General features: G+C 42.0%; 1 pseudogene; it reads left to right on the plus strand.

Moving 5' to 3' along the window:
* The first annotated feature begins 27,459 nt into the window (after positions 1-27,459).
* LOC122910183 lies at positions 27,460-55,914 on the plus strand (annotated as a pseudogene).
* The last annotated feature ends 16,175 nt before the right edge of the window (positions 55,915-72,089 follow it).

The following is a 72,089-nucleotide window of genomic DNA, read 5'->3' on the forward strand; positions in this document are numbered from 1 at the left end:
AATGGGCTTGGATATTCAAAGCGTCAACCTGATTTCTTTTTCTCATCCTGAACACCCGCCTTTCAGATGAGATTTATGTATCCCATGCCAAGTATGGATTTAAAAATCAAAGTAATTGAAGCCATTGTATACAAGAAAAATACTTTGGGGACCCTTATAACGTTGTCTATAAATGCATTCTGAAATATGAAGCCTGAGACAGGTGTAACCTTGAATATGAATGCCTCCAAGAACTTCCACAGATTTCTCTAGAAGAGACATCATTGACAGAAGTTTCCAATCTCCTTTCACGAAGGGAGCAGGCCAAGAAAAATGGCCCCAAGAAGTCAAGGAATTGTCAAGGTCCACAGTTAAAGCCAGAGCCAGAAGATACTCAAAATTCCCAATTTAGTCCGAACCTCCTTCTGCTCCAGCATTCTAGCTATCCTCTATCAACCAGAACACCAATAAAATTCTCTAGGCAACCGGAGTAAGGTTTGTATGAAGTTGTTCACTGTTTTGCTAATGATAACCAACTGTGACACAACAACAACTCCACACCAACACACCTTTACATCTGTTTTGCTCACCGCAGTACCTCTAGCATGGGAATAGTGGCTGGCATCTGCAGGCACTCAGTTAATTGACTTGTTCGGTGTGTGAGTGCTCTTGTTTGTTAGACACTTGGAGAACACTTCACCTACATGACCTCATTTAATCCTGAACTCAAATCCTGCTGTTATGAACTCAATTGTGTCTCCCAAAGTTTGGATGTGGAGTCACCCCCAATGTGACTATAGGTAGACACATGGCTTTTAGGGAGATAATTCAGGTTAAATGGGGTCATAAGGGTGGAGTCCTAACCTAACAAGACTAGTGTCCTTCTAAGAAGAGGAAGAGACAACAAGGAGCCATATAGAGAAAGGACCTTGTGAGGATACAGTAAGAAGCCACCTGTCTGCAACCGAAGGAAGAGCCTTGAGGAAAAACCAACCTTCTCAGCATCTTAACTGTGGGCTTCAGGCCAATGGAACTGTGAGAAAATGAATTGTTTAAGCCACCCAGCCTCTAGTAGTCTATTCTAGCAGTCCTAACTGACCAATAGATATACTATCAGATCAACAGGATCTTCATTCCATTTTTAAATTTTTTATCCCATTTTATAGATCAAGAATCTGAGAGACTAAATAATTTCACTAATGTGACCATGGCTGGTTTCTGGGTTTCCGGAAGGTTAATAGATAGATGATGAGTGTCAAAGAGAGAGGAGATAAAATTTTAAATAGAATTTGATGTGCAGTAAACTTAGAGGTCCACCAAGGAAATTCAAAAATAAATAAGGAACTGAAAATATAAGTGTTGTGGATAGCAATAAAGTTACTCTTGGTTTCCCCATTTTCTTATTCTCCCCAAATTTTAGGCCACACATTATCATGGCCTGTTTCCCTTTCCAATAGGACAGTGTCAGTTTTGGAAATAGCAACCTCTGCATGGTGTCTTGAGTGGCGATGGGAGTAACTCTGACAGTCCAGAAAGGATCCTACGTGCCTCGCAGTACTAGGACAGTCTTCTCGGTCTCCCCTGTGGATCAGCAACCAAGGAAGAACTGCTTCTTCCCCTCAACCCACCAGCTTCCAACCAAAGCAAATTCCTTAGTGTCAAGTAAGGTATTTTATTCCTTGATGTTCCCCAGTACAAAACAACATAAATTTATGTTGAAAGGTATGTATGTTCATGTAAGTCCGTTTAACTAAAAACATAACATCCGTTACAAGAGTTCAGAAAAATGGCTCACTAATAAAAATTCTAGTCTTGTACATTCAACAAAATAAAATTTTCCTGTACCATCTTCATCCTGAGTCTGGGACCCTCCTTTCAGTTTAAGGTGGAAACTTGGATATATATCCCGTTTTTGGGAGGGGGGGTGAAGGAAGCCAACAAATGCACCAAAAAAAAAAAAAACAAAAAAAAAAAACAAAAAAAAAACCCCACAAGCAAAACATCCCATTTGACTTAAACACAATTCACTTTGTCATTTCTCAGGAAGGGTTTTGAAGCTTCCCAAGGGTAAGAAGTCAGAGTTCTCTGACTGCACCCAGAAATGGGCCTTGTTGTCTCCTATAAAGCCACACAAAGAATCACATACCTCAAAAGTATATTCTGAAGAGCTTGGAAAAGAAGAATTCTGAAGGGAAGCAACAAAAATAGAGAAACCAGTCTCGCGTAAAACACATTCACCCAGTCCAACATGCGTGAGTGTCTTGCTGGAACTAAGAGAAAGCACAGTTGAGAAGGCCTCCTGAAGTTATCATAGGCTTAATATTCTTGTCCATGCAAACCAGAGGGGGCAGCACAGTACCCCCCAGACCAAAACAATTCACCAACAGAACATTCTGATCAGGCTCTCCCAGCCACTCTCTTCAAGAAAAAGGTTAGGCCTCCCGAGACCTTATGTTACAAATTGGTAAAGCATTTTGGCTAGATGTCTAGGTTTACAGCAAATGCAAGATTGCTATCCTAACAGCTAAAGAATTACACACCAGCTCCTCCCAGTAGCGGTGAGATTCTCCATTTCATTTGAAATAAGGAAATAAATGTCTCTACAGTTTAACATTATCCCAGATTCTGGATCACACAGCAGTGTAATTGGCAACCTTGCATTAGCAATATTGTGCTCAGGGAGAAAAGCCATCCATCTTTTCAGTATACTTTTGTAGCCATTTAAAAGTGCAGAACTGAGCTGAAGAGCCACTTAAGAAGAAACCTGAGAGGGGACAGGACTTAAAACCATCATTAACGCTGTCTTTCCAAGCTGCTAACTTGCCAAATGGAATACTCGAATCAGAACTGAGGCCCCATCTGCAAACGCATTGCAATCCACTCCTCTCAGGAGACAAAGCACATTGTTATCATGTAGAGATACACGATGTTCAATTAATACCAGTTTATCCCCTGCCCATAGTACTAAAGTTCACCTAACACACTGAAAAGACTTAAGACTTAAGATATTTAGGTTCATAATAAATTTCATTAGTATGTTCAGAAGGAAACCACCAAAAGGTTCTACCAGTCCTATCTGATTCTCCCCCCTTGGGGCTAGCTACTCAATCAGAAAGTGGGGTTTTTTGTTAATGAAAGGTAACAGAGTGAATCATTTAAGAACACAGGCACAGGAGTTAAGAGTGTGCAAATCCAACAGAATTTCTATATTAATAGAAATGTTCTTTATCTGTATTGTCCAATCTGGTAGCCATTAGCTATGTGTGGCTATTGGGCATTTGAAATGAAACACAGACAGGTAAGGATCTGGTTTCTCATTTAAATTAATTTAAATCTATATAGCTTCATGTGTCTAGTGTCCATATCAGACAGTGCAGTCCTATACTCTTCACTCATTAGTTAAGCATCTTTAACATGTAAAGTGCTTTAGTTTCCTCACCCCTAAAATGGGGATAAAAATAATACTTCAAGTCACTGACAGGATGAAAGGTGATAAACCATACAAGAGCCTTAGCATGACACCAGGAATTCGGGTTCTTCTTCTGTCGTTTTTCATTCCTCCCTTTTCTATCCTCCACTATGGTCCCCTTCGTCAAACTCTTAGTGGGATCACACTATTAAAAGACCCTTTAATCACCTTACACCAAAAAAAAACTTTCTACAATATAATTCTTAGCATATTATTCCTCTACTGTCTAAATCCCCTGTAGGCCCCTATGATTTTTAACAGAATATACAGTCTGGCTTTAAAGACCCCTTATAGAGGCGCCTGGGTGACTCAGTGGGTTAAAGCCTCTGCCTTCAGCTCAGGTCATGATCCCAAGGTCCTGGGATTGAGCCCCGAATCCGGCTCTGTGCTCAGCAGGGAGCCTGCTTCCCTTCCTCTCTCTCTCTCTGCCTGCCTCTCTGCCTACTTGTGATATCTGTCAAATAAATAAATAAAATCTTTTAAAAAATAATAAAGACCCTTTATAATCTGACCCCAAGCTGATGTTTCCCATTACCTCCCACTGTCCCCAGATACAATCTACTAGGTTGACCAGACGGAACAACTTGTCCTCCCTCACAGCAATGATGTATACTGTTAACTCCATACCTTTTTGACCATATGCCCATCTAAAATGTTCCTTTTCTTTTTATTAATTCATCATGCTCATCCTTTGAAGACTATCCCAAAACATCTCTTTCAAAAGGCCATCCTCTCTGAACTACTTAATAGAAGAATGAGACATTTAATAATTGCATACCCTTGACTTTAAGATTTTATTTTATTTGAGAAAGAGAGTGAGAGAGAGAGAGAGCAAGTGAGCACAAGCTGGGGGAGTGGCAGAAGGAGAGAGAGAAGTAGACTCTGCACTGAGCAGGGAGTCCAATGCTGGGTTGGATCCCAGTATCCTAGGATCATGACCTGAGCCGAAGCCAGCCGCTTAACTGGCTGAGCTACCCAGGCGCTCCCACATATGCTTTATTACTACTCTACTTTTCATGCATGCATTTCTTGATTGTCCCCAGGAACCAAAGCTCTTTAAAGACGATGAGTTATGCCTTTCTGTCTCCCCGACAGTGCCTAGCATGGTACATGCATAGATTAGAGGTTGGTTACATAGGAGACTAAGAAATACTGTTAAGCATGAACACAGGTCCTATTCAATTACAATATTAGGATTTTTGAAAATCTCTGCCCTTTAAATCACTAAAGGTATTTGAAATATCTATCTCAAAATAACTGCATTTTGAACAAACACCAAAGAAGATGATCTGGGTAAATAGTTGATTATCAAACCAATGTATACTTAAAAACAAAACCCTGAATTTGCTGAACTTCTAAATCCTGCTCCTGAAACTTCCCAAGTTGGATTTCAATTTGTCCTTCCATCTCTTGTGGTTTGCTTCCTCAACTATTCTTCCACCTGTCCCTGAACTCCACCTTCCCTTACCTTCTTGACTCTCCTTTACGCAGTTCTCCATCCTTGACTCCCTATCACAGTCAGCCCCACTTGGGAAAACTTCTTCACGCTTTTTCATGCACCTGATCTCCCCCCCTCTAAAGCCTCTCTAAAACCCCATCCCCAACTATGTCCTCCCTGTCCACTGAGAGGACCCTCTACCACTTCCCTTAGCCAACAGATAGCTGAGTAAAGAGAAAGATGAAGGTAATCAGAGAGAAAATATCTTGAAAGCTCACGTGGGCTAGAGTATTAGCAGTGGTTTCTGGCACAGAAGAGAGATCTTTGATTTCAGGAACAGCTGTCTACAAAATAAGACTCCAAATAGCTTTTTGTAATTTGTACTCCCTTTTCAGACATTCTCTAATGCTGTGGTTCTCCAACTTTGGAGTGCATTAGAATCATCAGGAGTCCTTGATGAAATGCTCATCTCTGGGCATCACTGCTAAAGAATCTGCATCCATATGTCTAGAGCTACCCAGAAACCAGCATTCTAATGATGGCTTAGCCCCCTCTCTCACAAGAGCAAAAACCACACTGACAAACATTGCAAACGTCTCCTCGTCCGCTCCCAGCCAGGCTTCTGTTTTCTCTCTATATGCCAAGACAACAGAAATAACTAACTGCAGCAAAAAGACTTAAATCTCTCGAAATAACAGACTCTTTCCCAATGAGGGTAATTAGACCAAGAGGCTGGAGCAGGGCAAGACAAACGGGCGTGGAAAGCAAAGACTAAAAGGCTCACAGTAACCAGAGGTCAAAGCAAATGGCAAATGACGAATCTGAAGATAAGAGCTGGGAAATTCAGTAAAAGCAGAAGTGGGGGGGGCACTATAAAATCTTATCGTATGTGCAACATCACATTTAATTGCAAAATGTCCATTCTTAGAGGAGAAACTCACCACATTTTAACACAAAGTATCTAAGCTGAGTCAGATGGAGTAATATGGTCCAAGATTCATCTAATCAGGTCATTTCCTGAGATCAAAGAAAGAGAACAAAGAAGGAAGGGTAATTTCCCAGCCTAAGCTGGGTCCTGCCATCAGAAGTAGGAGAACAAAACATTTGCAGGAAATTGCAGGTGTTAGAAGAGGAGAAAGAGGATCCTAATAATCACAGCTAACATGGCCACACATGCTTGGGCAGATGTTTATACTGACTGTCCCAGCATCATTATTCATATCACCCCTTTTTCCTCCCAGAAGTCTTCATTTAGCAGCAAATTATAAAGTCACCCTAATAATAGCTAATAACCATGTGCTAGGCACAGAGCTACGTGCTCTACTTTCATCATTTAAACCATTGCTATAGGGGACTGGCATTAATGTTATTGTTATGCCTTCCATTGAGCTGAGGAATGCCGGAAGTTACTGGAAGTTAAATTACTTGCCTATCACCACACAGTCAGTAAATGACAAGACTTGAATTCATGTCTGCAAAGGCAGTTCTCTTAATCCAAAATTGGTAAACCGTAGGCCACAGACCAAACCCAGACTACTATCTACTTTTTTAAGTCGAGTTTTATTAGAACATAGCCACCCCATTTACTTCCATATTGTTATAGTGCTTTCATACTACAAAGACAGAGCCAAGCAGCTGCCACAAAGACCTTCTGGATCTCAAGGCTGAAAATATTTACTACCTGGCCCTTTATGGAAAAGAGCTGCTGATCTTGATTCTTCCTGACAAGTGCAGGAAAGGTCACTCAAGCACAAACTTACAAACTTGAACCTCCTACCAGGGATGGCCCAAGGTCAAGGAGAACATGACAAAAGAGAAAGATATTTTTTCCAGTGTAGATATTTCCAGTTTGGGCAGGAGGGTGGGCTGTTTGGGGTCTTTTTACCTTAAGATTTATAGCAGATTGCACATCAATGGCTGCAATAAACAGAGCACTCTTTGTAACAAAAAACAAACAAGCGAAACAGATTATTCTAAAAAGCTTACAATAGTGAGGGCACATCAAGGGACACAGAAACCAGCAGAAAGAGCTTCCAATGGCCAAAACATAAACAATTTATGTAACGAAGTAATACCGAATTATAATCTTAAGTATAAATACTTGTAAATCCATAGTGATACAAGGGAAGAAAGGAACTATGGAAAGAAGGAACAAAGGGAGGGAGGGAGGAAGGACAGGGGTGGGGGGAGGAGTGGGCAAGGGGAGAAGAAACTAAGGGAGTAGAGATCAGGGGAGGGAAAGGAAGAAGGGAGACAGGAAAGGAGAAAGGGAGAAAGGAGAGCTGCTGTGCAGAGTTCCAAATAATGCATGTGGATACTCCAGGCTAAATGAGGAGGAGCTAAACTCCTCATTGCCTAAGGATGATCCATACATAGTGACTTCCTCTCAAAAGGTAAAGGGCAAAATGGTGTAGGGAGAGTAACTTTGCAGCAGACAAACCTGACAAACACGACCTCAAGCAGGCAATCAAATTTCATATCAACAGTGATGAGTCATGTGGATAACCTCTACCCCTGATCTGATGTGATAAGAATGGCATTTTCCCTCTGTGGTCTTCTGGTCTTCCTCCTGGACCTATAAGCCCATTCTAATCATGAGAAAAATGTAAGACATGTCCCAACTGAGGAGCATCCTAGAAAACACCTGACCAGTATCCTCAAAACTGTCAAGGTCATCATAAACAAGGAAAGTCTAAGAAATCATCACAGCCAAGGGAAGCCTCAGGAGACGTGACAACTAAGTATAATGAGGGATCCTGAATAGGATCTTGGGGCAGAAAAACGTCATTAGATGGAAACTAAGGAAATCTAAATATAGTATGCTCTTTAGTTCGTAATATTTACCAATATTTGTTTACTGAGTATGACAAATGTACCATATTAATTAATATAAGAGGTTAAAGCTGGTGCGGAGTATATGGGAACTCTTTCTACTTTCTGCATGATCTTTCTGTAAATCTAAAACTATTCTAAAATTAAATTTATTCAAAAAAAAAAGATGACAAAAATAGCACCTACTTTTCCACATTTAAACTCATAGAAGAATCTAATTTGGAAGAGATTTCCTTTCCCTGTGCAGTTTACATACTGTAATTCTAATTTTGTCTGGAAGGTGCAAAGCACAGACTTCAAAATGATTCCCACATAAATAATGCAGCTTGTGATAAGTGCCTAAACAGAATAAATTAAACCCGGTATATAGATTACCAAGTTACTCTGAGCAAAATTCTGTAGAAGAAAAACACCACTTGGGACAAAGGAAGCACTGCTTACTGAAATTCTAGAAGATATCACTCAGGCTTCAACAGCATAGACAGTCTACTTTGTTTGGCTTTGGATGAATATGAATAGGGCTAATGTCACCCATTGTACTCTGAAAATTGATTTTCCTTCTCAGGAAAACTCTGAAGGAAAGAATACATCCAGTCAAACCTATATGCCTTATAGTCTTCTCAATGCTAGAATATCTAGGATTTCTCTACAGATCGCTGTTAAAGGTCATTGGACAAGATATACTAAGAAAATACATGACCCAAGTCCTATATCTCTGTCTCAGCCACACTGACTTCTCTCCATGCATGGATAGGCTCAATTATCTTAACATGCTCTTTTCATTTTTATAACACTAAATACAACTGTACCCAATTACTTGTGCCATTATCCATCGAATGTCCATCTTATATCCATATTCAACTCAAAGCCTTAAGAAAACCACATCTATTTTGTTCACTTCCAGATTCTGAGGATTCTATGTCCCCAAGTCCTGTCATGTAGTAGGCACTCGATAAATATTTGTTGAATGAATGGATTTATCAACTGTAGGTTAGTAGAGTTTAGCTCAAGTCTACAGAAAACCCCCTCATTTCAAATCCATACACTTCCCTTGGCAGTTTGTTTAATATATTTGTTGTGAGGAACATCAAAATCTTGCCTTTGGCTCCTTGGCTTCATTTGTGCTAAGTCAGTGTTATAGGTTCAAACTACTCAATAATGAGAGATAGAAGTGATTAGCATTACCTTCATGTTCAAAGTGTCAGAGGAAAAATATAGAAAGCAAAGAGTTGTACATGAGCTCCCAACTGCATTATTGATTTCTGTTAACATCCTTACTTGTCTGGAGGCTAATTTCTCCTGGGTCTTGGCTAATTTTTTTAGACTATGTTACTGCAAGTCTATGCTAATTCACATGGCTCCTTCAACCAGAATCTTGTGTTTTAAATATCTACCTCTCAAATAACACTGACCAGCCTAGAAATGCTCACAATTTATAGAAAACTTAGAGAGTCAGTGTCTTGCCATGGAAAGAGTATGCAACCAAGGCTCAGAGAACCTCATTGAAGTCTTGACTTAACCCCTTTTACTGATTTCTTTTAACAGACTCCACTCTAGGCACACAGTGCAGCTATAGGCAAGTCAACCTCACTATCTTAACCTCATCTCTAAATTTAGATGGAGAGATTAGGTCAAATATAGAATAAGCATAAGCAACCACCATCCTGCCTACTCAAAGTTCTGCTAAATAATATAAAAGTTATTAAAACAAAATAAATCTGTAGCATTGCACCTTCTTTGGGTATTATTTGCTGGATAAGAAATTGTGCATTTAAGTTCTGAGTGAGCCAGAAATTCCAGAACTCCCTAAATATAAAAGGCATTTAGGAACAATTCTTAAAAGATCCAAAACTGGAAAAACTACAGATGACAATGTGATGTGCAAGAAGACTCACTAGAAAGGGTATGTGGTTCAGAAGAAGCCTAAATCCAGGCAGAGGTCATGAATAGGTGACTAATACAAGGAGGTGTTCACTTCATCAAGAGGACTAAGGGAGAAAAGAATTGGAGTGGTAAATGACAACTCATATTTTACTCTGTATATTTAGGTATTTACCTTGATTACAAAGAGAATCTATTAGAGTTTATTTTGCATGTAAATAACTCTGAAATAAACTTATTAGTAGAATTAAATGATGCCTCATTCCAGCTCTAACTTCCTCTTCTTCCAAAGAAAGGTTCACAAGAAAAGTAGAAGCAAATTTCCCAGGACTACTCAACCCATCACCCAGAAAAGAGGCAGCAAATGAAGGGACAGTTTTCAGGAATGTTACAAAATGTCACATCTTGTAATCAGAGTAACAGACTCTCAGTTCCCCCAGATGAAACACATCTCTGTCATTGCTTCTTTACACTTAAAGATTCCCCTTATAACCTGAGCAGAATAATAGAAAAACCTGACTCTCTGCTGTGAGTTTAAGTAACATCAGGACAGATCATGGGAATTTTCCAAAGAGAGAGCTGGTACAGGGCAAAGCATAAAAACATTTCTTGGTTCTCCTCCCATTTTGAAGCCCTGCTTTCCAAAGGCTGGCTATACTCAGTTCCGAAAAACCTCATTTCAATTAATCTCTTTCTGATTGTGGGTCACCCCACTCCATGGCTCCCAGATTACACAGCAGAGGACACTAGAAAAATAGAGCTGATATATGGTTAGAAAAGCAAAAACTACAGAGAAGGCAGGTAGCAGAGTTATTACCCCTACAGTATGGATTTATCCAATGAATATCATCAAAAGGTCACTTCTCCTAATATAACTTAGAGCATTACAGAACTCCCATTCACTACTGAGCCATTTCAAACTTACTTTCTAAACTAGGCTAGAAGAAGGCTGAACATAAACTGTCTCCAGATGTCTTGAGTTTTCTCTAAAAGGATAAGAGAAATCAAGAGTTAAGTCTGGAACCATTGCTACCTTGCCCCCTTTACCTTTATACCATGGCTATAGCTCTACTTCTGCAATATGGCAAATCTCCTAGGAAACCAAATATAAAAGGCAAGTTTATGAATATAAAACATGTCTCCATGCTGCAGTGACAGACCAGAGAGACAGGCAGGAAATGAGGTCAAGGTGTTAGTGTCTGGGATAGGACAAGAGAAGCTGAAATGCAAAGTAAGCAGAGAAAAGGTCTGAAAAGGACCAAGAGAAAGAAGAGTTTATTGCATCTTTACCAACTTGCTATGGGGAAGGGAGACTCTGAGGCAATACAAACATGAGGTCTTTGACTCATCCCTCCTGACTTACACATTCCCTTAAACAGCAAGACACAGGATGCAATTTTACTCCACATTACACTGACCATATAGATGTGCTGCTCATGCCATTCTGTTCTGTGTACTTTCTCCAAATAGATCCAAAATTCTAAGCCCAAGGATCATGGTTCCATGTGCCCTACCAAAGACATTAGCTCACATTATATACACGTATGTATGCATATATGTGCATGTGTATGTACATGAAACAAATCATGATTACTGACTCCCTGCTCTATTCCTTGTTCTGGGTGGGCCCATCCTTTTCAGGCAAAGTTAAGGATGAGGAACAAAACACTAACTGTCCTCTGAGGTTGCCCTGAAACGCACTAACCTCCTCCAGGGATCAGAGGAAAACACTTTCACCTTTTCTCCGTCTGTTTCTTTAAATAGCTGACAATGCCAATAAGTAGAACAGGAAAACACAGACACCTGTGTGCTTTATTACTTGTGCCAAAACGAGGGGAGTCAGTAGGTCAAGGAAGAAATTAGCAATATCCAAAGGTCTTAAACAACAGTCTCCAGCACTGGGTGTGGTGAAAAAATAATGAATACTGTTTTTTTCTGAAAATAAATAAATTAAAAAAAAAAAAAAGTCTCCACACACCCTTTTTGTTTCTAAGTCAATTTCCTACAAGAGTTCATTTTGCATTACTTACTCCACCCCCCACTCCCCACCCCCAGCTTTCCCACAAAGTGGAGCTGATTAAAGGATGTCTGACTCCCCTTGTAATTATAATTTCCCCATTTGGGCATCATCTTTCTTATTATAATTTCATTATCATAAGGTGGGGTTTCCAGGGACAGGGCAGCTAGCAGCAGAGTGACTGTTCTGACAAAAACCTTGAACTTGGGGCACCTGGGTGGCTCAGTGGGTTAAAGCCTCTGCCTTTGGCTCAAGTCATGATTCCAGGGTTCTGGGATCAAGCCTCACATCAGGCTCTCTGCTCAGCAGGGAGCCTGCTTCCCTTCCTCTCTCTCTGCCTGCCTCTCTGCCTGCTTGTGATCTCTGTCTGTCAAATAAATAAAAAAAATCTTAAACAAAACAAAACAAAAAAAAAACTTTGAACTTCCTTAGTCACATGCCTGCTATGTTCACATCCTTCTTGACGCCCCCTTGTAGCTGGCTCCATGCTCTGTATTTTTCTCCCTGCCTTGTACCTGCTGTTCCACTCCCTGTGACTGACCAACAAAGTAGCTCCTGAATTTGCTTATTTATGCTAATTTTTATTCCTACCATCTCATTGACTCCTTCCTCCCATACAAGAGATCCCCCATAAGCAGTATTTTTGATTAAATAGTAACATTAACATATTAGAATAACTACAATTTAGTGAGCATTTCCCTTGTTTCTGGCACCATACTAGATGACACATAGGATATCCTTATACGACTGAATCTTCATAACTGTCATAGGAGAATGGATCTATTACTATCTGCATTTGGCAAAAAACAAGTTCAGAATGATCACTTTCCCAGCATCTGCTGGGCTCTAAGACCGGTGCTTTTTTTTTTTTTTTTTAAAGATTTTATTTATTTATTTGACAGAGAGAGATCACAGTAGACAGAGAGGCAGGCAGAGAGAGAGAGGGAAGCAGGCTCCCTGCTGAGCAGAGAGCCCGATGCGGGACTCGATCCCAGGACCCTGAGATCATGACCTGAGCCGAAGGCAGCGGCTTAACCCACTGAGCCACCCAGGTGCCCTAAGACTGGTGCTTTTTTTTTTTTTTTTTTTTTTAAAGATTTTTTTATTTATTTATTTGAGAGAGAGACAGTGAGAAAGAGCATGGGCGAGGAGAAGGTCAGAGGGAGAAGCAGACTCCCCATGGAGCTGGGAGCCTGATGCGGGACTCGATCCCGGGACTCCAGGATCATGACCTGAGCCGAAGGCAGTCGTCCAACCAACTGAGCCACCCAGGCGTCACCTAAGACTGGTGCTCTTAATCACTATGTACTGCCCAAGGCAACCATGGGACCAGGGTTTTGTATCAGGAGAATATCTAGATTTTGGACCACATGTTTGTGCCCCCCGCCCATATTCATATGTTGAAACCCTAACCCCCAGCAGGATGGTGTTTGGAGACTGGGCCTATGGGAGGCAATTAAGTCATGAAGATGGGACCCTCATACAGGAGTAGTGTCCTTCTAAGAAGAGACACCAAAGAACTTGCCGCTTCTCTCCGGCATGTGAGGGCATAGCAAGAAAACAGCCATATGTAAACCAGGAAGAGGGCCCTCACCAGGAACCTAATCAGTCAGTACTTTCATCTTAGGCCTCCCAGACTCCAGAACAGTGAAAACTAAGTGTTTACTGTTTAAGTCATCCTGTCTATGGCATTTCTCTTTTTTTTTTTTTTAAGATTTTATTTTATTTATTTGACAGACAGAGATCACAAGTAGGCAGAGAGAGAGAGAGAGGAGGAAGCAGGCTCCCTGATGAGCAGAGAACCCTATGCGAGGCTCAATCCCAGGACTCCGGGATCATGACCTGAGCCGAAGGCAGAGGCTTTTAACCCACTGAGCCACCCAGGCACCCCTATGGCACTTTTCTTAAAGCAGTCCAAACTAATGGTTTGCCTCCCTCTCTGTTTTCATCTTATTTTGAGGACAAAGATGCCACAATAAAAAATAATAATAATAATAATAAGGCAGTCCAAACTAAGACAATATATGTAGAACTGACTTAAGTTGGGTTTTTTTTTTTAAAGATTTTATTTATTTATTTGTCAGAGAGAGAGGAGAGAGAACAAGCACAGGCAGACAGAGTGGCAGGCAGAGGCAGAGGGAGAAGCAGGCTCCCTGCCGAGCAAGGAGCCCGATGTGGGACTCCGTCCCAGGACTCTGAGATCATGACCTGAGCCGAAGGCAGCGGCTTAACCAACTGAGCCACCCAGGCGTCCCATAAGTTGTTTTTTTTTTAAAGATTTTATTTATTTATTTGACAGAGAGAGAGATCACAAGCACACAGAGAGGCAGGCAGAGAGAGAGGGGGAAGCAGGCTCCCTGCTGAGCAGAGAGCCTGATATGGGGCTCTATCCCAGGACCCTGAGATCATGACCTGAGCTGAAGGCAGAGGCTTAGCCCACTGAGCCACCAGGTGCACCAATTTGTTTAATTTCCTATGAAGACTATGTAAATCTACACAAATCTGAAAATGATTTTTATATATATATCTTGACTTAGACTTTTAAAAATGTAGCCACCACAATCTAAGATGGGCAAGAAAACTAGAGCATATAGTCGGAATTCAATAATTATTGGTTCAATTAGGCAGTTGTTAGTTCATGATCCACTATTTCTTTCCAGGATTCTTAGTAACTTTTTTCCTTACCAACAGGATTGGATTTATTAGCCCATGCCACTTACTAATATTCATAGAATGGGTATAGCATGGCTTCCAATACCCAAAGACCAAAAATTCTCCCCATTTTAACACCTAAAATTCTACCATTTGGGGTTCTTTGGGGCTGTGACCTTTTGCTAAACCCTCTTTAAGATATAAATATATAAATATAAATTTATTCACTGAGAAAATAATTCTAAGATACTGATAGCTTACTGTGAATTACCACTCCAAATGCTATCTGGCCAAAATGAAATAAAACAAAAGGATGGAAGAGAGTCAGTTCCAGAGGAAGAGAAAGAAAGCCTTGAAATGCAGGATCTTGGCCAAAGAGGCTGGCAGATCATTCAAGACAAACCCTTCCCTTGTTCTGTTGGCCTGGATCAGTCCAGCTGTCCATTATGAAATAGTTCAGCAGTGCTGTGTAGGAGATGATATCATTTATTTAAATAATATTAGTCATATTCATAGCCACTGGGGCCTACTTAGCCCCAGTGCACAAAGTCCAAAAAATAAAATTGACAGATTACACACGCTACGTTTGATCAGTTCTAACCGGCCAAGTGAGAGCCCTAACTGTAATAAACTTGATTTAAAGGTAGAAGTATTCAAGTATCATTTTTACTGAATTAGAAAGGAGCTTCTTTTATCCTAATCAAAATTATACACTTTTTTTATTCATAAAACTTCAGTAATAATTTGAATTACCAAACTCTTTAATCATGAAAATATTTGCCTTTCAAAATTGACTAGTAGAAGTATTAAAAATGCCACCTTTCTTATCCCTTAGAGGTCGAGTGCTCATTTAACCTGAATCTTTTACTAAACACATGAAGAGTTTTATAAGTTTAAAAGAAGGGAGAATATGTAGAAAAATGTTTTTATTCTTTTTACTTTCTTACTATCAGTTTATTTTTTAAGAGGTCTTTTCTTAATTTTTTTAGTATAATGTTCAAAAATACTAGATGCCCAAAAGGCTCAGAAAATCAAATATGTTATTTTCTATTCCAGAGCTGAAAGCTGTCAAGACCAAAGTTATCACTACTGCTGAATTACAGACATTGGAATTAAATCTTAAGTTAAACAAACATCAATAAGCTGTACCAGCCAGGACAGTTTAATCTTTAAAAAGTCAACAATTTAAATTTCTTCCTAAATATAAATAATAATTCTGGGCAAGTCATCATATTTTAATGAAAATCAGAAACCTACTTTTTTTTTTTTTTTTAGTGATCCAAATGATCTTTTTTTCTCATTTCTTTTCAGTGTTCCAGAATTCACTGTAGAAACCTACCTTTCAAAATGACTGGGTTTTTTGTTGTTGTTGTTGTTTCCTTTTGTTTTTTAAAAGATTGATTTTATTTATTTATTTATTTATTTGAGAGAGAGAGAGAAACCGAGAGCACAAGCTGGGGGTGCAGCAGGCAGAGGGAGAGCTGACTCCCTGCTAAGCAGGAAGCCTGATGCAGGGCTTCACCCTAGGAGCTTGAGATCATTACCTGAGCTGAAGGCAGATGCTAAATTGACTGAGCCACCCAGGCACCCCTAAGTTTTTGGTGGTTTTTTCCTAAGATTTCTTTTTTTGGAGAGAGAGAGACAGCATGCACCGGAGTGGGGGGGTGGAGAGGGGAAGGAGGGGGAGGAGCAGACTCCCCACTGAGCGGGGAACCTTTGGTGGGGCTTGATCTCAGGACTCTGAGATCACCACCTGCGCCAAAATGTCTGCCTAACAGACTAAGCTGCCAGGCACCCCTTAAAGTAACTCTTGATTATCCTATAGCTTAGGGAGAGGAGCCAACTGAAATAGTATCTGAAAAACTACACTGAAGCACTACTCAAAAATAAGGGATAGCAATTTTTTATAATTTTCACAGTAAACTCTTTAGTTTTTACTTTTTAAAATATCCAGTTGTGGTGTCTGAATGGTATGCCTCCCTCTCTGTTTTCATCTTATTGAAGTTACATTGTATGGTAGGCTGCTCTGCATTCTACAATCATGCAATGTCGTCAGTATAATTTCAGCTATCTCTGAAAACATTTCTAGGTATTAACATATTTCCTGAACCTGTCCTAGAATCTACTATACTTTTTGACCTAATTACCTTACTTCATTAAAACCTTAAGTAGCAGGAAACAGGGTTGAAAAGTGTAAGTAGAGCCGTAAGCTTTAAGAAAAAAAAAATGTAAAGAAGCCAGAAAATAGCTAACATTTATTAAGTGATCACTAGGTTCTGACCTCTTGACATATTAAGTCCTTAATCCTCACAGTCATTCTACCAGGTAAGTACACTTACAAATAAAGATAAGGTCGCTGAGGTATAAAAGTAAGTTACTTCTAAAAGTTCACACAGCTAGTTAGCAGACATAGGCAAGTTGCTAAAAGATTAGATGGAACTATCAGGCAATGTTACCTGTACAATAGGCTCCCCCACCTCCTTTATCCATGGTCCTGCTTTCTGTAGTTTTAGTTACCAACGTTCAACTGTGGCCTGGAAACAGATAAACGTCTTTCTGAGGTATCATCAGAAGATCATTAGTCACCTCACACTACGTCACAATATCTACATTGTTCACCTCACTTCACTTCATCATGTAGGCATTTTATCATCTCACATCATCACAAGAAAATGACAGGTGAGTACAGAATACTAAGATATTTGAGGGTTTTTTTCCTTTTCTTCTAAATTTTTATTTAATTCTAGTTAGTTAATACACAATGTAATATTAGTTTCAGGCTACAGTTTGGTGATTCAACACTTACATACAATACTCGATGTTCATGGCATGTGTACTCCTTAATCTCAACCACCTATTTAACTCATCCCCGTACCTTGATCCCCTCTGGTAACCATCTGTTTGTTCTCTATAGTTAAGAGTCTGTTTCTTGTTTTCGCTCTCATTTTTCCCTCTGTGATCCTTCGTTTTGTTTCTTAAATTCCACATGAGTTAAATCATATGGTATTTCTCATTCTCTGACTTATTTCACTTAGCATAATTCTCTCCACTTCCATCTGCATCATTGCAAATGTCAAGATTTTATCCTTTCTATGGCTGAGTAATATTCGTGTGTGGGTGTGTTACACACACACCCCACATATTCTTTTCTCATTCATTAGTCAATGGACATTTGGGTAATTTCCATAATTTGGCTATTGTAGATAATGCTCCTGTAAACACCAGTGTATATCTACCCTTTTCAAAATAAAACTACCCTATGATCCACCAATTGTGCTACTAGGTATTTTTTTTTCTTAAGATTTTATTTATTTATTTGAGAGAGAGTGAAAGTGAGAGAGATCACAGAAGAAGAGGGAGAAATAGGCTTCCCACTGAGTGGAGAGCCCGATGCAGGGCTCTATCCCAGGACCCTGGGATCATGACCTGAGCCAAAGGCAGTCGCTTAACTGACTGAGCCACCCAGGCATTCCTGTGCTACTAGGTATTTACCAAAAGATTACAGAGTACTAAGATATTTTGAAAAAGGGAGAGACCACATCCACATACATTTATTACAGTATATTGTTTTAATTGTTCAACTATATCACCAATTATTGTCAATAATCTTTTACTGTGTATAATCCAGATAGGTATGTATGTATGTATAGGAAAAAACATACAGTTCAGTCCTATCCACCATATCAGGTATCCAGTGGGGACCTTAGGGCATATATCCCCTATGAAAAAGTGGGACTACTCTATTTGCAATCAAAAAAGATGATTTTTGCCTCTTGATTCCTCTGTCAATACCAACTTCAAAACCATAGAACTATGGGGCTATTATATCTTTATTAAGACTAAGTCATAGAATGGCACTAATTCCTGCTGAAACCAGTAAAAAGAATATAACTTTATGACATTTTGGATGGGATGGGACAAACATTTCTGAACTGAACAGAGGAGAGATAGGATGGTTTACCCAAAATGTCAACTTCCAATGAATCCCTAAACTAAAGCCTAGGAAATAAGCTTCAAACACCCTTAATAGTCAAAGATGACAGAACTGATGCAGATTAAATATTCAAATAATTAAATTCTGTATTACATGAGATGTCTTGCTTTATTCAGAGATGGCCAAGATGGAGTAATACAGACCAAGTCTAACTTCCACCTTAAAAAAGTAGAACAATGGACAAAACTTATGAAACAGGCTTCAGACACTGGATAATGAGAAATGCAAAACTGTGATCCATGAAAGAAGGGAAATTAATGACATCATCCCATGATTTCCCAGGATTCTAATTAGAGGCAGACCCCTGACCACAGAGCAGGTATGGGGTTTGGTGCAGAGAGTGGCAGGGTTCCAAACATGGAGGTCTCACTAAATTGAGGAGACAGAGATTGAAGTTCAGGGTATTTCAAGTGTCTGGAGGTTGCAAGGAACATTTCTAGAAAGGAGAGTAGTTAGACACAAAGAATGAACTTCAAAGTCTACACTGAGATAACCTGGAATCTCTATAGAACATGCATATGTGTAAAGTGAACTTCCATGAGATAAGGCCAAGAGTAACAAGGGATCTATGAGCAGAATTGTTTCCAGATTGGCACAGATCTGAGAATCTTTCAAACTCCCAACAGCAAGTGGCAAGAGTTCTCAGTGATTATCCAGGGAATTTGGACGGGACCCCAAAAGGCCCAAAATTAGTGAAAATTAAAGTAAAACTAACCCCAAAAGTAGTGGATCTAAAGTATTCCTAAAGTAAATGCTAACTATACCTGACCTAATAAAGCTTTACAGTAAGACTGGAAAAGATTAAGCTGAATAAGGACAAGTTAATTATCTCCCAGAACAAAGCCCAACACTCTTTAAAGGACGATAACAAAATTGATACTCTAAATAAGTCAAATATGCAGTGTCTATCATTCAATTAAAAATGACTAGACAGTCAAGAAGTAGGAACATGTGACCTATAAATTAATCAAAACAGAAAGAAAACTATAGAACACAAGGATTATAGAACACAAAACATTAGAACACAAGGATCTGAAAACAGCTATTACATCTATAGTCTAGTATTTAAGGAAAAAACATGAACATGTTGAGATGAGAAATAAAAGATACTTTTAAAGGCCCCAACTTCGAGTCAGAAGTATATTATCAAAAGAAAAATTCACTGATTAACATTAACAGCAAAGACAACATTGCTAAAGAAATGAGAGATTAGGGATGTCTTGGTGGCTCAGTCCATTGCGCATCTGTCTTTGGCTCAGGTCATGATCCCAGGGTCCTGGAACAAGTCCTTATTGGGGCTCTATCTCCCTCTCACTCTGCCTGCTACTCATTCCCCCTGCTTGTGCACTCTTTCTCCATCAAGTAAATAAATAAAATATTGAAAGAAGAAGAAGAAAGAAACCTGAGATTGAAACTATGCACAGTGCAATAGAAACTACCAACAAATAAAGCACTAAAAATATATATATTAAAAAAAAAAAAAAAAGACTGGGGCGCCTGGGTGGCTCAGTGGGTTAAGCCACTGCCTTCGGCTCAGGTCAAGATCTCAGGGTCCTGGGATCGAGTCCCGCGTCGGGCTCTCTGCTCAGCAGGGAGCCTGCTTCCCTCTCTCTGCCTGCCTCTCCATCTACTTGTGATTTCTCTCTGTCAAATAAATACATAAAATCTTTAAAAAAAAAAAAAGACTGAAAAAAAATTCACAGCATCAGTAACCTGTGGGATGGTATCAAGCAGTCTTACATACGGGTAAAGGGAGTCCCAGAATGGACAGACAGAGAAATAATATTTAAAGCAATAATTAGCACAATGACCGTCAACTTGGAATTTTTTTTTTATTTTTTATAAACATATATTTTTATCCCCAGGGGTACAGGTCTGTGAATCGCCAGGTTTACACACTTCACAGCACTCACCAAAGCACATACCCTCCCCAATGTCCATAACCCCACCCCACTTCTCCCAACCCCCCTCCCCCCAGCAACCCTCAGTTTGTTTTGTGAGATTAAGAGTCACTTATGGTTTGTCTCCCTCCCAATCCCATCTTGTTTCATTTATTATTCTCCTACCCACTTAAGCTCCCATGTTGCATTACCACTTCCTCATATCAGGGAGATCGTATGATAGTTGTCTTTCTCCGCTTGACTTATTTCGCTAAGCATGATACGCTCTAGTTCCATCCATGTTGTCGCAAATGGCAAGATTTCATTTCTTTTGATGGCTGCATAGTATTCCATTGTGTATACATACCACATCTTCTTTATCCATTAATCTCTTGATGGATCTCTAAGTTCTTTCCATAGTTTGGCTATTGTGGACATTGCTGCTATAAACATTCGGGTGCACGTGCCCTTTCGGATCACTATGTTTGTATCTTTAGGGTAAATTCCCAGTAGTGCAATTGCTGGGTCATAGGGCAGTTCTATTTTCAACATTTTGAGGAACCTCCATGCTGTTTTCCAGAGTGGTTGCACCAGCTTGCATTCCCACCAACAGTGTAGGAGGGTTCCCCTTTCTCCGCATCCTCGCCAGCATCTCTCATTTCCTGACTTGTTGCTTTTAGCCATTCTGACTGGTGTGAGGTGATATCTCATTGTGGTTTTGATTTGTATTTCCCTGATGCCGAGTGATATGGAGCACTTTTTCATGTGTCTGTTGGCCATCTGGATGTCTTCTTTGCAGAAATGTCTGTTCATGTCCTCTGCCCATTTCTTGATTGGATTATTTGTTCTTTGGGTGTTGAGTTTGATAAGTTCTTTATAGATTTTGGACACTAGTCCCTTATCTGATATGTCATTTGCAAATATCTTCTCCCATTCTGTCAGTTGTCTTTTGGTTTTGTTAACTGTTTCCTTTGCTGTGCAAAAGCTTTTGATCTTGATGAAATCCCAATAGTTCATTTTTGCCCTTGCTTCCCTTACCTTTGGTGATGTTCCTAGGAAGATGTTGCTGTGGCTGAGGTCGAAGAGGTTGTTGCCTGCGTTCTCCTCAAGGATTTTGATGGATTCCTTTCTCACACTGAGGTCCTTCATCCATTTTGAGTCTACTTTTGTGTGTGGTGTAAGGAAATGGTCCAATTTCATTTTTCTGCATGTGGCTGTCCAATTTTCCCAACACCATTTATTGAAGAGGCTGTCTTTTTTCCATTGGACATTCTTTCCTGCTTTGTCGAAGATTAGTTGACCATAGAGTTGAGGGTCTATTTCTGGGCTCTCTATTCTGTTCCATTGGTCTATGTGTCTATTTTTGTGCCAGTACCATGCTGTCTTGATGATGACAGCTTTGTAATAGAGCTTGAAGTCTGGAATTGTGATGCCATCAACTTTGGCTTTCTTTTTCAATATTCCTTTGGCTATTCGAGGTCTTTTCTGGTTCCATATAAATTTTAGAATTATTTGATCCATTTCTTTGAAAAAGATGGATGGTACTTTGATAGGAATTGCATTAAATGTGTAGATTGCTTTAGGTAGCACAATATTTATTCTTCCAATCCAGGAGCAAGGAACATTTTTCCATTTCTTTGTGTCTTCCTCAATTTCTTTCACGAGTAGTTTATAGGTTTCTGAATATAGATTCTTAGCCTCTTTGGTTAGGTTTATTCCTAGGTATCTTATGGTTTGGGGTGCAATTGTAAATGGGATTGACTTCTTAATTTCTCTTTCTTCTGTCTTGTTGTTGGTGTAGAGAAATGCAACTGATTTCTGTGCATTGATCTTATATCCTGACACTTTACTGAATTCCTGTACAAGTTCTAGCAGTTTTGGAGTGGAGTCTTTTGGGTTTTCCACATAGAGTATCATATCATCTGCGAAGAGTGATAGTTTGACTTCTTCTTTGCCGATTTGGATGCCTTTAATTTCCTTTTGTTGTCTGATTGCTGAGGCTAGGACTTCTAGTACGATGTTGTATTGCAGTGGTGATAATGGACATCCCTGCCGTGTTCCTGACCTTAGCGGAAAAGCTTTCAGTTTTTCTCCATTGAGAATGATATTTGCGATGGATTTTTCATAGATGGCTTTGATGATATTGAGGTATGTGCCTTCTATCCCTACACTTTGAAGAGTTTTAATCAGGAAAGGCTGTACTTTGTCAAATGCTTTTTCAGCATCTGTTGAGAGTATCGTATGGTTCTTGTTCTTTCTTTTATTAATGTGTTGTATCACATTGACTGATTTGCGGATGTTGAACCAACCTTGCAGACCTGGAATAAATCCCACTTGGACGTAGTGAATAATCCTTTTAATGTACTGTTGGATCCTATTGGCTAGTATTTTGGTGAGAATTTCCACATCTGTGTTCATCTAGGATATTGGTCTGTAATTCTCTTTTTTGATGGGATCCTTTTCTGGTTTTGGAATCAAGGTAATGCTGGCCTCATAAAATGGGTTTGGAAGTCTTCCTTCCATTTTTATTTTTTGGAACAGTTTCAGGAGAATAGGAATTAATTTTTCTTTAAATGTTTGGTAGAATTCCCCTGGGAAGCTGTGTGGCCATTGGCTCTTGTTGTTTTGGAGATTTTTGATGACTGCTTCAATCTCCATACTGGTTTTGGGTCTGTTCAGGCTTTCTATTTCTTCCTGGTTCAGTTGTGGTAGTTTATATGTCTCTAGAAATGCATCCATTTCTTTCAGATTGTCAAATTTGCTGGCATATATTTGCCTATAATATGTTTTTATAATTGTTTTTATTTCTTTGGTGTTAGTTGTGATCTCTCCTCTTTCATTCATTTTATTTATTTGGGTCCTTTCTCTTTTCTTTTCAATAAGTCTGGCCAGGGATTTATCAATCTTATTAATTCTTTCAAAGAACCAGCTCCTAGTTTCGTTGATTTGTTCTACTGGTTTTTTTTTTTTCTATTTCATTGATTTCTGTTCTAATCTTTTATGATTTCTCTTCTCCTGCTGGGTTTAGGCTTTCGTTGTTGTTCTTTCTCCAGCCCCTTTAGGTGTAGGGTTAGGTTGTATATAGGAGACCTTTCTTGTTTCTTGAGAAAGGCTTGTATTGCTATATATTTTCCTTTCAAGACTACCTTTGCTGTGTCCCACAGATTTTGAACTATTGTGTTTTCATGTTTATTTGTTTCCATGAATTATTTCAATTCTTCTTTAATTTCCTGGTTGACCCATTCATTCTTTAGTAGGATGCTCTTTAGTCTCCATGTATCTGGGTTCTTTCCAAATTTCCTTTTGTGATTGAGTTCTAGCTTCAGAGCACTGTGGTCTGAAAATATGCAGGAAATGATCCCAATCTTTTGAGACCGGTTGAGACCTGATTTTATGACTCAGGATGTGATCTATTCTGGAGAATGTTCCATGTGCACTAGAGAAGAATGTGTATTCTGTTGCTTTGGGATAAAATGTTCTGAATATATCTGTGATGTTCATCTGGTCCAGTGTGTCGTTTAAGGCCTTTATTTCCTTGTTGATCTTTTGTTTGGATGATCTGTCCATTTCCGTGAGGGGAGTGTTAAAGCCCCCTACTATTATTGTATTAATGTTGATGTGTTTCTTTGATTTTGTTATTAATTGGTTTATATAGTTGGCTGCTCCCATGTTGGGGGCATAGATATTTTAAATTGTTAGATCTTCTTGTTGGACAGACCCTTTGAGCGTGATATAGTGTCCTTCCTTGTCTCTTATTATAGTCTTTGGCTTAAAATCTAAATCATCTGATATAAGGATTGCCACTCCTGCTTTCTTCTGATGTCCATTAGCATGGTAAATTCTTTTCCACCCCCTCACTTTAAATCTGGAGGTGTTTAAATGAGTTTCTTGGAGGCAACATATAGATGGGTTTTGTTTTTTTATCCATTCTGATACCCTGTGTCTTTTGATTGGGGCATTTAGCCCATTAACATTCAGGGTAACTATTGAGAGATATGATTTTAGTGCCATTGTATTGCCTGTTAGGTGACTGTTACTGTATATTGTCTCTGTTCCTTTCTGATCTACCACTTATAGGCTCTCTCTTTGCTTAGAGAACCCCTTTCAATATTTCCTATAGAGCTGGTTTGGTGTTTGCAAATTCTTTCAGTTTTTGTTTGTCCTGGAAGCTTTTAATCTCTCCTTCTATTTTCAATGATAGCCTAGCTGGATATAGTATTCTTGGTTGCATGTTTTCTCCTTTAGTGCTCTGAAAATGTCATGCCAGCTCTTTCTGGCCTGCCAGGTCTCTATGGATAAGTCAGCTGCCAATCTGATATTTTTACCATTGTATGTTACAGACTTCTTTTCCCGGGCTGCTTTCAGGATTTTCTCTTTGTTACTAAGACTTGTAAATTTTACTATTAGGTGACAGGGTGTGGGCCTATTCTTATCGATTTTGAGGGGCATTCTCTGAACCTCCTGAATTTTGATGCTGGTTCCCTTTGCCATATTGGGGAAATTCTCCCCAATAATTCTCTCCAGTATACCTTCTGCTCCCCTCTCTCTTTCTTCTTCTTCTGAAATCCCAATTATTCTAATGTTGTTTTGTCTTATGGTGTCACTTATCTCTCGAATTCTCCCCTTGTGGTCCAGTAGCTGTTTGTCCCTCTTTTGCTCAGCTTCTTTATTCTCTGTCATTTGGTCTTCTATATCGCTGGTTCTTTCTTCTGCCTCCTTTATCCTAGCAGTGTGAGCCTCCATTTTTGATTGCACCTCATTAATAACTTTTTTGATTTCAACTTGGTTACATTTTAGTTCTTTTATTTCTCCAGAAAGGGCTTTTTTTTATCTCCCGAGAGGGTTTCTCTAATATCTTCCATGCCTTTTTCAAGCCCAGCTAGAACCTTGAGAATTGTCATTCTGAACTCTAGATCTGACATGTTACCAGTGTCTGTATTGATTAGGTTTCTAGCCTTTGGTACTGCCTCTTGTTCTTTTTTTTGTGGTGAATTTTTCCGCCTTGTCATTTTGTCCAGATAAGAGTAAATGAAGGAGCAAGTAAAATACTGAAAGGGTGGCAACAACCCCAAGAAAATATGCTTTAACCAAATCAGAAGAGATCCCAAATCATGAGGGGGGAGAAAGGGGATAAAAAGAGGTTCAAAAAGAAAGAAAGAAAGAAAGAAAAAAAAGAAAAGAATTTAAAAAAGAGAACGAATAAAGAAAAGTATAAAAAAGAAAAATATATATATATTAAACTAGTTTAAAAACGTTAAAAAAGAAAAGGGTAAAAGTTAAAAAAAATTTTAGCAGAAGAAGAGAAAAAAAATTAAAAAGAAGAAAATTAAATTAACTGCAAGACTGAAAAATCACAGGGAGAAAGCCATGAGTTCCGTGCTTTGCTTTCTCCTCCTCTGGAATTCTGCTGCTCTCCTTGGTATTGAAACTGCACTCCTTGGTAGGTGAACTTGGTCTTGGCTGGATTTCTTATTGATCTTCTGGGGGAGGGGCCTGTTTTAGTGATTCTCAAATGTCTTTGCCCCAGGCGAATTGCACCGCCCTTACCAGGGGCGTGGCTGAGTAATCCGCTCAGCTTTGCTTTCAGGAGCTTTTGTTCCCTGAGCGCTTTCCGTAGAGTTCCGGAGGATGGGAATACAAATGGCGGTCTCCTGGTCTCCCGCCTGGAGCCCCTCTCCTCAGTGTGCCCTCAGAGAACAGCGCCCAGTAACTCCCGTCTGCCTGACCTCCGGACGCGCTCCGAGCTCACCGAGCTTGCGACCGGTTCAAGGTAACCCCGAGCTGCAAGCTTGCTGTCGGCTCTGTCTCTGTAGCCGGCTTTCCCGTTCCAATACCCGCAAGCTCTGCAACACTCAGACACCCCTGATCCTTCTGTGACCCTGCGGGACCTGAGGCCACGCTGACCTCACGTGGGCTTTGCCCCGGTTTAGCCTCTGGAGCGATGTCCCTCAGCGGAACAGACTTTTAAAAGTCCTGATTTTGTGCTCCGTTACTCTGCTGCTTGCCGGGAGCCAGCCCTTCCCCCAGGGTCTATCTTCCTGTCGCTTTGGATTCACTTCTCGCCAGTCCTACCTTTCAGAAAGTGGTTGTTTTTCTGTTTCCAGAATTGCTGTTCTTCTCTTCGATCTGCCGATGGATTTGCAGGTGTTTGCACTCTTTAGATAAGCTCTCTAGCTGATCTCCTACTAGCTGAAGTAGTCTCAGCCTGCTACTTCTCCGCCATCTTGACTCCTCCTCTCAACTTGGAATTTTATACACAATTAAATTATCTTTAAAAATTTGAGGTAAAATACAGTTTTTTAAAGACAAACAAAATCTAAATGTGAGACAGAAATCCATTAAAATCCTAGGGGTGCCTGGGTGGCTCAGTTGTTAAGCATCTGCCTTTGGCTCAGGTCATGATCCCAGGATCCTGGGATCAAACCCTGCATCGGGCTCCCTGCACAGCGGGCAGCCTGCTTTTCCCTCTCCTGCTACCCTTGCTCATGTTCCCTCTCTTGCTCGCTCTCTGTCAAATAAATAAATAAAAATTTTTAAAAATATATTCTAGAGAAGAACATAGGCAGCAAACCCTTCGACTTTGGCCACAGCAACTTCTTGCAAGACACATCTTTCAAGACAAGGGAAACAAAAGCAAAAATTAACTACTGGGACCTCGTCAAGATAAAAAGCTTCTGCACAGCAAAGGAAACAGTCAAAAAACTAAAAGGCAACTACAGAATATCAGAGAAGATATTCACAAATGACATATCAGATAAAGGGCTAGTATCTAAAATCTTTAAAGAACTTGTCAAACTCAACACCAAAAAAACAAATAATCCAGTCAAGAAATGGACAGAAGACATGAACAGTTATTTCCCCAAAGAAGACACACAAATGGCCAACTAACACTTGAAAAAATGCTCCACATCACTTGTCATCAGGGAAATACAAATCAAAACCACAATGAAGATACCAGCTTATACCAGTTAGTATAGCTAAAATTAAGAGGACAGGAAACAACAAATGTTGGCAAGGAAAGTAGAGAAAGGAGATCCCTCTTACACTGTTGGTGGGAATGCAAGCTGGTACAGCCATTCTGGAAAACAGTATTGAGGTTCCTCAAGTAATATAAAACAGAGCTACCCTATAACCCCGCAATTGCACTACTGGGTATTTACCCCAAAGATACAGATGTAGTGAAATAAAGGGGCACCTGCACCCCAGTGTTCATTGCAGCAATGTCCACAATATCCAAACTGTAGAAGGGGCTGAGATGTCCTTCAGCAGATAAATGGATAAAGAAGATGTGGCTTAGGCAACAGCAGCAGATCCAAGATGGCAGCCAGTAGGAGGCTGATGAAGGAGCTTGAAGAAATATGCAAATGTAGAATGAAAATCCCTCATAATATCCAGGTTGATGAAGCTAATTTATTGCCTTCGCAAGGGCTTATTGTTCCTGACAACCCTCCATATGATAAGGGGAACTTCAGAATCAAAATCAACTTTCCAGCAGAGTACCCAAACCACTGAAGATCACATTTAAAACAAAGATCTCCGGGACATCCACGAAAAGGGGTAGGTATCTCTGCCAGTACTTAGCACTGAAAACTGGAAGCCAGCAACCAAAACCATCCAAGTAATCCAGTCCCCCATAGCACTAGTGAACAATCCCCAGCCCAAGCACCCACTTTGGGCTCACCTAGCTGAAGAATCCTCTAAGAACCTTAAAAAAATTCTATAAGAATGCTTAAGAGTTTACAAAGAAATACAGAAAGGGTGCCTGGGTGGCTCAGTGGGTTAAGCCGCTGCCTTCGGCTCAGGTCATGATCTCAGGGTCCTGGGATCGAGTCCCGCATCGGGCTCTCTGCTCAGCAGGGAGCCTGCTTCCTCCTCTCTCTCTCTCTGCCTGCCTCTCTGCCTGCCTCTCTGCCTGCTTGTGATCTCTCTCTGTCAAATAAATTAAAAAAAAAAAAAAAGAAAAAAGAAATACAGGAAGAAGCAAGCTGTGCACTAAATTCTGCCACAACCTATTCCAGTGAATGTGAGCAGAGACGGCCAGCAATGCATTCAGACACCCGGCGAAGCAAGACTCTGTGGAAAATTGATAAATGTAACCACTTGGCTTTTGCTTGTGTCAGTTACTAACTCTTTATAGTTTTCTTTTTTTTTTTTTTAAGATTTTATTTATTTATTTGACAGACAGAGATCACAGGTAGGCAGAGAGGCAGGCAGAGAGAGAGGTAGGGAAGCAGGCTCCCCGCTGAGCAGAGATTCCGATGTGGGGCTCGATCCAGACCCTGGGATCATGACTTGAGTCAAAGGCAGAGGCTTAACCCACTGAGCCACCCAGGCGCCCCTCTACAGTTTTCTTAATCAAAAGTGGTCTAGGTAACCTGTAGAGAAAAGGTTAAAAATTTAAGATGTTTTCTAGTTCCGCTTTCTTTGTTTTAAAAATCACTGTTTCAATCTACTTTAAAAGAATGGTGTTTCTTTTCTTATCCAAATTGACCCAAAAATGTCCATTTACATTTAGCCCTTAAGATTAAGAAAAAAAAAAGAAAGTTGCTGTTCCTTTTCTTCCCCTGCCCTTTCAACTCCCACTTTCCTGCATTTGGTTTGTATTTCACTCATTCACTTCCCACAGTCCCAGAGCTATGTCGTCCGCAAAACAGAAGAGACTGGTCCTGGCAATTCCAGTGGCTTCTCTATTCCCATGTTACACTGCCCTGTGCAGGAGTTGGTTCAAATTCTACTGGCTCCAATTTATAACATCCTTTAAAAAAATTTAAAAACAATCAAAGCACGATTCACCACCCCACCCCCTACCCTTACTACCATAAACAAAAACAAAACAAAAAAACAACCAGCCATGAAAAAGGAGGTGGTCCAGTTCTTATGTAAAATCTGGCTGGTGTTACAATAATGCTGATTAAACGAGCAAACCCTGATGTCTCTGTGCATGACTGAACTGAAGCCTGGTCTGGTCTGCTTTGGGAAACCCACATCTGTGGCAATCCCAGAGGTCATTGCCAACCACAGGACACAGTGCACTTGTGTGAGGAATCTCTCACCAGAGAGGTTTCTGAGGCCGAAGGTTGATTGTTCTCCCTGTAGCCACGGTAGAAGATATCTGGTCATTGCCCACAATGCTGAAGCCAGAATATCCATGTGAAATTCCATGCTCACCTGTCACCAAGCTCCATCTGAATGTGCCACGGAGCTCGCTCTCCCGGATCCTCAGTGCAGCACGACCCCACTATGACCCTCCCTTGACACAGTTTGACACTTTGCGAGGTTGGAAAGGGTGGCACTTGGCTGTCGCTAGAAGCAGTGTGGGGTTGCCGGTGCCCTGCTGGCCCCTTCATTTGGAGCAGGAGACCAGCCCCAGAACAAGATGGCACTCCCTCTCCCTCTGCACTCACAGACTTTGCAGAGTCCACTTGAAGCTCATTCAGCAATATCCTTTACATGTGTTTTATATTGTTTTGAATTTCTTTTCTTATGGTTCATATATATAATGGAATATTACTCAGCCATCAGTAAGGAGGAATACCTACTGTTTACATCGACATGGATAGAACTGGAGGGGATTATGCTAAGTGGAATAAGTCAAGCAGAGAAAGACAATTATCATATGGTATCACTCATATGTTGAATATAAGAAATAGTGCAGAGGATCCTGGGGGAAGGGAGAGAAAACTGAATAGGAAGAAACAGACGGAGACAAACCATGAGAGACTGTTGACTCTGGAAAACAAATTGAGGGTTACAGAAGGGAGGGGAGTAGGAAGAGGGGATAACCAGGTGATGGACATTAAGGAGGGCATGTGATGTGATGAGCACTGGGTGTTAACACTCAACTGATAAGTTATTGAACACTACATCAAAAACTAATGATGGGGGTGCCTGGGTGGCTCAGTGGGTTAAGCCTCTGCCTTCAGCTCAAATCATGATCTCAGGGTCCTGGGATCAAGCCCTGCATCGGGCTCCCTGCTCAGCGGGGAGCCTGCTTTCCCCCCTCGCTCTGCCTGCCTCTCTGCCTACTTGTGATGTGTCAAATAAATAAATAAAAATCTTAAAATTTAAAAAAAAAAGTCAGTGCTGACAATGAAATACACCTGACTTTCAAAAAAAAAAAAAAAAAGGAGAGCAACTATAAAAAAACAATTAATAATGTACTGTATGTTGGTTAATCGAACTTAAATTAAATAAATAAATAAAGACAAACAAACACTGAGAGAATTCATTAGCAGTCCTACACTCCCAAAACCGTTAAAGTTGAATGTAAGTAAAACCATACCAAACAGGGGCGCCTGGGTGGCTCAGTGGGTTGAGCCTCTGCCTTCGGCTCAGGTCATGATCTCAGCATCCTGGGATCGAGTTCCCCATCGGGCTCTCTGCTCAGCAGGTAACCTGCTTCCTCCTCTCTCTCTGCCTGCCTCTCTGCCTACTTGTGATCTCTGTCTGTCAAAATAAATAAATAAAATCTTAAGAAATAAAAATCATACCAAACAGAAACTTAGATCTACACAATGAAGAGTGTTAGAGACTGTAAATATGCAAATATGCAAATGTAAAGGGCAAATACATGTCTCTGTTGCTCATATATGCAAAGAAGGAATGAGAGCCAGAGACTTTCATTTTGTGAGGAGACCACCAGGCAACAGAAGTTTCCTTTTGTTTCCTAATTAAGTTTTTTTTGTTTTAATAACAGTATAGTGTTATATTAGTTTCAGGTGCACAATATAGTGATTCAACAATTCTATACATGACTCAGTGCTCATCCAGGTAAAGGTCCTCTTCAATTCCATCACTTATTTCACAGCCACCTTCCCTCTGGTAACCATCTGTTTGTTCTCTATTGTTAAGACAGAAGTTTCTTTTTAAAATGAAAAGCACTTATTGAAAATACAAAGGCAAGTTATGCACATGCAAATGGGAATTATTTATTATTGTCCAGCTTTGAGGTATATTTGACATATAAGATTGCCTAAGTTTAAGGTGTACAATATGTTGATCTGATGCACTTATATATTGCAAAATGATTACCATTCAGTGTTAGCTGACTACTGTATCATGTCACATAATTACCATTTCTTTTTTTGTGATAACATTTAAGATTTAAGATTTCCTCTCTTAGCAACTTCCAAATATATAATACCATATTGTCATCTAAAGTCACTATATCATATATTTGATACCTAGAATTTATTCATCTTCTAAATGAAAGTTCATACCCTTTGACTAACATCTTCCCTTTTCCTCCATCCTCCAGCTTCTGGTAATTACACTCTACACTCTGTTTCTATTAGTTCTGTTGTTTTAGATTCCACATATAATTGAGAGCACATGGTATTTGTCTTTCTCTGTTTGACTTATTTCACTTAGCCTAATACCCTCAAGAACTGTCCATGACGTCATAAATGGCAAAAGGTTCTTGGCTGAATAATACTCCATTATATTCATCTTCTTTATCCACTTTTATTGATCATGTATTAGTTTTTAGAGATGCCATAACAAAATACCACCCAAAAAAGGCAGCTGACATTTCTGCAAAGAAATGTTAGACATCCAGATCGCCAATAGGCACATGAAAAAGTGCTCAACATCACTAGACACCAGGGAAATACAAATCAAAACCACAATGAGATATCACCTCACACCAGTCAGAATGGCTAAAATTAACCAGTCAGGAAACGACAGACGTTGGCAAGGATGTGGAGAAAGGAGATCCCTCCTACACTGTTGGTGGGAATGCAAGCTAGTGCAGCCACTCTGGAAAACAGCATGGAGGTTCCTCAAACAGTTGAAAATAGAGCTACCCTATGACCCAGCAATTGTAGTACTGGGTATTTACCCTAAAGATACAAATGTAGTGATCCAAAGGGGCATGTGCACCCAAATGTTTATAGCAGCAATGTCCATGATAGCCAAACTATGTAAAGTACCTAGGTGTCCTTCAACAGATGAATGGATAAAGAAGATGTGATTATACACACACACACATCAATTTATATATATCAATCTATACACACACACACACACGCACACATACACAATGGAATACTATGCCGCCATCAAAAGAAATGAAATCTTGCTATTTGCAACAACGTGGATAGAAATAGAGAGTATTATGCTAAGTGAAATGAGTCAATCAGAAAGACAATTTTATGATCTCTCCGATATGAGGAATTTGAAAGGTAGGCTGGGGGCTTGTGTGGGGTAGGGAAGGAAAAAATAAAACAAGGTGGGATCGGGAGGGAGACAAACCATAAGAGACTCTTAATCTCACGAAACAAACTGAGGGTTGCTGGGACATGGGTGGGGAGGTAGGGATAGGGTGGCTGGGTTATGGACATGGGGGAAGGTATGTGCTATGGTGAATGCTGTGAAGTTTGTAACCCTGATGATTCACAGACCTGTACCCCTGGGGCAAATAATACATTATAGGATTAAAAGAAAAAAGAAGGCAGCTGAAAACCACATAAATTTTTCTTTTCCTTTCACAATTCTGGAGGACAGAAGTCTGAAATCAAGGTGTTGGCAGGTCCTAACTCCAACTGAAACTTGTAGGGATAATCCTACCTTGTTTCTTCTAGGTTCTGGTGCCTGAAGGCATTCTTTAGCTTATAGATACATCAGTCCTAGCCCTGCATCTTTTGTCACTAGACATCTTTCCTCTTCTGTTTCCTTCTTTTTCCAATTCACATGGTGAATGACCTCATCTTAATTAATTTTATCTGTGATAATCCTATTTTCAAATAAGGCCATAGTTGGTGGGACAGGGAAGGGTGGTTAGAAACTTCAACATATCTTTTGAGGGTATACAATTCAATCCCTAACGGGGCTCCATTACACAGGACTGTCGGTGTGGTTGGTTTCAGCTCCCAGTGTGACCCAAAGCTCCTATCCTAAATCACATGGTTGGTCTTTCTGGGGTGGTGAGCCCCTACTCCGTGACTACTGGATGTAGCCAGTCTCTTCCCTAAAAAAAAAGACATTCCTGCAAGATATGACATTCATTACTTGCCAGACACAAAGACAAAGGCCAAGACTCTCTGGGCAAGGCCAAATTCTTTACTATGGAAAGCCCTGAGGATTTGCTACTGTCTTTCCTAAAACACTATAGAAATAAAAGATCCAGTTTTTTGGAAAACCACAAATATACTGACAACAAAGAAATTGCTCACCAGCTTCTTAGTCAAAAAATAAAAAATGAGGAGGAGGAGTCAAGATGGTGGAGAAGTAGCAGGCTGAGACTACCTCAGCTAGCAGGAGATCAGCTAGAGAGCTTATCTAAAGATTGCAAACACCTGCAAATCCATCGGCAGATCAAAGAGAAGAAGAACAGCAATTCTAGAAACAGAAAAACAACCACTTTCTGAAAGGTAGGACTGGCGGAGAAGTGAATCCAAAGCGACGGGAAGATAGACCCCGGGGGGAGGGGCCGGCTCCCGGCAAGCGGCGGAGCAACGGAGCACAAAATCAGGACTTTTAAAAGTCTGTTCTGCTGAGGGACATCTCTCCGGAGGCTAAACCGGGGCGAAGCCCACACGGGGTCGGCGTGACCTCAGGTCCCGCGGGGTCACAGAAGGATCGGAGGTGTCTGAGTGTCGCAGAGCTTGTGGATATTGGAACGGGAAAGCCGACTGCAGAGACAGAGCCGACAGTAAGCTCGCAGCTCGGTGTTGCCTTGAACCAGTCGCAAGCTCGGTGAGCTCGGAGCGTGGCCAGAGGTTAGGCAGACGCGAGTTACCAGGAGCAGTTCGCTGAGGGCGCACAGGGGAGCGGGGCCCTGGGCTCTCGGCTCCTCCGGGCTGGAGACCAGGAGGCCGCCATTTGTATTCCCGTCCTCCGGAACTCTACGGAAAGCGCTCAGGGAACAAAAGCTCCTGAAAGCAAAGACGAGCAGATCACTCAGCCCGGCCCCTGGTAAGGGCGGTGTAATTCCGCCTGGGGCAAAGACACTTGAGAATCACTACAACAGGCCCCTCCCCCAGAAGATCAACAAGAAATCCAGGCAAGACCAAGTTCACCTACCAAGGAGTGCAGTTTCAATACCAAGGAGAGAGCAGCAGAATTCCAGAGGAGGAGAAAACAAACCACAGAACTCATGGCTTTCTGCCTGTGATTTTTTAGTCTTGCAGTTAATTTAATTTTTTCTTTTTCATTTTTTTTCTCTTCTTCTGCTAAAATTTTTTATAACTTTTACCCTTTTCTTTCTAACGTTTTTTAACTAGATTATCTAATATATATATATTTTTTCTTTTTTATACTTTTCTTTATTCATTTTCTTTTTTTTAATTCTTTTTTTTTCTTTCTTTCTTTTTGAACCTCTTTTTATCCCCAATCAGAAGAGATCCTAATCTCTTCAATCTTTTTTTTCTTAATTCTTTTTTAAATTCTTGATTGAATTTTTAATTCAATCTCTTTTTTTTTAATTCTTTTTTTCTTTCTTTCTTTTTGAACCTCTTTTTATCCCCAAATCAGAAGAGATCCCAATCAGAAGAGATTGGGAGATCCCAATCAAAGGAGATCCCAATCAGAGGAGATCCCTCACCCAATCGTGAGGGGGGAGAAATCCCCCCGCATGATTTGGGATCTCTTCTGATTTGGTTAAAGCATATTTTCCTGGGATTGTTGCCACCCTTTTAGTATTTTACTTGCTCCTTCATATACTCTTAGCTGGACAAAATGACAAGGCGGAAAAATTCACCACAAAAAAAAGAACAAGAGGCAGTACCGAAGGCTAGGGACCTAATCAATACAGACATTGGTAATATGTCAGATCTAGAGTTCAAAATGACAATTCTCAAGGTTATAGCCGGGCTTGAAAAAGGCATGGAAGATATTAGAGAAACCCTCTCCAGAGATATAAAAGCCCTTTCTGGAGAAAAAAAAGAAAATCTAACCAAGTTGAAATCAAAAAGGCTATTAATGAAGTTCAATCAAAAATGGAGGCTCTCACTGCTAGGATAAATGAGGCAGAAGAAAGAATTAGCAATATAGAAGACCAAATGACAGAGAATAAAGAAGCTGAGCAAAAGAGGGACAAACAGCTAGTGGACCATGAGGGGAGAATTCGAGAGATAAGTGACACCATAAGACGAAACAACATTAGAATAATTGGGATTCCAGAAGAAGAAGAAAGAGAGAGGGGAGCAGAAGGTATACTGGAGAGAATTATTGGGGAGAATTTCCCCAATATGGCAAAGGGAACGAGCATCAAAATTCAGGAGGTTCAGAGAACGCCCCTCAAAATCAATAAGAATAGGCCCACACCCCGTCACCTAATAGTAAAATTTACAAGCCTTAGTGACAAAGAGAAAATCCTGAAAGCAGCCCGGGAAAAGAAGTCTGTAACATACAATGGTAAAAATATCAGATTGGCAGCTGACTTATCCATAGAGACCTGGCAGGCCAGAAAGAGCTGGCATGACATTTTCAGAGCACTAAACGAGAAAAACATGCAGCCAAGAATACTATATCCAGCTAGGCTATCATTGAAAATAGAAGGAGAGATTAAAAGCTTCCAGGACAAACAAAAACTGAAAGAATTTGCAAACACCAAACCAGTTCTACAGGAAATACTGAAAGGGGTCCTCTAAGCAAAGAGAGAGCCTACAAGTGGTAGATCAGAAAGGAACAGAGACAATATACAGTAACAGTCACCTAACAGGCAATACAATGGCACTAAAATCATATCTCTCAATAGTTACCCTGAATGTTAATGGGCTAAATGCCCCAATCAAAAGACACAGGGTATCAGAATGGATAAAAAAACAAAACCCATCTATATGTTGCCTCCAAGAAACTCATTTTAAACCCGAAGACACCTCCAGACTTAAAGTGAGGGGGTGGAAAAGAATTTACCATGCTAATGGACATCAGAAAAAAGCAGGAGTGGCAATCCTTATATCAGATCAATTAGATTTTAAGCCAAAGACTATAATAAGAGATGAGGAAGGACACTATATCATACTCAAAGGGTCTGTCCAACAAGAAGATCTAACAATTTTAAATATCTATGCCCCCAACGTGGGCGCAGCCAACTATATAAACCAATTAATAACAAAATCAAAGAAACACATCAACAATAATACAATAATAGTAGGGGACTTTAACACTCCCCTCACGGAAATGGACAGGTCATCCAAGCAAAAGATCAACAGGGAAATAAAGGCCTTAAATGATACACTGGATGAGATGGACATCACAGATATATTCAGAACATTTCATCCCAAAGCAACAGAATACACATTCTTCTCTAGTGCACATGGAACATTCTCCAGAATAGATCACATCCTCGGTCCTAAATCAGGACTCAACCGGTATCAAAAGATTGGGATCATTCCCTGCATATTTTCAGACCACAATGCTCTGAAGCTAGAACTCAACCACAAGAGGAAGTTTGGAAAGAACACAAATACATGGAGACTAAACAGCATCCTTCTAAAGAATGAATGGGTCAACCGGGAAATTAAAGAAGAATTGAAAAAAATCATGGAAACAAATGATAATGAAAATACAACGGTTCAAAATCTGTGGGACACAACAAAGGCAGTCCTGAGGGGAAAATATATAGCGGTACAAGCTTTTCTCAAGAAACAAGAAAGGTCTCAGGTACACAACCTAACCCTACACCTAAAGGAGCTGGAGAAAGAACAAGAAAGAAACCCTAAGCCCAGCAGGAGAAGAGAAATCATAAAGATCAGAGCAGAAATCAATGAAATAGAAACCAAAAAAACAATAGAACAAATCAACCAAACTAGGAGCTGGTTCTTTGAAAGAATTAATAAAATTGATAAACCCTTGGCCAGACTTATCAAAAAGAAAAGAAAGGACCCAAATAAATAAAATCATGAATGAAAGAGGAGAGATCACAACTAACACCAAAGAAATACAAACTATTATAAGAACATACTATGAGCAACTCTACGCCAACAAATTTGACAATCTGGAAGAAATGGATGCATTCCTAGAAACATATAAACTACCAAAATTGAACCAGGAAGAAATAGAAAGCCTGAACAGACTTATAACCAGTAAGGAGATTGAAGCAGTCATTAAAAATCTCCAAACAAACAAAAGCCCAGGGCCAGATGGCTTCCCGGGGGAATTCTACCAAACATTTAAAGAAGAAATAATTCCTATTCTCCTGAAACTGTTCCAAAAAATAGAAATGGAAGGAAAACTCCCAAACTCATTTTATGAGGCCAGCATCACCTTGATCCCAAAACCAGACAAGGATCCCATCAAAAAAGAGAGCTATAGACCAATATCATTGATGAACACAGATGCAAAAATTCTCACCAAAATACTAGCCAATAGGATTCAACAGTACATTAAAAGGATTATTCACCACGACCAAGTGGGATTTATCCCAGGGCTGCAAGGTTGGTTCAACATCCGCAAATCAGTCAATGTGATACAACACATCAATAAAAGAAAGAACAAGAACCATATGATACTCTCAATAGATGCTGAAAAAGCATTTGACAAAGTACAGCATCCCTTCCTGATCAAAACCCTTCAAAGTGTAGGGATAGAAGGCACATACCTCAATATCATCAAAGCCATCTATGAAAAACCCACTGCAAATATCATTCTCAATGGAGAAAAACTGAAAGCTTTTCCGCTAAGGTCAGGAACACGGCAGGGATGTCCATTATCACCACTGCTATTCAACATAGTACTAGAAGTCCTAGCCTCAGCAATCAGACAACAAAAGGAAATTAAAGGCATCCAAATCGGCAAAGAAGAAGTCAAATTATCACTCTTCGCAGATGATATGATACTCTATGTGGAAAACCCAAAAGACTCCACTCCAAAACTGCTAGAACTTGTACAGGAATTCAGTAAAGTGTCAGGATATAAGATCAATGCACAGAAATCAGTTGCATTTCTCTACACCAACAACAAGACAGAAGAAAGAGAACTTAAGGAGTCAATCCCATTTACAATTGCACCCCAAACCATAAGATACCTAGGAATAACCAAAGAGGCTAAGAATCTATACTCAGAAAACTATAAAGTACTCATGAAAGAAATTGAGGAAGACACAAAGAAATGGAAAAATGTTCCATGCTCCTGGATTGGAAGAATAAATATTGTGAAAATGTCTATGCTACCTAAAGCAATCTACACATTTAATGCAATTCCTATCAAAGTACCATCCATCTTTTTCAAAGAAATGGAACAAATAATTCTAAAATTTATATGGAACCAGAAAAGACTCGAATAGCCAAAAGGATATTGAAAAACAAAGCCAAAGTTGGTGGCATCACAATTCCGGACTTCAAGCTTTATTACAAAGCTGTCATCATCAAGACAGCATTGTACTGGCACAAAAACAGACACATAGACCAATGGAACAGAATAGAGAGCCCAGAAATAGACCCTCAACTCTATGGTCAACTAATCTTCGACAAAGCAGGAAAGAATGTCCAATGGAAAAAAGACAGCCTCTTCAATAAATGGTGTTGGGAAAATTGGACAGCCACGTGCAGAAAAATGAAATTGGACCATTTCCTTACACTACACACAAAAATAGATTCAAAATGGATTAAGGACCTCAATGTGAGAAAGGAATCCATCAAAATCCTTGAGGAGAACACAGGCAGCAACCTCTTCGACCTCAGCCGCAGCAACATCTTCCTAGGAACATCGCCAAAGGCAAGGGAAGCAAGGGCAAAAATGAACTTTTGGGATTTCATCAAAATCAAAAGCTTTTGCACAGCAAAGGAAACAGTTAACAAAACCAAAAGACAACTGACAGAATGGGAGAAGATATTTGCAAACGACATATCAGATAAAGGACTAGTGTCCAAAATCTATAAAGAACTTAACAAACTCAACACCCAAAGAACAAATAATCCAATCAAGAAATGGGCAGAGGACATGAACAGACATTTCTGCAAAGAAGACATCCAGATGGCCAACAGACACATGAAAAAGTGCTCCATATCACTCGGCATCAGGGAAATACAAATCAAAACCACAATGAGATATCACCTCACACCAGTCAGAATGGCTAAAATCAACAAGTCAGGAAATGACAGATGCTGGCGAGGATGCGGAGAAAGGGGAACCCTCCTACACTGTTGGTGGGAATGCAAGCTGGTGCAACCGCTCTGGAAAACAGCATGGAGGTTCCTCAAAATGTTGAAAATAGAACTGCCCTATGACCCAGCAATTGCACTACTGGGAATTTACCCTAAAGATACAAACGTAGTGATCCAAAGGGGCACGTGCACCCGAATGTTTATAGCAGCAATGTCCACAATAGCCAAACTATGGAAAGAACCTAGATGTCCATCAACAGATGAATGGATCAAGAAGATGTGATATATATACACAATGGAATACTATGCAGCCATCAAAAGAAACGAAATCTTGCCATTTGCGACAACATGGATGGAACTAGAGCGTATCATGCTTAGCGAAATAAGTCAAGCGGAGAAAGACAACTATCATATGATCTCCCTGATATGAGGGAGTGGTGATGCAACATGGGGGCTTAAGTGGGTAGGAGAAGAATCCATGAAACAAGATGGGATAGGGAGGGAGACAAACCATAAGTGACTCTTAATCTCACGAAACAAACTGTGGGTTGCTGTGGGGAGGGGGGTTGGGAGAAGGAGGGTAGGGTTATGGACATTGGGGAGGGTATGTGCTTTTGGGTAAATTGGAAGGGGTGGTGAACCATGAGAGACTATGGACTCTGAAAAACAATCTGAGGGGTTTGAAGTGGCGGGGGGGTGGGAGGTTGGGGTACCAGGTGGTGGGTATTATAGAGGGCACAGCTTGCATGGAGCACTGGGTGTGGTGAAAAAATAATGAATACTGTTTTTCTGAAAATAAATAAATTGGAAAAAAATAAAAAATAAAAAAAATAAAAATAAAAAATGAAAAATAAATCAGTGAATCTATAGTTGAAGCCTTTAACAGTTAGAATTTAATTCCTAGAAATAACTAGAAAGAATTTTTCATTGTTTAAGAAGTGCCAAGAAGATAGCAGTGAAGTCAGAGTGGAAAAGAGAAGTATTCATGCAAACTCTGAGAAAAGTTTTAGGAATTACTATCACAGTTGGTTTGGGACCCTAAAAGGCCATCCTCACCTCTACATTCTCTTCAAAATCCCTAAAAACTAACCACTATTCTGAATTGGAGATACAACCTCCTTATTAAAAGGAAGGGGAAAGGTGTTGCTTTTAGCATTTATGACTGAGTCCCAAATAAAAGCAGAAAATTCTTAAGGAATTTTTAAAATATTTTTTCAATTTTTAGAATTTCTCTTAAAAGTACCTTCAGGATTTGGGGGTCCAAAAATAAGTAATTGTGTATTTGAAAGGAATCTGCACAGAACGCCCCTTTAAAATTAGTAGTATATTGTTAAATGTACACGAGGTCAACCATATTCCTTTTTTTAAAGATTTTATTTATTTATCTGTCAAGAGAGAGAAAGAGAGCACAAGCCATGGGGAGAAGCAGGCAGAGCGTGAAGCAGGCTCGCAGCAGAGCAAGGAGTCTGATGGACTCGATCCCAGGAGCCTGGATCCTGACCTGAGCCAAAGGCAGGCATTGAACCAACAGAGCCACCCAGGCGCCCCTGCCTAGGCCAACCATATTATAGATGAATCCACAGAAACTGAGTTCAAGAGACAGCTCTTGACCTTTCCCATTTAATTCCAGCAACACAAATCTGACCAGGAAAATAATTTACCAGAAATCAGGTTTAGGGTTTCCCTTTAAAGCTGAATGATTTTAGAAATACCCAAATTCTCCATTCTGCCCTCTTCTGACATCCTGAATCTTACTGAGTTCTCTGAATATCAGATCACCCCTTAGGTCACAAGCACTGCCATTCTGTACTATCGACTTCCATGAGAAGAAACACGAGGGTAACACTGAATAAGTACGACCTGCTTCCAGATCACCAATTTTGGGGATCTCAAACCACAAGCAAACTGAATCTTTTGAAAAGAGGGAAGAAAGGAGAAAATAAAAGGGGGGTGGGGTGGGTTTGGTCTTTAACTTGCTTCCTCTTACTGGATGGCTAAAATGCCCTGTGTCCAACTATTTTCTTTTCCTCTCTCAGGTGATAAGAAGTCACTCTCTCCAAGGACCTTTTCTGACTCATGTATGAAACCCCACCCCAACAGCAACCTGAGCTCCCATCCTCCCTGTAGTACCTTTCTATAGAGCTCACCTGCCTGCACTGTTTTTTTATTTCCTTATCAGACACCAAGCTAGGTAAGGACAAAATCTGTCTAATCTGATCCCCAGATTAAGCATTTAGGTGTAGATCTTCAATATCTAACACGGTATTTGGCACATAGGACTTGTTTCAGTCCATTCAGCTACTAGAACAGAATACCATTTACCGGGTAGCTTATAAATGGTTGAGGTGACTGGGAGGTCCATGATCAAGGTCCTAGCTGATTTGGTGTCTGGAGAGAGCCTGTGTACTGGTTATAGACCACCAGCGGTCTTCTCACTGTGTCCTCACAAAGCTGAAGGGACAGGGAAACTCCCTGGGTCTTTTTTATAAAGACATTAATCTCATTTGTGATGGCTTGACCTTTATGACCTAATCAACCCCCAAGGGCCCCACCTCCTAATACCCTCACACTGGGGGTTCAGATCTCAAAATATGAATCTTGGGGGACACAAACATTCAATCCCTTGCAATACTCAAGGTTGTTTTTTTGTTTTTTGGGGTTTTTTTAGAATGAAATGCTATAGCAGGAAAGAAGTGGGATAGAATGGCAGGGCAGAGCATGGCAAGCAATAGAGTGGAATGAGAGAACAATAATCACACAGATCCCCCTCTGAGTAATTTAACTCCCCAGAAAGGATTCCTTAAACCTATGAAGATTGCCTTGAGCAAAAAAGTAGTTGCATCAGATCCAGCTAACAACTGTACCACAGCTTATTACATGAGACTTGAAGTAATGATGTAATCAACCAAACAGCATGGGAAACAAACCAGTTCAACAACAATATTGCTCCTGCTGGAGATGGCTGAATGTTAGCATGGCCAGGATAACAAGCAATACGGCTGTTCCTTTGGTTTAATCAGGTATTTGGACACTCATTTTCTTTACATGAAAAACATAGCTCAGACCTTCTTTTACTGTCTACATACTTCCCAAGTACGCACCCTTTAGCCCTCTCCTGCATTTTCACCATCCCCAAAGCTTGTCATACAACCTAGATGAAGAGTCACTCTGATATTCTCCCATGATTTATTGAGTTCCTGTGATGTTAGAGGTCTCTGGTTATTTTGAGAGACAAAGTATTCAGAGCACAGGCTTGAGTTGGAGAAATGGATCTGAATGCTGGTTCCAGCACCAAGTAGCTCAGGGTCCCTCAAGCAGCTGTTGAACATCTCTGCACCTCAGTTTTCTCATTTATAAAATAGGACTCAAAATACCTACTTTGTGGAGAAGGCCCCCCATACACTTTTGGGTGTGTTGTGTAGTTCTGTTCACAGATGTAAGGGAAATAAATGAAATGTCAAGTGCCTAACTTTAGCACTCTTGGGTGTTAGCTGATATTATCATGCTACCATGAATGGGCTCCGGACTTTGTCCTCTAGGAGTCTCCAGTGGAAAAAGGGAAATGGTTCACATGTAGCTAGAAAGCAGAATACCCATGACAATTGTCAGTGCAAATAAAGGATAACCGAATGTGGGCAGAAGGGGACTCTGCCCAACTAAGAATGCCTAGCACCTTCTCATTGGCCGGATGAAACATTTTAGAGACACATCCCATTAAAAGTGTCAGTGTGGGGGCTGCCAAGATCAAAGTTAAAAATCTAAGAGGTCAAAATTCATCACTGCAATCTCCACATTCAGGACCAAGTTCGTAATGCAGACAGGGGAGGGCTGTATGTCACATTCTGATATCCAAGTAACAGCTCCAGAAGCTGCAGAAGGGGCCTGAATGCAAGGTGGTTAAAAATTCCTTTCAATTAAGGACCTATCCTGAGCCTGACTTTGAATATAAAACCCTCTGCCCATCAGCATTAATACTCTCATAATGAAACTTTTCCCCAGTCAAGGACTGAGAGGGACAACGTAAGTCAGGATGGTCAGCTTGGAAATGCAGCTGCCTAATCCAGCTCTCCTTGGGGAACGGTTCCAATTAATGACAGTGTGGCATACTGCGAACCGAAAGACAAAGCATGGCTTTCAGCTCTAGTCCATGGAATTCGGCTTGGTAGACTTTTCACGTGTGGGCTTCGCACTTAACTTCAGCAGAACATGGAAGCCTAGTTCTCTATTTTCAGTCTCCTCAGCATGTAACTTCCTAGGCATTACTCAAAGGTAAGTAACTGTTCTAATTGCATGACAAAAATATTCCACACAGCAACTGCTCCTAATAATATACTTACGGTTGGCCATTTCATTACCTGATAATTACCGGATCATTAGAGCAAATAATATATTCTTATGGGATAAACTTATGGCAATAATTTCAGAGAAAAGAACAGGAAAGCACTCTTGCAGTCTCCAGTAGGCAATGTGTAGAATTAGCTATGGAAGGAAAGGAATATAAATGTACTTTTTAAAAGTAAACAGCAATACGATAATATTTATAGTAATTTCTGGATCATGAAGTCAGAGAGGAAATGGCTGGACGGACAGAGCCCAGCCCCCTCATTTTATAGGTAAGAACAAGGAAGGAGGCCACCAGAGTGAAGTGAGCTCAACAGGCTCACAGAGCTAATATAAACACAGTCCATGCGACAATGGGTTTCTATCCCTTATCACAGAGCTCTTTCTTTTTAATGAAAATAATCCCCTAAATGCAACACAGATTTTATTTTTAAAATCTTCACTAGCTGAAATATTCAGGAAGTGCCAAGAACTAGTTAATTGGATTTTCTAATTAAGCTAGATTTAACTAGTGGTTTAACCCCAAACTAATCTTTCGGAGTTACAGTTTTAGAGTGGCTGGAGAGCCCAGATTTAGCCTGTCAAGTCTCTTGCCCTGGTTTCTGGCAGTGACCTCACCCACCACTCCACCTGGCTCACTCCTCCTCATCTTCCAGACAGCAATTTAAATACCTTTTTTCAACCAAGTCTTTCCTACATTCCAGATTAGACAAGCTCTCCCAATTATATGTTCCTAAAGCTCTACCTCCCATTGTGAAATCACCACCTTTTTCTATTTATTTAAGATTTCTTTTTCCCCTCAAGACCGGTTCTCAGACTTGACCATGCATCAGAATCCACGGGAGGGCTGGTTAAAAATACAGAGTCCTGGGCCCTACCCTGCAAGTTCCTAGATCCCATATGGGATGGGGCCTGAGAACTCGCATTTCTAAAAGTTCCAAGGTGATGCTGATGATCCAGAGACCACACTTTACAATCCACTAAGCTGCATTATCAGACTCATGAAGGCAGGAGGGACTGGGTCTGTCTTATTCATTGTTCTATCTCTAGCGCCTAGCACCATGCCTGGCACATAACTGGTTGTAAGGAGAGACGAGGTAAGTGAACGATTTTCTTCACTAAGGCAAAAAGTTATGGCTCCGAATGTTGAGTAGAACATTAAGCGAAGCTTGGTGAAGGGTACATAGGAACTCTACCATCCCATTATCATTTTTCTGTACATCTAAGATTATTCCAAAATAAAAAGTTACATACATATATGGATACATATACATGTATGTATGTTAGGCAATGAACAACAGAACCTTAGTGTATATCGGGCATGAGCATTGGGTGAAAGCAGAGACATTTCCTTTCCCATTCAGTCTGATAGCTTGTCTTGGGCTTCTCTTGCTGGAGATTGCGGCCCACGGTCAAGTGCTCAATAACAACATTCCACAGTGGCTGCTAGTAAACCACTCTGTCGGTCCTTTCCCTGTAATCGTGGCAGACGCATCTGACTTCAACTCCCCCGCACCGAATGAACACACATGCATTTGGGTGATGCTTTCCCTCATTCAGTGTAAGCGTCTTCATCACAGCAAATGACTTCCCAGGGGCCCTTTGAGAGCATGCTAGGCCTGCTGGATGCCAAAGCTGAGACAGCCACCGCCTTCTGGATGACTTACAGACTCTAGGAAGGCCCCTTGGCCCCCAAATATCCCCAATCCTGCCATCAGCCTGGGATTTCCACCAGAAGAGAAAAGAGCCTCGACTTTCAAGCCTTGTGTCTCCATAAGACTACTGCGACAGTAGTAGCCAGTGTGGTAGCACTTTCAAGTCTTGGCCATGATTTCGGCCCAGCTGAAATTATCAGATCAATGGCCTAGATGACAGCCAGCCTCAGGATCCATGTTTAGGAGGGAGGACTGAATGAGGCAGACCTACTTATAGAACTTCAGGGCAAAGGGTACCCATGGAGACTGGGGTCCCTGAGGAGAGGCCTGCAAAAGGTCCTAGAAGGGAGGAAGCAGCTAAATGGTGAACAGCTGGTTGCCGACCAGCCCTGAACCCACCACGCACTTTTGCTGGAACTCATACACAGAAACGGTATGACCCTTGCTTTCTCATTTTCACTGGGCTGCTCTAACAAAATACCACAGACCAGGTGGCTTATCAACAATAAACATGGATTTCTCACAGTTCTGAAAGGTTGAAGTCTGAGACCAAGATGCCAGCATGGCCAGGCTCTCTGCCTGACGAAAGACCACTTTCCCTGAGGCCTCTTTCCTCAGGGCGTGAATCCCACTCACGGAGGCTCCAGGCTCATGACCTGATCAGCTCCAACACGTCCCACTTTCAAATACCACCACCTTGGGGATGAAACTATGGTAGATGAACTTTGAGGGGACAAAACCATTTAGATCATAGCACTTATCTTCAATTCAGATAAAAGCCAAAGAGTAGAAACAGTCGTAAGTAATATAAGTACAGTGTGCCAGAGGCTGGGCAAGGAACCTTATCAACATATCTATGCATTTTGATACTATACCGTCCTGTGTTCTCATCAGATGCTGCTAACAACCATGTGAGGTAGCTATTAGTGTCCTGTCTTTATAGCTGAGTCACTGAGGCTTAGTGAATCAACTCACCCAAGCTCCCACAGTAACTAAGACACACAAGTAGGGTCTGACCTGGGGCTCTCACCATATGCCATGTGGTTTTCTTTGCTAGTCTCCCCAAACTGAAAATGGGTTGGTATTGATCATGTGAAGGGCATAAAGTGTCCAAACCTGTCTCCTTCTGGCTGCCAGTCCTTTGGAAAGTCATTAACCACTGACCATAAACTGCCAAGCCTCAGTTTCCATACATAGGAAGCAGAGTTCCTACTCCACAGTAAGCACAACTTCAGCCTTTGTTGTTATTAATGTTATTTTTTCATGCCTAAAATTACTTTCTTTCAAAATCCTGCTATCTGTGACCACACAGATGGAAATTGAGGGCATTATTCTAAGTGAAATAAGCCAGACAGAGAGAGACAAATACTTTATGTTCTCACTTTTGTGTGAAATCTAAAAAAGTCAAACTCATAGCAAAAGAAAGTAGAATGGGGGGGGCGCCTGGGTGGCTCAGTGGGTTAAGCCTCTGCCTTCGGCTCAGGTCATGATCTCAGGGTCCTGGGATTGAGCCCCACATTGGGCTCTCTGCTCAGCGGGGACCCTGCTTCCCCCTCTTTCTGCCTGCCTCTCTGCATGCTTGTGATCTCTGTGTGTCAAATAAATAAAATCTTAAAAAAAAAGAAAGAAAGAAAGAAAGAAAAAGTAGAATGGTGGTTGTCCAGGGCTGAGGTTCAGAAGAAATAAAGAGATGTTCATCACTGAGTATACATTTTCATGATGGACGCTGGGGAGGGTATGTGTTATAATGAGCAGTGGGTAATATAGAACATTGATGAATCACTGACCTCTACCTATGAAATGAGTAATACAATGACTAAATTTTTTTCTAAAAAGTACAAACTTTCAGAAAGAAGATGAGTAAGTTGTGGGGATCTAATATACAGCATGGTGATTATACAATACTGTATCTTATATGGGAAAGTTGCTAAGAGAGTAGATCTTAAACGTTCTTGCCACAAAAAAAAAAAAAAAGAAATGGTAATAATGCGGCACGATGGAGGGGTTAGCTAATGCAATGGTGGTTCATCGTTTTGCAATATATAAATCAAATCAACACATCGCACACCTTAAACTTACAACATGTTTTAAGACAATTATATCTCCAGAAAGCTGCAGAAAAGTCTTTACTGCCTTTCAGTTGAAGAGCTATTCATTCATTCAAAAACTTCTGTTCTAGAAATGAAGGACAGAGTAATAAACAAGAAAGGAAAATACTGAGACTTCAAGGAAAATACAATTGATAAGTACAAGAAAGTAAAACAAGAGGACTGCAGATGGTGATGCAGGCAGGCTAATAAGAAAACAAGATTCATGATGAATGGGTTGGGGGGAGGGGTGCTTGAGGAGAAGTGATTAGGCAGAGGCCTCTCTGAGGAGCTGGCATATTTAAGGCTGACTGTGACTGCTAAGCAGCCAGTCATATGAAGACTTTAGGAAAGGACGTGTCAGGTGGAGAGATATCAAATGACCAAGGTCAAGAGGTGCAAAGGGGTGTGGCTTGCTGGAGGACCAGAATGAAGACCAGCTTGGCTGGGCCTGGTGTGCAGAGAGTGTAGCAATGGCAAAGCAGACTGGTAAAGTGTGAGTGCCATTCAAAATGCAAAAAGAAGATACTGGACAGTTTGAAGTAGGGCACTGATAGGATTTTTTTTTTTTTTAATCACTTTAGCTGTTGTGGAGGAAATGAAATGTAGGCAGAAGCAGAAGAGCAAAAGGCCACTTAGGATGCTTTAGGATACCCAGATAAGACACGGTAATAACACTGATGAAAGAACAGGGCAACTGGAAAAATGGGCCAACCTACAACGAATTCAAGAAGCTCAACCCCAGTGACTTAGATTCCCAGGAGGTAAGGAGAGAAAGAGAAAACCTCAGTTTGGATCCAGACCCTAGCATTTTAGTTTGAGCAAGCAGGTAGGGAAGACACAGAGAAAAGGAAATTAGGGAAGGAAAAAAAAAAAAGAAGTCTGCCCTGGACATTTAGGTTTGAGATTCCTATGAAACATGTAAGTTGAACACTGTGTAGAATAGGAAATACAAAAATTTAAAGCTCAGAGGAGAGGATAGGTCAAAGGTATATATTTGGAATTATCAAAATTCAGACACTGTCTAAAGCCAGGGGACTAGAGTAGAAACTCTGTACAGAATGTGTAGAGAGATGTAGAAAGAGCTCCAGACAAAACCCTGAGGAGGAAAAGCCACCCAAGAAAAATGAGGAGGAATGGCCGAAAGACTGCGGCACAGCAGAGACCGAGACAGGAATGAATCAAGAAGGACAGAATTCAAAGATGCTGAGAAGGTGCCAAGATGAAGACAGAAAAGGGCCCGCTAGGCTTGGCCTCAGGAAGTTCAAGACAATGTCCAGTTTCATGGACCTGGTAAACCCAGAAATCCACCTGCAGGCAGCTGAAGGAGGAATAGGACACCAGGAAGAGGAAACAGCAAACGCAGAGGACTCATAGTATGTTTGCAGTAAAAGAGAGAATTGGAATAGGGTGGAAGCTGGAGGAGTACGTGGCCGGAGGCAGGCTGTTTGTTTTGAAGAAGCGTGAAAGCCAGAGCTCATTTGTATGCTGCCGTGAGCAAGCCAGTAAAGAGAGAAAGTGATGCAGGAGAGAGAAGTTCAAGGTGAAAAGGGGCTGGACCCTAAAGCATTCACAGAGATGTCAGCTTTCAAAAGAGCGCAGCGGGAACACTCCTTCCAGGTGAACACAGTAAAACAAGGTGGGTGGGTCACGAAGCCCGTGGGTTTGACGGATGGGTCATGAATGACATCATGGAGACTTCCAAAGGCTTTTTTTAAAACAGCCTTACTCTTGGTGTTCCAAGAGGTCATGACTATATAAACTAGGATCACAAAACACAGAAATAGAATTGTTTTTTCCATCGCTAAAAGACTTCTAAGGTCAAATAATCCAGAGCCTGCCTTGCTCACAAAAGAGGTCCAAAGGAGTCGACTTGTTAGGGGACACACAGCTTCTTAGTAACATGGAAGAGAACAGAAACCAGGTTATTTGAATTTTCATCTTTTTGTAAAACAAGCTGTTCCACTCTGTCTTGTACTCTCATAGAATGAAAAGTTAACTCAATACATAGCAAACAGTTAACATACCAACTTATGTTCCAGATTTTTCCCACCTTCCTGCTATATAGATTATCTGGAATTAACCTTGGCACATAAATGCTCCAAACGATGCAGCTGTGAAGGCTTAGGAGGGGACACCAAAACAGGCAACCTGCAGAAGGTCTCCATTAGGTCTCCAATGCTACCATCTCAATAAGGGGTATTTGGATGTTTATGGAGTTATCCAGAATGAAATACTACCATGGCAGATTTCCCCCCAGACAGCCTCTCCACATACTTCTTAATCACAGTACTGAAAATGTTTGGCTTGAGGAAGAAAATGGGTTGGAAATGCAAGCCATGACCTGAGGCAAAGCTTACCACCAGAAAAAGAAAATGGCCTCTTGATCTTTTCAAACTGGGGGACATTTTTCCCACCAGTAACAGAGCAAACCAGCAAGCTGAGCAGCTCAAGCTAAAGTGAGGGTTGAATAGATCCTTAGCTCAACTCACTGATGGTTACTAGAAGGGAGGTGAGTGGGGGGATGGGTAAAGGAGGTGATGGAGATTAAGGGTTATACTTGTCATGATGAGCACCAGGTGGTGTATGGAAGCGCTGAATCACTCTATTGTACACCTGAAACTCATATTACACTGTATGTTAACTGGAATTTAAATAAAAACTTTCTTTAAAAAAGTGAGGGGTTGACACTTTCTATTCTCGGTTTTTTGCAGAGCACCTGGTATACAGAAAAGCTCAAAAAATATTTGGCATTATGCTGAGTGACAAAAGCCAATCTCTGAAGTTTATAGGCAGTATGGTTTCATTTATAGAACATGCTCAAAAATGACAGAATTATGGAGATGGAGAGATTAATAGCAGCCTAGGCTTAGGGATGGGTGTGGGGAGAGAAGGCAATATGAAAGTATAGCCCAAGGGAGTTCTTATGCAGTGAGGGAAGCATCCTGTCTCTTCACTGTGCTAGTGATTACCTAAACCTAGACATATGATAACATGGCATAAGCCAGAGAGACAGACAAACAGAGACAGATCTGCAGAGACAGACAGCAAGCATTTAACAAAACTGGTGCATCTGAATAAAAATTATACAGTGTCCCTTTTCTGGGTTTTAATGTACTGCAGTTACAGAAGATGTTACCATCAGGGAAAGAAGACTGAAGAGTACACAGGTCTTTACCATACTTTTTTTTTTTTTCAAGCTTCCTACATGCCTACAACTATTTAATGATGAGGAGTTTTACAGAATAACCGAGTTGCATCTTCTGTGACAGGTATTTTGATGCTCCCCATTGAACACTGGAGAAAATGGAGTCTCAGGTGTTGCATAGTGGTTTAATAGATGAACCTCTGGAGCCAAAGTACTAGATACCAGCTCCACAACCACTTGCCAGCCTTTTAACTAAAAAAAGAAGGGCATCCAGCCATTTGCAAACACATGGATACCCCTTGAGAGTATCCTGCTAGATAAGGTAAGTCTGATAGATAAAGACACGTACTGGATCAAATCACTTCTATGTGAATTCTTAAAAGGTCAGATTTGTAAAAACAAAGTAAAATGGTGATTTTACTGGTGATTGGTGATTTTAATGGTGATTTTACCAGGGTCTGGGGGTAGGAAGGATAAAACAGACATTGTTTAAGAATACTAACTTGCAAGGCATGTGGGTGTCTCAGTCGGTTGAGCATCTGATTCTGGATTTCGGCTCAGGTTGGGATCTCAGGGTCCTGAGATCGAGCCCCACAGTGTGCTCTGCACTCAGCACGGCATCTCTCCCTCTCTCCGGCTGCCCCTTCCCCTGCTCCCTTGCTCTCACTCACTCTCTCAAATCAATCAACCAACCATCAAAAAATGTATGTATTATATATGAATGTACATACAAATAAGAATACTAATCTGCAACGAGTAGCAATAAGTCCTAGAGATCAGATGCACAGTATAGTCAATATAGACAACAAAACTGATTTGTAAGCCAACTTTCTAAGAGCCTAAAACTTAATTATTTAACCACTTGTGGAATGGAATAGAGTGTTAATTATTGCTACAATGGCCAATATATTACAATATACAACTGTATCAAATTAAGATGTCAACCTTCAAATTATACAATGTTATATATCAAATATACTTCATCAAAAGGAAAAAGAACTTTGCACAACTGACATTTTTTGTGATTCAGGCTCCTTCCTACAAAATGAAGACAGGACATATTTAGCTCAAGCCACAAGGCCTAGGATATCAATTCATCAGTAAATGTTAGAGGTTATGATTATTATTAAAAGTCACCCAGAATAGAAAAGGAGCAGAAATTCAAAAGTTGGTTTGATTCCTAAGCTTTGTTCTTAATTACCATACTGCCTCCTTTCTGAATGGCAAATGAAAACATGGATGAACACAGTTCCCTGATTCCATCCCTCTGCCCCATACACATAGGCCTACTTCCCTTCTGCAAGTCTATACATCCCCTCCACACTAGCTTCCTAGAGTTACTGTAACAAAGTGGCACAAACAAACTGGTTGACTTAAACCAACAGAAATTCATTCTTTCCCAGTTATAAAGTCTACAAGTCTGAAAACAGGGTATTGGCAGGGCCATTCTCCCTCCAGGACCCAGAGGGTAAAGTCCTTCCTTGACTCTCCCAAGCTCCCTCCCTTCCTTGCCTCATCAGTCCTTGGCCTTCCTTGGCCTGCAGCTACACGCCTCCAGTCTCCACTTCCTTCACTCCCACGTGGTCATCTCCTTATGGACACAAAGGATATTGGACCAAGGCCCACCTTAGTTCCAGTGTGACCTCAACTTTCATCTCTATTATGCCTGTAAAGACCCTTTTTCCAAATAAAGTCACTCTCACGGGTACTAGGAGTTAGGGCTTCAACTTACCTTTTTAGGGGACACAATTTAACATGGAAGAACCTCCCAGATGGTTTCCAAAGCTATCCCAGACCCCGTGTGCCCTTGTCCCCTTTCTTTTTGCACAGACACCTCCCGTGCTCCGTCCTCCTCCATTCAACACAAGCTTTTTGCAGTCCACTATTTATTAAAACATGGAGAGAGTCCACAGGCATTTTCAGCACAGATGGGCATTTCTCTTCAAGAGCAAGTTCAACTTTTTAGCACAAAATCCACAAGCACAGGGGGCACTGTGCCCTGTTTTTATTTCAAGCTGCTTAAGTGATCATTTATGGCAGGACATAAAAATTATCACTGTTTTGAAACAGACACTAGGCTGGTATTCTAGGTAATGATACCTCTGGGCCAAGTCATTATTTTTCACAAGCTTTAATTATCAGAATGGGCACACTATTATTTATTAAATCCTCTGCATTCCGTAGACAGTATCTGAATAGGATGAACACCATCTCTTTTCCCAGCTGTGCTCAGTTTAAACAGATTCTTCTCACTTTCTCTCAGTGCTGACCAAGTAATGAGATCAAGAACAAGATCTGGAACAACATGTATACACACAGGACACTGCATCCTAGTGCCTGTGGCCAAGTATGCGTGCCTCAGAATGAGAGCATCCAGATTCCAATCCTGGTTCTGCTTCTATCAGCTGTGAGATTTGGGGCACGCAGCCCCCTCCTCCTGAGTTTCTGGTTTCATGGATATGGCAAGATCTCCTGGGGTTTGTCCACAGCCGAAGTGGCATCAGAACCGATGTTCATGTTTTATTCCTCAAGTTCAGAAACTTTTAAAGAAAGAAATGAGATGTGTCCTCAAAGAGCCGGCTCATTTCCCTTTTCCAAGATCTATAAACAAGCATTCCTTGCCCAATCTCTCCAATTCAGAAACCAACTCAGCTCCTCCCCTCCAAGTGGCAGAGGGCAGCTTCTCCAGAGAGGAAAAAAAAAGTCATGTTTCCTTAACCTGCTACAATTTACCAAGCACTTTCAACTCTTGAGAGGGTCACAGTCATCTGAGAGGGTGACATTATTGTTACTCCCTTCACGTACTTATAGGAGTCCACAGTTTAAGTGTTTATGGGAGGGAGGCTGTGTGTAGAATGATTCCAAGCATAGCCTCTGGCATGATTTTGTTTGGGTTCAAATCCCAGCCTGCTATTTAACCTCTTAGTGACTCAGCTGCCTAATCTGTATTTTTTTTTTAAGATTTTATTTATTTATTTGACAGAGAGAAATCACAAGTAGGCAGAGAGGCAGGCAGAGAGAGAGAGAGGGAAGCAGGCTCCCTGCTGAGCAGAGAGCCCGATGCGGGACTCGATCCCAGGACTCTGAGATCATGACCTGAGCCGAAGGCAGCGGCTTAACCCACTGAGCCACCCAGGCGCCCCCCTAATCTGTATTAGGGGAATAATATTAGTACCAACTCCATCTTATAAAATGGGGATCTTACCAACCTCATGGGGTTATGATGAGGACTAAAGGAGGTAATATGTGGAAAGTGATTCGATAATTACCTGACTAATAATCACTGCTGTGAGTTAATTCATAATAACTGCTATGTAAGTGTCTGTTAAACAAATGAACAAAAACATGGTACGCTCTCAATAAATATTAGCCCGTAATGCCTATTACTGGCCATCTCAGTGATTAGCAAATTATGGCCCACAGGACAAATCTGGTTCTCTACCTATCTAAATAAAGTTTTATTGGAACACATCCATGTCCATTCATTCACATATCCTATAAGGCTACTTTCCAGCTCTAGGAGCAGAGTCAAATGGCTGTCACAGATACCCCATGCCCCACAAAGCCTCAACTATTCACTGTCTGGCCCTTTAAGATGTTTGCTGAGCTCTGGTCTCTCATCTCTTTCAGGACAAGATTGGGCTTTGTTTGTTTGTTTGTTTGTTTTTTAATATATATATAATTTTTTATTTTTTATTAACATATAATGTATTATTAGTCCCAGGGGTACAGGTCTGTGATTCGTCAGGTTTTCACACTTTACAGCACTCACCATAGCACATACCCTCCCCAATGTCCATAACCCCACCACCCTCTCCCAAATCCCCTCTCCCCAGCAACCCTCAGTTTGTTTTGTGAGATTAAGAGTCACTTATGGTTTGTCTCCCTCCCAATCCCATCTTGTTTCATTTATTCCTTTCCTTCCCCCCCACCCCCCCCACGTTGCCTCTCAACTTCCTCATACCAGAGAAATCATATGATAATTGTCTGTCTCTAATTGACTTATTTCACTAAGCATAATACTCTCTAGTTCCATCCACGTCGTCACAAATGGCAAGATTTCATTTCTTTTGATGGCTGCATAGTATTCCATTATGTATATATACTCCACCTCTTCTTTATCCATTCATCTGTTGATGGACATCTAGGTTCTTTCCATGGTTTGGCTATTGTGGACATTGCTGCTATAAACATTTGGGGGCATGTGCCCCTTCAGATCACTATATTTGTATCTTTAGGGTAAATACCCAGTACTGCAATTGCTGGGTCATAGGGTAGCTCTATTTTCAACTTTGTGAGGAACCTCCATGCTGTTTTCCAGAGTGGTTGCACCAGCTTGCATTCCCACCAACAGTGTAGGAGGGTTCCCCTTTCTCTGCATCTTCGTCCGCATCTGTCGTTTCCTGACTTGTTAATTTTAGCCATTCTGACTGGTATGAGGTGGTATCTCACTGTGGTTTTGATTTGTATTTGATTGGGCTTTGTTTTATTCATCATTTTATTCCCAACATCTAGCACAGTTTCTAGCATAAAGCAGATGTTCTGTATTTTTGTCAACAATGAAGAAATAACTGAAGCCCTATGTTACACTTCAGGACATAAGGAATAGTAACTGCCATTACTAAGCACTTGCCACGCATTGGCCACCACACCGAGTGCTTTGTCTTGTGAAGCCATTTTACCCTCACATCAAATCTTGGACCCAGGTACCATTATCATCTCAGATTGGGTCAGGAGGAAACTCAAGCTGAGAAGGTGGAGAAGCGCACGGAGACTCAGCTGATCAGGGACCCTGCAGAAGCACCAACACTGGTTTTCTTACTCAAAATCCCATGTTCACATGTTACCTGTCCAGGCATGATCCACTGGAAAAAAAACAAGTCCTTGATTTCCCTGTGGCTCTATGTTTCAAACTGTATTTGGTATCCCTTCAACAAAAACCCTTGTGTTCCCTGATACAAGTATCCAGGATCAACGACCATATAAAAGTCCGCCCAATTTACCTTAAAGCTCCAGGGTTTACATGAGCCCCCACCTCACCAACCCTGCCAGTTGCAAAGTAACAAGACTCATCTCACCAGCATTTGTCTTCTCAACGACAAGATGCAAATCCAGAAATGACTGTTCCAGTGGGCCAGATCAGTTGGATTTTTCAACTCGTGAGCTGCACCAGACCTCTAGCAATGGTTTTTGTGTTGGGGCAAACGAACAGTGTGAATGTCTGACATCTTAGAAATCAAACCAGAAATTTATTCTGATGAGTAATTTGAGGTCTATTTTATGTTTTACATGTATGTTTAGCCCAAGTCTTGCCTGAAGACAGATTTGCGACCTGTACTGGACCTATTTCATGCTTCTCCCTAGATTTGCTCATCCTCACCACCCTCCTCAGAGCCCAGCCCCATGCTTCATGCACGATGCAGCCTGCTGCTCCTCGCATCTCTTCCCCTCGCAATGCCAGGTGTCTCAGCCTCCCCCAGATGGAAACAGGCTAAATTCTGGAGACACCCTTACAAGATAATCACCAAGGACAACCCTCTAGCCAGCATTCAACTGTAATGTGGTTAGCTTGTTACTGTAGCATAATCCAGCATTAGCCTGACTAAATCCATTGTCATTTCTCTTTCCACTCTGGCAGGAGTTTGAGACTCCCTCAGCCCTCCACTATCCCCATGAGGCAAACCAGAACATGCTGCGCCATGGTGAGTAACCATGCTCTAAGATATTAGAGGGGTGGGTGGGAACAGCCCCATAATGTCTCGGGAATAAGGAATTTATCTTGTTTAGTGGCAAGCTCACCCCTTAAATTAGGTTGAGTTTCCCCAGAAGCACACCTGAGGCAAGGATTCAACTGCATGAGCTCATTTGGGAAGCACTGTCATGGGGTGGATACATGAGATGGGGACAAGGAACAACACCAATTAAAGCTGTGTTCGAAGCAAGTTACCACTGTGGGCACTGGGAGCTCAGTTTCCTTGGAGAGCTCTGGGAGACAGGGTGAAATATGCTTCAGACTTTTCCAGCCAAGAAGCAGGGGACCCAGGGCACCAGAGTGGCTCAGTCGGTTAGGTGTCTGCATCAGCTCAGGTCATGATCCCAGGGTCCTGGATCAAGTCCCACTTTGGGCTCCCTGCTCAGCGGGGAGCCTGCTTCACCACCTGCCTCTCCATCCTGCTCATGCATTCAGTCTCTCCCCCCACTTACAAAAATAAATTTAAAAATCAAAAAAAAAAAAAAAAAAAAGAGGGAGTACCTGTAGCTCTTATTCACCAGCTCTCTCCAACTGCCTTTAGTCGAAGAATGCTCTGGGATATCCCTCCAGCATTGTCAGCTCACCGTGCCCCCGCCCAACACACACACACACACACACACAGACACCAGACTCAACAACAAAAAAGTCCTTCAGGCAGAGGTACAGGTGTGCATAGGTAGCCACATGGATCCTGTTAGAACTGGGAACCAAGAGTGTGTGTATGAGGCACACACCACATCAACCACACCCTCTAAATCCAAATTAACACCAAACTCAGACTCACACTAACAAGTATGTTCTCCCCCAGGCAGGACATACTGTGTCCCTTTGTTCCAAATGACCTCAACAACTCAAATTCCCTGTCACAAATATATGAAGTCGTGAAAAGGTAATTAACTCCTATCTAATGTCTACCCATCGATGTGGTGACGCTCACCTCACTTCTCAGCCTGAGACATTCGTGGTGGGTTGAAAAGCCCAGGCTACTGGCTACTCCACAAGTGTTTCCTAACTAAACCCTTTTGGTCCAGATTTCTTGGCATAATGTGGCCTTCAGCAGAGCTGAGGCGTCCTGAGGAAAAGCTATTCCTGGGAAGCAGCATGAATGTAATCAACAGCACTCCATTTTCTGTTCTGAGAGTCCTCTCTCAACATGTCCCCATTTCTGTAATGAACTGCCTAATCTTGGACATTTTCCCCATGGAGAAGTGAATAAGTCTGTCACCATTATTGTAGGGGCGTCTCAATCCCATTAAAATGACCCCATTGCTGCTGTTCATTCACAGGCCACTGCAATTATTTGCTGAGGCCCTGTGGGTTGAAAAGGCCAACTGAGATCACCTTACCTTTCTTTCCTACGCCTGAGGAAACTAAGGAAGGTTCTGGAGAAGTGTAGGAGTCAAAGTTCTTTTAGCACTGATACTGGGTTGGCTGAGGGAGGGGCTAAGAGTTAGATGGAAATTTCAGCACCAACTTTAGTTTTAATGAGACAACTATTTGAACTCCACTAACTCCTCCAGCTCAGCGAGTCAGCAATGAATGCATAGAAGTGTCATTTTTTTCCCCACAATGTGGATATCCAAGGTGACATTGAGATGGCTCCTGTATTTTTTAACTAGGTAATTAAAACAACAACAAAAAAAAAATCGATTATTTGTGAGTGTAGGAGCATGTCTTATGAAGTACCAGTGCTGAGAATTACCATCAATTCACAGATGCTGGACCAGCCCATATTGGAGAGCCATACGGATGACATTACTAAAACAGGCACTAATATAGAGTTTAATTTTAGATAAAATTGTCTCCTGGTTTTATTAAAAGGGGGGGTTAATGATCTAATTATTTGGAAATAGGTCAGTTAATTTAATCCTGCTGCATGCAGAAAGGAAGAGTCAAGGGAAGAGGACATGATTAATAAACCCCTACCAGGCAGAGAAGGCAGCCAAGTGTCCAAGCCATGTGAGTTATGTTTCCTTGACAGCTTTGGATTATTATGAAAACAATTGCCAAGACATAAACTAATATTCAGAAGCAGTTGCCAGATAATATTTTGTCTTTCCAATGGGTAGAGTATCCCATGAAAAGCCCTCTTGACAGAGCCACTCTCTTCCAGGGCTGATTTACAGAGCATCATTCCCAGGAAAAAGCAGTTAAGTTTAATTTATAGTAACCCAGGGCTAACCAAGGAAGTGGAGTCAGCAGATAGCTGGCATGAGAGTGAAAGATGAGTTCAGCTCTGCATGTAAATCTTTCTCTATTTTATTAACTATCAGACATCAAAGACAACCAGCTTCCCAGCTACTTATTAGTACTTTGCCCCTCTATCAAAATGACATTAGCCATCCAAATCTTAGATGATACAGTGTACCCTGTCCTTGCTGAAAGGGACTTGAGACATCATCCAGCACAACTCTTCGGGAAAAGCGAGAGTCACGATGATCAAGTTGCCACCTGAGATCAAATCAGCTAGTATGTAACTAAGGAGAACTAGAACTCTAAGACCCTACCTTTGGCGTTAGGCTCTTTCCACCACTTCCTCTGGCAAAGAGTTCTGGATTTCTTTTTGCTACTGTTACTAACCACTCCAGACTGGATAAACTGTAACAACTGCTTAGCCAGATCTCCAGCCATGGGTCAATTAGGTACATTCAGAAGCTTCCTTAATAATGCACAGATCACCGGGGAGTTATGGGCACACTGAAGAAGTAACTGACTAAGCAAAGTCCTTGTGAAATAAACATCCATTGAGCTTTTTCTCATCACAGTGATAAGATATGAAGCTACCAAGAGAGAGTCTGGCCGTCCTCCAGGAGAAAATAAGTAGTTTCAGACTTCACCTGTTTGAGAACAGAGACAGGGCCCAAACGATCTCCAAACACCTCCCTTGATTCTAAGATTCCTATAAATGCAATTTATAGATTTCAAGGTTGAATCATAGTAGTATTCCTGTATTATAACCTCAAAAATGTCACCGTCTGTCTAGCTCTTCCCTGGATACAAAGCATGTTCACTTATATAAACTCATTATCTTCTAATAACACTTAGAGGTGAGAAAGGCAGAAATAATAGGTTTTGAACAATCCTGGGAGAGTAAAAAGCATAAAGGTAAAGAATAACAAGACAGAGACCTGCCTTCAAGCGTCAGTCCTGTTCCTCACTACCAGTGACCTGACGAACTTCTCTGAGCCTTGGTTTCTTTATTAAGTAAGGGAACAATCACTGTAGCCAAGATGTGATCAGAATGTCTCATTAACGAAGCGGTCCAAGTCCCCTCAGCTCTATTCCAGAGTGGTTTCTATCTCACCACTCAGCCTCTATATTATCTTTCCCCACCTGCCCCTGGTATCAATCAGGTCTTTCATTTTCTATATTTGAATGTTGATAGCTGGGGTCTTGCTGACCCTTGAGAGGCTCCCCCTCTCAGAGCTAGCCAGTTCCAAAAGATAGTGAACAACTCACCCAAAAGTGTACTTTTCAAACACAAACCAATCCAGAGCCCACACACCCCATAAGCCCCTTCACAGGACTCTCCAGACCACTAGCCACCTGTCCTAATTGACCCAAGGCCAGGTGCCAGAAGACTGGAACATCCCCTATGCCCCAGAGCCCACGAAATGATTCAAATTAGCCAAGCCTCTATCTGCCCGCCCTGCCTTTCCTGATCTTTCTCTCAGAAACCACAATAAAGACTCTTGCCACAGTCTCATCCTTTCCTTCTGCCCCTGACTGACTCCAATATTTCCTCTGTGCCTCCCTTCCCCTGTGGCAGGACACACCCTCTCCCCTTGGGAACTATCAATGACTATTTTTCCAGTGACTATCATCTCCCTGTCTTTTAGTCTCCCTATACCTCAACTTTCCAATAGTACACTGTGTTTCAGGTACCCCCACCACCCTTTACCCACCCCGCCACCAGCACAAGAGGTCACACAGTAGATGTTCAGTAAATGCCTGTCACAGTAAATTTTATGTACCACCTAGGTCAGGCCTTAGGGCCTAGATATTTGGTCAAACATTATTCTGGATGTTCCTGTGAAGGTATTTTGCGATGAGGTTAACATTTAAATCTTTGCGTTAAAGCAGTTTCCCATTAGTGGAGGGCCCTAAAAGAAAAAAGACTGACCTTCCCAGAGGAAGAAGACTGCCATTAAAGCACCTTTAGATTCAAACCACAACTTTTCCCTAGCTCCCCAGCCTGTTGGGACTCCCCTGTGGTTACTGGACTTGTCAGCCTCTATAATCACATGACCCAATTCCTTAAAATAAAAAAAAATAAAATTTTTAAAAATGAGACACACATACCCTTTGGATTCTGTTTCTCTGGAGAACCCAACCTAGTGAGGGTGAGATTAAATGTACAAACCACATCTTCTATGAAAAGAATGCTCACAGCAGCCCTCTGGAAAAGGCAGAAACAAGCCCGTGGTTACTTACCAGGCTTTGGCTACATTCTGGTCCACTCATCAGATGCAATACCTGACAGTGGGGGAAAAAAGTGAACTGGAACTACACTCAACATGGACAGGTCTGCAAGCATATTATTGGACAAGGCAGGACTCATCTGTGGTGCCAGAGACAGGACACAACTACCCTAGCAGGAGGGACAGGAGGAGATGGCACTTTGGGAGCACCTCCCACAATGTTCTGTTTCTTGATCTGGGGGTTGGTTACACATATGAACCGATTAGTGAAAAATGCATTAAGCTGCCTGTCGATGATCTATGCCTTTTCCTGTATACACATAATCTTCACTAAAGGACACAACGAATAAATGATTTTTAAAGTCATTCATTACTCCAATCTGCAGCCTCTCTCCAAGATATCACCTGCATTCATACACTGGAAACTCAGCAACATAGAAAGGAAATGTTAAGCTTGAAATTGTCTTACATAACTGAATGTGTTATATGTTCCCTAAACTGAATTTTGGAAAGCATGCTATAGCATCTGCCTCTCATCCCTTGAAACACGGAGAAAGCTCTGGCTTTTGAGCCTTGGAATCACCCAGCAGGGACATCGAGTGCTTTTACTTCCACAGGACACAAAGTCCCACGGAGAACTTGACAAAATAACCCTCCCAGCATCTAGGTTTTTTCAGAATATGGAATTTCCCACTGTAATTATCTCAAGTGTCTCTGGGCAAGCTGAATCAATTAGACATGCAATCTGTACTTCAGGAAGTGGGAGTAATTCCCTGAACTTTAAAAAAAAAAAAAAAAAAAAAAAGGCAGAGCAATCTAGAAAACCATTGTATTGGTCCTGCCGATGACAGGAAATGTCCTTGAATGGGAGGCTTGCAGGCAGGGGGAGTAGTCTGCCCCTCTTTTTTTCATAGACACGTGAGAGGTGTTCTCACTCCCTAAATGTTGTTGGGTTGGTTGGGAAAGGGAAAATGTGGGTAGAGGAAATCCCTGTGTGCCAGCAGCTCTTTCTTCCAGCCCATGTGTCTGGAGCTCATGGATTATGCCCTACTCTGCTGGCCAGGGTCCTCCGGATGCAGTCTACGCTGCCGAAACTGCACACACCACCCCTGCTCCCCACCCTCGTCCAGCCTCTCCCAGCTGCTCCCCAATACCACACTGCGTACCATAGCCAGTTTGCACATGTGACAGTCCCAGGAGTGGCCCAGGCATCCTGACCCGCACACTTTTGGACACACTGGGCTTTGTTAGGAAAACTAAACTCCGACAAACTCCCGCTCACCCCTTCAGACCCAGCTCTCCTTCCAAAGGCTTTCCGTAACCCTCCCTATGCAGTCCATGCGGGACAGCCTCCCTCCTCAGGACATGCACTTCTCAGGGTACTCACCACAACACCTCCCAACCCACGGGTACCTGTCTGCCTGCTCTGCTCGATTCTGAGCTCCTTGCAGACTGAGAATGGCACTTCCTGCTTGGAATCCCCAGAACCTCTCTCTGTCCCTCCCTCTCTGTTTCTGCCCAGCAGGTGGTGTGTTTCTCTGAGCCCACCCGCCCAACGCAAGTCCCTATGTGTGTGTCCTCTTCCTTTTTCCTACCCTCCTCTGCTCAGTCTCTCCCTACCTCCCCATCCTTCTATTCCTCCTGCTCTTCCCACCCTCCATCTGTCTGTCCCTCGGACCCGTTCCCTCTCCCTCTCCCCTCTCACTCCCTCCCCTCTATCTTGATCCACACAACCCTCCCTCTCTTCCTCACCTACCCCCTTTGCACCTTCATATCCCTCTCCATCTGTCAGCACTGGTCTCTCAGAATTAGCCTGCGCATGTCAAGGGACTTAACTATATGGTCATTCTTACAGTTCCATGACCAGAAAGAAAAGAGTCTCATTTGCTCCTGAATTCAGTAGGAAAAAAAAAAAAGTCCCAGGCAAAAATTCGGATTGGTTCAGCGGAGGCCACACGCTTTCCCTTTAGACCAGTTGCTGTGGCTAAAGATGTGATATCCCATACCCAGAATAGGAAGAAAAGTAGAGAAAGCTGCTGAATCAAAATAACATAGGTACTTTTTAGTAATAATACTTTTTAATAATTTTGTCCAGTATTTTAAATCTTTTTAATTTTTTAATTTTTTAAAGATTTTATTTATTTATTTGACAGACAGAGATCACAAATAGGCAGAGAGGCAGGCAGGGGGAGGGGGCGAGCAGACTCCCTGCTGAGCAGAGAGCCAGATGCAGGGCTCAATCCCAGGACCCTGAGATCATGACCTGAGCCAAAGGCAGAGGCTTAACCCCCTGAGCCACCCAGGCATCCCCAGTATTTTAAATCTTAAAATATGTTCACCCACATCTGTACTTCTTACACAAAAGCAAGCATTGCTCACAAACCCATAAACCTGCTGGAGTGCCTGGCCCCTGAGACAAGGTTATGTCAGTCTGGTTCATTCTTCTATCCCCAGCACACAGCCCAGCACCTGGCACATAGCAGGTGCTTATTAAATATCTGAATGAAGAGGGACGCCTGGGTGGCGCAGTTGGTTGGACGACTGCCTTCGGCTCAGGGCGTGATCCTGGAGTCCTGGGATCGAGTCCCACATCAGGCTCCCAGCTCCATGGGGAGTCTGCTTGGCTCTCTGACTTTCTTCTCTCTCACTGTCTCTCTCTCTCTCAAATAAATAAATAAATAAAATCTTTTAAAAATAAATAAATAAATAAATAAATAAATATCTGAATGAAGAAAGGAGTAAATAAAAGAACAGGTGATTGGGCAGCTAGATGGTTAACAATAATTTCTTAAGGCAACTCAAGAATTTCTCTTCACTAAAACGGATCTTGGTCTCTTCAAGGATGCAGCCCGACACCTCCCCTAAGGCAAGTGGAACCTCATGGTTCACCATTTTTCCATCTACCAACACTCCCAGACACCTTGCATTCCCATAGACTCCCGTATATGCTCAACACATAAGGTAGGGAACCTCCTACCTTACCTGCAGCTGTTTCTTCTGCTTCTTTCTTGGACTGGTTTCAATAAGAAATTTTAAGTGTCTGACCTAGGGGGTCCCTGAATGAAAGACCCAGCCCAGGATTCCACCTGCCAACGTGGCTGAAGTAAGACGGACTGAAACTCACAACAAGAATCTCCCTTCTGCTATCTTCCTAACATCATGTCTGACCTAGGCTCGGGAGGCAGATGCAAGTGAGGACAGGATCATTAGGAACCAAATCTGTACAAATACGGATGCTTACAGTAGATTTAAAAAAAAAAATCAACACAATGCCCTCTTTCTGGGCATTGCACCATTTCTGACATGGCCCCTTTGGAAACAGTCTCTCCTGATAGAGCCAGCATCAGAAGGACCACATGAAACCGAATAAAACATCAGTGCTGGACAACTGTGGTTCATCATGCATTTTTAAAAGCCCAGTGTGCAGAGAAGAACAGAGAACTGGCTCCGATCAACCACACACACACATACAGCCTTGTTTTAGCTGGATCAAACTTTGATCTCTCAACTCACCCCAGGGCTTTCATATTTAAAAACCAGGCAGGAGCACAACTAAAACTGCAGTGCATGCTCAGACACCAGTTTTTTGGTTTTTTGGGGTTTTTTGGGGTTTTTTTTTTTTCTTTTTGAGGACTTCTGTATTTTAGAGAGAAGAGAGAACATGAGGAGAGGGAGAGAAACTCAAGCAGACTCTACACTGAGCATGGAGCCTGATGAGGGGCACAATCTCACCACCCGCAGATCATGAGCTGAAACTGAGAGTGAGATGCTCAACCAACTGCGTCACCCAGGTGCCCTGACTCCAGCTCTTTTTGGTGCACTTATTCTGTACTTCTCTCAGATGTGTCAGAGTCACTGCCCACCCCCTCCCTGGGCTTCAGTTTCCACATTTATACCACTGGAACAACCATGCTCACCATAGGTCTTCAGAGTTCTAGGACAAATTAAAAAAGACAATGCCACTAAGCACTCTGTGCTCCTGAGCTACAACACAATTGGTGGTGTCGGCCAAGTGAGCTAAGGTTGGTTATGTCTCACTTCTCTTGTCTATAGAATAATCCTCCTACTTGTCGTGGTGACTCTGATGATTAAACCTTAGAAATTGTGGGGATTGGGGGGCGAACCACCTGACCCAGGGCAGTGCTTGGCCCTTAGCTGGTATTTCAAATACATCAGTTCCCTGTGTATCAAAACCAAGAGAGACCCAGAACTTCCCATTTCACTGTTGTGTTTCAACACGAATGCATACACTCAACACTCTAAGAGGTGGTGCTCCACGAGACGCAAAGCTGGATGTTCCAAGAGGGATGCTGCCTTAAGAGTCTACCCCGATACCAACCCTACATTTATTAAAAACAGAACACAGACAACAGGAACCCCATTAATCAAGAAGGGAAGATACTGAGAGGGAGGGTGGAACAGAGTGAAGAAGTAATAGAAAACGGCAACCAACTGAATTAAGAATTTTACCAAAAATAAATAAATAGGGCGCCTGGGTGGCTCAGTGGGTTAAAGCCTCTGCCTTCGCTCAGGTCATAATCTTAGGGTCCTGGGATCGAGTCCCGCATCTGGCTCTCTGCTCAGCAGGGAGCCTGCTTCCTCCTCTCTCTCTCTCTCTCTCTCTCTCTCTCTCTCTCTCTCTCTCTAACGGCCTCTCTGCTTACTTGTAAAGTAAATAAAGTAAAATAAAAATAATAAATAAATAAATAAATAAATAAATAAAGCAGGCAAAGAATACAGGAAGGAAGAAGAGTCATGGGGACAGAATTCTCCGTGAGCTGGTCCAGGTCGTCTGGAAAGAAGACCCAAAGATGGGATTACACCTGTGAGGATCTTAATAGGGGAAGAGCCTTGCGGGAGAAAACAGGGAGGCAGCTCGAGAAGACAGAGACAGTTGCCACACTGAACACAGGTCTGACCGCAGAGTGAAAGAGGAGAAGGAAAGAAGGTTGGGAGACCGCAACCCAGCCCCCCATTAGTCCAAAGGAGATCCATTAAGGTCAGCTGCACTAGAAGTAGGGGGAGGTCTGCCTGGCACCTTCTCGTGGCAGCACTTCCACGAGTCAGCATTTTCCACAATACAGCAGGCAGCTGAGCTCCTCATTCTAATCCGATGACACACAGGCCTGTCTGAACAGCACAGGTCAGGCGATGAACAAGATGGCGGCAAGAATACACCACACTCTGGCTTAGAACACTTATTAGTGAAGGGAAGAACCCAGGGTTCTTGTTCCCAAAAGAATGTTCAAAGAATATTCAGGGATGTGAAGGTCTGGAGGAAGACATAAAAAAATTAGAGTATGTCCTTTTATTGATTTGGGTTCTCCAGAAGTAGAACCTGAGACAAGGATTTGGTTAGCAAGTAGTTTCTTTGGAAGATAAAGCAGGAGTGAGGGGGTGAGGAGAGGGAGGCAGGAAAAGATGCTAATGTGAGGTGTGCTATTGAGGTAGCTCCAGGTAATGGGAGCTCAAGTCATCCCAGGACTAAAGAAATGAGAAGCCCTTCCAGAAATAACCCAAAGGACCACAGTCTACAGCATTTATCCATAGGCTCTCCTCTCACTGGTGTGGAGCTATCCCTTGGGGACCTATTCCCCTAAACCCCCAGATAGGAATAGTCCCTGTGCCAGAGAAAGCCTCAAGCAGAAAGCCAACTGTCAGGCGAAGACACTACCACTGGCAAGCACGTCTGCATGTGCGTGAAACTGCCCACCACGGTTACAGCGAAAATCAGAGGTGGGCCCAGAGCTGCGGTAACTCAGCCGTTTGGTACGGCTCCAAAAGCAAACTGTATACAAAATGACTTTAACCTTGGCATCTTGTTTACATCTTCATATTCAACACTCCCCATTACCCTGGGAGCCACCGGTGCCAAGCCCTGCTATCCTGTTGCGTGTAACACTTTACTTAGCTGTGACCTCCCATCCCAACCCCCAGAGCATTCACTCAGTAAGGGCAGAGTCTTAGATTCAGCCTTGTGGCCCATTAGACCAAAACTCAGCATGGGGGTGAAGGAAATAGGACAATACCAGGCCATCCCTTTATTATTATTATTATTATTATTATTATTATTACTAGAGAGAGAGAGCATGCAGGAGCAAGGAGGGCAGAGGGAGACAGACAACCTCAAGCAGGCTTCACATGCAGCGTGGAGCCCAATGCAGGGCTCAGTCTCACGACCCTGAGATCATGACCTGAGCCAAAATCAAGACTCGGACACTTAACCACCTGAGCCACTCAGGTGCCCCAACATCAGGCCATTTCATCTCCAAACCACCCCAGTTCCACATAACTCCCACCCAGAGTACAAGCTTACCTTGCAGGAGGGTGAACACACAGGGACTTGGCGCTTGAGGTGGGACAGGTACCTGAGTCCTGGCTCATACCACAGTGACCTCTTTGCCACAGCAGGTAACTAGCTTGTAACCAAGCAGCTTGGGACCCCAGCAGACAAACCTTCCTCTGAGCCCCAGCCCTGCTCCCGCCGCACTGCACGGAGATTTCCGCCCAGTGAGAAGCTACCACCGTCACCTGCTGCAATTAGCTAATCATTCAAGCCTGGTGGTCTTCCGACTGTGCTGTGTATCAGAATTTTCCGGAGCGCTAAGAACGCACACGAGGAACTCTGCTGGTTGAAGCAGGCGAGGGCCTCAGAGTCTTGACCAGTACCCCCAGGACATTCTGATACACACCAAAGCTTGAGAACCACTGAGGCAATAACCCTGGGTGAAAGGGTCTCAGATTTTGCGGCACATGTGACTTCATTCAGTCACAGATTGGCTGAGCAGGCCTGCTATGGGGCGGGAGCATCTACATTTCTGATGGCTCGCAGGTGATCCTGATGCAGCGGCTCCACGGGCCGCTTTGAAAAGCCAGGGCCTGAAAGGCAGCACCTGATGGCCTTATGATGGCTTCACAATCTGGAGGAGCAGCTTTCCTGGGTACCCTTTCCCCTGTCCCTTGGCTCTCCATAGGGCATATGGCTCCCAGTGACTTTTTGGGTACAGGGAAGGTAAAAAGTTCTTGCTATGCTGCTGCCTTTTTTGGAAATCTAGTTACATATTTAATTTGACCCAGTATATCCAAAATCTTATCATTTGGACATTTAATCAATACAAAAGTTATTAATGAGGTATTTTATATTCTTCTCTTTCCAGTGCTAAGTCTTAGAAATCCAGCATGCACTTTACACCTCCAGCCTATCCCATTCCAAAGGATGACCACGTGTGACTAGCGACCCCTGCACCGGATGACCCACTGCCCTCTTACACTCTGAAGTACCTCCCAGTCTGGAAGTTCTTATTCCTTCCTTTCAAGCACTGGGCTCGCCTAGTGTTTGAGCCAAAATAACATTAGAAACAGAAACCTTATCCAAAGAGAGAAAAGGTACCTAAGCATCTCTGCATTTTCAGTGGCCTCCTGGAGAGTCCTCCAGGAGGAGGTCTGGGCTGACCCACCAATCCAGGTGGCCTGGGGCTGTTCCAGGATGAGCACAGAAGGCCTGCATTCCCAGGAAAGGCCTCAGTCCCAGGAGAACAAGGAGAGCTGGTCACCCTTGCATATCTGTTCCTGCTTAGTCACTGCCCCTCAGGACTTGTTTCCATGGGTGCCAGAGCTGCCCAGGTCCAGCCCAAGATTGGAAATGCATTCAGGGTCCCGTCCAGAGCCAAATCTCTACACCTGGGAACTGTAGTGCAGTCAGGTACCTCCAGGCCTCTGGGGCTCCCAAACTGAGTCTACTTCTTTCCACTCCCAAATGCCCTCGTTCTGATATTGATTCTGAGCCTCAGTCTATCTCACTGGGCTTCATGGGCATTTTAAGAATGCTAAAGCATTTTGAAAACTGAGCGGTATTACGTAACTTTGTCTACTATTAATACCCGTCAAGCAAGTATTAGATGCCACATCCTAGATTAATGCCTTTACATTCATTATAGGGTTTAATTCTCACAACAACCCTATGAAGCAAGCACTATCATGGTCTTTAAAGACAAGGCAACGAACGTTCAGAGAGGTTAAGTGACTTGCCTATGGTCACAAAGATCATTCGGTCTCAGAGGTGTGGTTTGCATGTACAACTCTGATTCCAAAGTCTAGAAAACAGCAAAGCAACAAAGGAAGACTGAGAATGGCAAGATACATTGACGGCAAGAACCACCTCCAGAGTGCGGGAAAAAGGCCCTAGATGGAAGGCCCTTGACAAAAAAAGAGCAACCCAAATTTTCAAAAGTGTTTGAGAAAAGAGTATATATTACTATCTTTAATAATATCTTTAAACAGATTTGAAGAATTTATGGAAGCGTGTGAGTCCTATTCTGCCCTTCTACCCCCGGGTATGAGTAGGAGTCCCTGCTGTTCCCTGAGCCTAGAACACTCCAACCCCTGATCTTCAGGTAAAGGGAGCTCCCTGGATGGAGATCAGCCAGGTCCCAGCTCAAATACAACTTCCTCCAGGAAGACTCCCCTGACTAACTTAGGGAAGCTTCCACCCATCCTCTTGCTCACCCATCACTCTGTCCCATTCCCCTACTTTATTTTGGTTATAATACTTCTCAGAAATCTGTTACCTTATGTCAGTATTTATCAGGTTTGTGTGTTAAATTCTCCCTCACCATATCAGAACAAGGTCCCTGCTCCATGGAGTTGATATAGACCTTGTCCATTACCATGTCCTGGGGGCCTAGAGCTGACCCTCAAACTTTTGTTGATTATTAAATAAACACAATGCCGAAAAAATTGTGAAATAAGTTGCCAACAGAGAGAAAAAAAAGCTTCTATGCTATTTTTTTTTTTTTAAGAGGCCTGCAATCAACACAAAAAATCACCCTTGGCGAAAAGAGTTTATTTGCTTAGTATTCATGCATCCCCATTTGCAAACTGACCAAACCACAAGAGTTATACTGAAATCTTTCCTTGATGGGGTGAGTTCTCACTTTCTGATTACAGACTTGGGCTGATAGATTTCAATTACCATGTGTCACCACAAGAGACAGTCACTCAAAGGCCTTGGCTCTGTAGAAGTCAAAACCCAAGTCAGCCAAACCAGAAACACCTTCACGGATCTGGTTGTGTCTTGAATCATTTCCATAGAAACGGGAAGAATTCCCAACAGAGGCTCCCTAACTTCCAGCAATTATCTTAAGGTCTGATTAGCATTTTAAATGTCACCTGTATAAATTAAAACTGTTTACAGCTCACAACAGCACTATTTTGTGATTCATAATTCCCACAGCAACTAGCCAAAACTCACTTTTCGGAAAATCCCATTCTGAATGTTACCTGTTAGATTGGGCCTGGAAAAACCTCCCTCTTGGTTTAAATATCCAGCTTCCCTTTTCATTCTTCATGTTGTTAATCTCCTGGGAAGAGTTTGAGTATCGGGGGTGTCACATTTGACAGGTAGACTATTTGAAAACGGCTCTTTGGGTTATGTAAGTTATTCGACACCATCTCCGACTGGCTTAAAGAAGACACATGAAGATTTCTGCGTCTAGTTCTAGATCAGTCAAGCACCACTCATCATCACCTATCTTGTGGGTACACATGTTAACTTTCCCACAGATTGGGGGACAGGACAGTGAGTCTCTGAGGTCACCTCTAGTCCTAGTCATTTTTTACAAAAAATGGTAATTTAAAATAGCTCCCTTTGGGGCGCCTGGGTGGCTCAGTGGGTTAAAGCCTCTGTCTTCGGCTCAGGTCATGATCTCAGGGTCTGGGATGGAGCCCCACATCGGGCTCTCTGCTCAGCGGGGAGCCTGCTTCCCCCCTCTCTCTCTGCCTGCCTCTCTGCCTATTTGTAATCTCTCTCTCTCTCTCTCTCTCTGTCAAACAAATAAATAAAATATTTTTTAAAAATAGCTCCCTTTATGCCACCAGCATTTCACTGATTTACTTAGTTTTGCACCAGAGGTACAGAGTACAGAGGTATTTCTTGCTCCTCTGGCCAGAGGCAGCTGGGGGATTCCAAGCTTTGCTCCACCACTTAATGCTCCAAGACCTTCAACAAGTCCCTTAGTCTTTGTTTGCCTGATCTGAAAACTCAGACTAACATGGGAGAAAGCTGGATGGCCCGCCCCCTGTGCCCCACCAGGTGCCACAGTGAGGGCTCCAAACTTCTACTCCCCTGCTTTTAAGCCTCTAAAGCAGAAGTCAGCAAACTTTTTCCGTAAAGGGCTACATCGTAAATATTTTGGGGTTTTCAGGCGGGACATTCTCCATCTCAACTACTCAGCTCTGCTGTAGTAGCAGGAATGAAGACACAGACAATATGGAAAGAAAAGGGCAGCTGGGCTCCCGTGAGATCCATCATCTCTCACCATCAGCTCGTACAGATCTGCTCCTCCCTCACCCTGCTTCAGCTGAAAGCAAAGAAACTGAAACACTCTTCTGGTTTCTAGAACATTCCAAGTCTTGCCTTGGGGCCTTCACACTCACTATTCCCTTTTGTAGACAGCTCTGCTCCCAAAGCAGCATATGCCCCATATCTCTCATTTATCGTCATCAACTCAGAGAGGCTTCCGTGACCACCCACTGGTCAGCTTTTAACGGTTGTCCCTGCTTTATTTTCTCAAGGTACTCACCAGTCTCTAAGTGACACAGAGGAGGCAGGTCCCACAGTAACAATCATGCATATAGACCATTGATACTTTCTCAATCTTTTCTTTTTTTAAGGTTTTTTTGGTTGTTTGTTTTTAATATTTTATTTATGTATTTGACACAGAGAGAGAGAGATCACAAGTAGGCAGAGAGGCAGGCAGAGACAGAGAGGAAGCAGGCTCCCCACTGAGCAGAGAGCCTGATTCGGGGCTCGATCCCAGGACCCTAAGATCATGACCTGAGCCAAAGGCAGAGCCTTTAACCCACTGAGCCACCCAGGTGCCCTGATACTTTCTTAATCTTAGGTGTAAAGTTTAACAAACTTGGGTACCTGGGTGGTTCAGTAAGTTAAGCATCTGCCTTTAGCTCAGGTCATGATTTCAAGACCCTGGGATTAAGCCCTACATCAGGCTCCCCGTGGGCTCTCCCTTTGTCTCTGCCTCTTTCTCTCTCCCTCTCTCTCTCATGAATAAACAAATAAAATTTAAAAAAAAATAACAAACATTCATTTTTCTCAGTATGATCTTTAATTGTGGCAAAATTCACATAACATAAAATTTATCTCACCCACTACAGGGTAAGCTCCCTGAGAACAGAAACCTCATCTTTTCCCTCAATGGGTGGCCAACAACCAGCACAGGCTAACACTGAGCAACAAATGTTAGTGAAATGAGTCAACGAAGATAGGAATGATCATGATTGCGTTAGACCTTGAGCTGGGCTCTCCGAAGGCTCCGGATGTGTCAGTAAGACACAGAACTTCAGCTAGGGGTAATAGCAGAAAACATAAGCTCCTGGAGGCCTGGGGAGTATCTAAATTGTATGGGCGGGGCCAGGTACCAGCAGGAGGGGGAGGAAAGGAAAGGAGGGAGGAGGGAAAGTGGGAAGAAACAGGTGGGAG

The sequence above is a fragment of the Neovison vison genome, chromosome 6, assembly GCF_020171115.1.
Source record: "Neovison vison isolate M4711 chromosome 6, ASM_NN_V1, whole genome shotgun sequence".
Lineage (NCBI taxonomy): Eukaryota > Metazoa > Chordata > Mammalia > Carnivora > Mustelidae > Neogale > Neogale vison.